Here is a 72,089-nt window from a genome sequence, read left to right as displayed (position 1 = left end):
CACAATATATGATGTTGAAAACCATGTTAATGATGAATGTAGTGAGTATAGATGCATTAACAATGAGTGATAATGTTGAAAACCATGTTAATGATGAATGTAGTGAGTATAGATGCATTAACAATGAGTGATGATGTATGGTATGCAGATTCAAGTGCCTCTAATATATGATTTCTCATGGAGAATGGTTTAGAGAGATGAAAGATCTCAAAATGCTTGGATTAATGGAAAGAAGTGTTGTAATATAGCATATCAAATTGCTCATATTGGAAGTGTCTCACTATCTATACAAGATGGAAAAGTTAAGTGTTAGGTTAACATATTGCATGGCCTAAATTTGATGGGATGCCCAATATTTTCGCATGATAGACACCTCAATTTATTAAAGTACCCTTCATTTCTATGGGTCAAGTCTCCTACTATTTGAAAATCTAAGTATGTGATATATAATGCCAATGAAAAATGATTGAGGTCATCTATAACAAGACATGTCATTTGATAGATGCAACATTTTTTTAATAGTTTTGATAGGCTAAATAGCCAAAAACAAGAAAAACAATCATCAAATTTAGGTATTGGAACTTTAACTTGGATGCACCTATTATTACAAAAGGAATCCAAACTCTATTGGCAAGCAACTGAGTAGGGATCGCAAGTAAAGTTCAATCAAGATGGCTATTTTGTGAAAGATCTCAAGAGTAGATGTAAGTTGATTACAAAAGCCAAGGGTGTGGGTAGAATATTTACTTGGATGTAAATGTAAAAGCCAAGGGTGGGGGTAGAATATTTATATTATCCATATAAATGTGTATTATTTAAATAATATGTTGTCACATGAAGTTATGACAAGCTTCCCTGAGTTTAAAGCTGCTAAGATTAAGAAAGTTTGTGAAGCATGTTAAGTCGAAAAGCAAACAAAACATGCATTTGTACATGATAAACATGTAAGTGGGCAAGTACTTGATTTTCTATCATCAAACATGTGGATCCCTATGAATATTGCATCAATGGGTGGATGCAAGCATTATGTAATCTCCATTGATGAGAAACAAGGAAAGTATGAGTATATTTCACAAAAAGAAAAAGTGAAGAGTTCTCTTTACTTATCAATATTTTAAGAATCTAGTTGAGAAACAAATTGGTGTGTAGATTAAGTGCCTAAGGTTAGATGGAGGGGGAGTATACTTCTCCAATGAACTTTTGATAAGTTTTTGAAACAACATTGAATTCGTATGTAATTTACATGCAAATGTATTGTATAGTAAAATGGCATTGTTGAAAGGAGGAAGATGCGCATTATAAAAATTGCATGAGCCTTGATGGGCATCAAAAGAACATGCCTCATAATTATTGGGTTGAAGTTATTTCTATGACTATATACATTGTAAACAAGACTTCCAATACTACAATGCATAATTGTGATGCCATAAGAGAAGTCTATTGGCAAGAAACCAAATTTGTCACATGTTAAAGTATTTGGGTGTATTATATATATGCATGTGCCTGATGAGTTACAAACAATTTGGACAAAAAGGCTGATAAATATAAGTCCATCAGCTATTGTCTTGAGGAAAGAGTTGCATGTCTTTTAATCTAGTTACACATATAACATGGGTGAGTAGAGGTGCAAATGCAATATTTGATTAAATGAGTAGTGGATATGCTAATCAAGAACAAGTTATGTAAAAGAGAAGATAATTGTAAAAATTACAAGTCCACAATCATAGACATTGAGTGGGCTAGGAGAGTCTCTAGACCATAGAGTGGTAGGTTGTGTATAGATAACAATCCTATAAGTGCAAAAAATGTATCACAAAAGGGAAAAGAAAATTTGATTGAGTCACTTGGTGTGCAGATATTTTTGCAAGTTACTCATATCTATGGTGAGTTTGATGGTTTTGATCAAAATTTAGATTAGGAGTTTGGGATTCCAATTGTTTGTATGTTGGGTGTGAGGAGAGCCAAGGTTGATATAAAGGTACCACAATGTGCTCTACTCAACTCTAATGAGATATCCTATGTAGAGGTTGATATATGATGGTTATGTTGCTTATATGGAAAATGTTGTGAAATCAATTAAGTCCACATATTTGAGGCATTTGTTGGTCATGTGCTTTGAGAGAAAGCTTCTGATGAGAAAACAACTTTGTTAGATGTTTATCAAACTTGGGATGAAGTTTTCTCCAATGGCAAAGATGGTAGCTATGAGAACTTCTATTGCAATGGCTGCAAGAAAAGGTTGGTTGTTGCATCAAATGGATATAAAGAATGCATCATTGCATGGTGAGTTGTAAGAATAAGTGTATATGGAGCAAACATAGGGTTCTTGAGAATATGTGTCAGATCTATGTAAAGCTTTTCATGGGTTGAAACATACACCAAGAGCATGCCATGACAAGATATCAAAATATCTTATCTCTTTTGGTTTTCATATTGCAAATGATGATCTAAGGGAATATGGTTGTCACAGAGACAATACATTTTGGATATATTGACAAAGTATGTAATGGTTGATTGTAAGCCAATCTCAGTACCATTGGATCAAAATGTGATGCTAATGCTAATGTGGGTGAGATACTGGAGAATCCCACAATGTAAAGGAATATGGTAGGGAGTTTGAGCTTCACTACTATCACCAAGCCATATTGTAACACTATGGTAGGGAGTTCGATCTTCACTACTATCACCAAGCCATACTGTAACTATGCATTTGAGAGTCAATTACGCCACATTTGGATAGTGGGAGATGTACATTGCTATACATTAAGGTCACATTGGATTATGGTACCTTTTATGAGACCAATTTGTCATTGCAATGGTTTCGTTACACATGAAGATTGGGCAAGGAGTGTGTTTGACGAAAAGTTTGCTAGTGATTATCTGTTTTCTTTTGGGAGTAGGGCTATGACTTGGAGTAGTAGGAAATATCCCATTGTTGCATTATCTAGTAGAGGCATAGTTCAAGGGTATTGCTATGGTAGCTTGTGAGGTAGCTTCAATCTATTCTTCTTTCATTTTTTCACCTCTATTTTCTTACCTAAATCTAGTAAGATCTATGAATGGGGGCATGCAGGTGAAGAAGAGAAAAGAGATCCCAAATGTTATTGAGATTTTTAATGCTCATGTCTTGGGGGTTATGTCTATAGGATCTTGAGGCTTCTTCCAAATGTGTGCCCCACAAAGGAGGGTATTCTTGTGTTTGGCAATCAAATCAAGAATTTGTATTCTTCAAATTAGGTTCTAAGAAGGCTAATGACATTAGAATGGACTTCGGTCTCCAATCTTTAAAATCCATAGGAGTTCAAACCCAATTTGAGGAAATGGATATAAGTTACTCTAGCTAGAACCAATGCAAAAGTATCAACCAATGGTCCTCTTTTAGATCCTTCCCTTCATTTAGATCAACTAGATAAACAATCCTTTTTGTGTACCTTTTAGGAAAAGTATACATATTATCTAAATTCAACTCTGGTATTCATTTTGGTAAAATTATGGTGAAAATTTACCATCCATAGCCAAATAGAGCTTGAAACTTATTTTTGTTAAGCATCCTAATGCCAAAATAAGTTATTCATGCATATGGAAAGGAGAGGCAAGGGAGGTAATGCTCATACTCATACTCATACTTACATCCTATCTTGATACATATCTTGTCTTGCTATATCACCTTTTCCACAAAATAATGGTTTCTTAAGTAGATGAGCATATCTTCATGCCTATGTGGCCCTTTTTCCTTTATAAATCATCATAAATTACATGAATGGGGATACTCATTGAGGGTCCCTCTTTTGGTTGGTGATACAAAAAGGTTTCATTATAATGAGATGAAGTTTTCTTAGTTAACAAGAAACTATGATATGAAGGATAATACATTTTTTGTGTAAAGGGAATTGTTAACCCAACTATTTTCTCATCAAATCCTCAAGAATAATTATGTGAAATAGGTCCCAAAAATAAGTCAAACACTTTTATCACCACCCCCTCTTTATTATTGGTAAAAATGTGGCCAATTGAAAACAAAATGAAAGAAGAAAAAATCACACACCATAACAAATACCCAACCCCTGCCCACCAACCCTTGCCCAAAGTGTGGGCATTCAATTTTGAAAATTGAGCACAAACATGGGCACAAAAGTTTTTATACACCAAAATGACATGTTTTGCAAAAAATAAAAAATAATACATTTCTTTTTTTTTATTGTCTACAAATGCGAAACTCGCACCCTTGTTTGTCACTTTACAAACTGGGCAAGGGGGATTTCCCATCCAAAAGTCGAGAGGGAGTTCACATGTTTAGCAAGTTAACAACATGTCATATTCTGTCCATTATGTAAAGAACTATGGATGCCCAACCCCTAAAGAAGTACTTTGCAAAGTATACATTCACCATTTGGTGTATAACTAGCCTCAAACATGTAATCTTTCAAGGTCAACTCAAACTTCAAATGTTACCAATGACTTGATTCATCATAATAAAGACTATCGAATCCTTGAAAATGCCTTTCTTTTGTAAGGCTTCTAATTAGCATGATCTTTAGCACAATCTAATGACAACAAAGCCTCTAGAATAGGCATTGAAAATAGGGTGGAAGGAAAATTGTCAATCTTTAAAGTCATCAAGTTCAATGGGGTTGTTTTCAACATTTGAAATAGGGTGGAAGGAAAATTGTCAATCTTTAAAATCATCAAGTTCAATGGGATTGTTTTCAACCTTTGAAATATGAAAGTGGAACATGTATAGATTTAGGAATAAGTTTGAGTTCAATAGGAAGGTCCTTTGTCATAAAACATTATCTTTCCTAGCACTCTTGTAGTCCATTGCCTATTGGAGTCCCACTAAGCTTTGTATTAAAAACATATTGTAAATTTTTAGCTTTCCTAGCACTCTTGTAGTCCATTGCCTATTGGAGTCCCACTAAGCTTTGTATTAAAAACATATTGTAAATTTTTAGCTAGTTAAATAGAAAAATAAAAGCAATAGTTTAGTCTACTTGTATTGATCCAAGGAACAAGGAATCACAATATTGTAGACCTACATGAACTTGGAGTTGGCAATAAGTGGATTATCAAATACTTATAATTCTAAAGGAAGAATGGAACAACCTCCTTTGATTTCAACCCATGCTTTTGATGTTATTTGGTAATCAAAGAAGTTTGTCCCAATATAGATTAGGAGATAATAGGAGCCCCAATGCTATTACATGATTTTTGGACTCCTCATTGATTCTATAAAGGAAGGCCTTTGAAAACTTTGGGACATCATAGGCAATCAAAGAAGTTTGTCCCAATATAGATTAGGAGATAATAGGAGCTCCAATACTATTACATGAGTTTTGGACTTCTCATTGATTCTATAAGGAAGGCCTTTGAAGATGTTGGGACATCACAGGCCTTGATCACCATCGGTTAAGCGGTTACTCCTTATCTACAAATGCCAAATTAGACCTCAAATAAATAATGTCACACAGAATGTCTCTCTAGGATCCAATTCATTTCTTTGTCTTGATTCCTATAAGTGCCACCTCACATCTTCCTAACAAAAAAATTTGAGAGTTTCTTCTTCCCATGTCCAAAATGAAGATAATCATGCTAGAGAGTTGCCCAACAACTATCTAAAAACTAGAAATCAACATATCTCATCAAAGGAATAGAGGGAGATATTCACACCAATCTAGGAAAAATAAATGTGGGATAGATCCTGCATAAGTTTGTCTCCCTCCTTTGGCTTATCCTTGACAAATGCCTTTGGACCAATAAAAAATCAATTGTATTAGGCATAGACAATACTTGTGTAAGAGACATCATACGGCCAATGATTGTGTTGCCTGTGTGTGTGTGTGTGTGTGTGTGTGTGTGTGTGTGTGTGTGTGTGTGTGTGTGTGTGTGTGTGTGTGTGTGTGTGTGTGTGTGTGTGTGTGTGTGTGTGTGTGTGTGTGTGTGTGTGTGTGTGTGTGTGTGTGTGTGTGTGTGTGTGTGTGTGTGTGTGTGTGTGTGTGTGTGTGTGTGTGTGTGTGTGTGTGTGTGTGTGTGTGTGTGTGTGTGTGTGTGTGTGTGTGTGTGTGTGTGTGTGTGTGTGTGTGTGTGTGTGTGTGTGTGTGTGTGTGTGTGTGTGTGTGTGTGTGTGTGTGTGTGTGTGTGTGTGTGTGTGTGTGTGTGTGTGTGTGTGTGTGTGTGTGTGTGTGTGTGTGTGTGTGTGTGTGTGTGTGTGCGTGCGCGCGCGTGCGTGAGGAAATACAAACTCATAAACTATATAAAAGTGTAAAGGGGTACAATACTAACCTTATGGAGACATATATTAACCTCTACTACCTACTTGCTATTCTTGAAGAACAAGAATTCCATTACATTCAAGCCCATAAGGGTCATAATAAATGATATTATTTCAAATGTTCATTTTGCAAATGTCCCAACATGATAATCACATGGTATAACTATTGCATGAACTAGTGAATGAATCAATTATGTAGTTCTAAAGTCAAACTTTCATAATCAAAGTGCTAAACAACAATTATCACTTATTTTCAAATGTCTCATTTAGATAAGGGAAAATGGCATAGCATTGTATGAATGGAAGGATAAACATGATTGGGTGTAGTATTTCTTTACACATAACCATTAAAATCATGTGTAAAGCTTTTTACTATGTGATCACAAAAAACCAAGGTGTGGTGTCAAGTGCACTACTAAATTGGGGGAAAAAAGACATGAAATCGTTGAACTGATGGTTTTCTTATCTTTAGGATATAGGTCATTTTAGTTGGTATGTCTAAAAAACTTGCAAAATAGAAACCTAGAATTTGTTAAGGTTCAAGGTGGTTGTATTGACTTCAAAAAATGTTTTCAATGAACATTATTTTTACATGCTATCATTGTTTTACCACTAATTATGCAAGTGATTGAATTTGGCAAGACATGGACCCACATATTGGGCTCCAACATATTCGAATGAGATAGCATAGGATCATTTGCATCAAATTGTTGTTATTTTCACATGTTTTTCTTACATGACATTTTCTCTAAAATCAAAGTTAGGTCAGTAGAAAACAAATTTTACACACATGAAATTCTCAGTGTACAGTAATCCACCTAGACCCAATGTGTTGCTCTCATACATATCTATGTCTACTCATATAATAATAAATCACAAGTGCATTAGTTCACCTAGATTCAATGACTATGGATGACAAAGTTGGATCTTTGTGTATTTCTCTCTTATTTGTTTGTTTAGGCCTCTATCCACTAACACAAAACTATAGGTAGGAAATAAATAACCACATGGCCTTATGTCTCTTAACCATGTTCATATCACCAACTACCTTAAACCCTAAACTCTTTACTATGTGGTCTTCCTCTCACTGGGTCAAAGCACTTGGAATAGCTATGCAATATAACGAACATATCTTCTTACAATTTTTTTTAGCAAAAGCTATATTACAGTTATATGACCACTTGATATTATGATATTTTGAGGGGATCTTACTTGCTTTGAAAACCCTAATGTTCACCTATTTGTATCCTCAATTCTTCTAAAACTCCATAATATTTGAACATTTGATATTTCCATTTTAGAGAACTCTTTAACATTTGCTATTGGCTTACAAGTGTGCAACATTTAAAACAATTGGCTAATCAAAGGCTATTTTGAGGGGATCGGCGTTTGTTTCACTTCTTTGAAAACCTTTTCCACCCCAAAGTCTTATAGCATGCTATAAGAATTTCACATTTGATATTGTCATTTTTTAGAACAAAAAAAGGTGTTGATAGGTTGATTTATTTGGCCTTCAATTATATGCTATTATGTAAGTTTTCCTTTTCAACCTTGAACCTTGTGATCAATATTAATCCAATGTTATCATCGAGCTTTTCTTTCCTCTTCACTCACAAACTTTGAGGTTAATCTTGTTCTTGGGGGTTAACATCTATCTCAAGATTCGTCATATTTCTTGCATTTATATCTTTGATTGTGCTTTAAGATTCTAGTGATCAATGAACTTGAGAAAGGGTTGTAGAGTGTAACATAACATGTGTCTTTATTATATAACACAATTTGATAAAATAGATTCAAGTCACTCGTAGCCCTTCTTTAGTCTATTTGATTGTCCTTGTGTGGTTTGGGTAGCTTGTTGTAAGTCATGATTGGTGCTTTAATGGTTTGTGCGGTATTCAATGGTGGTTGGTAGCCATGGTAGATTGGGATGTGAGATCTCAAGGTTAGCAATAGTGAAGAAAAAGTAGGTTGTTAATGATTGTTGGTTATGGTGGTCTTGTGGTCATGATGGGATATGACAACAAGATGGTTGTTGGCATCCCATCTCCCTTCTAAAAATGGTTCCTCCCTCAAATAGTACAACAACTAACACATCATGTATAGATTGTAACATAGGTGGTAAATGAAACTCCACCTACATAAAAGAGATACACTTAAATGCAACCCATGCCTAGTTCCCTAAGTCAATATCACCATATTACCATGTGAATGAATGGTAGGGCACATACATAACTTCCAGCCATGTGGCATCCCAATGCCTTGGCTCAATGTGAAACTTGTGCATGTTGTCACTTGTAGCATCTAGTCATGGTTGGAATAACGCCATCTATTGTAGATACTGAAGTAGTAAGAGCCTTTCTAGTGCACCCCACCCATTGCACATTTTGTTGGTGTTTTCTTTTATGTTTTTGGGTATCTATATTTGGTAGCTTGAAATTTAGTACAAAGAATATATACATTGCCCTAATTGGAACCAAATCTTGGTAAGCCTTTTGTTGGCTACCCTACAAAAACAAAGTGAGATTCTAAGAGTCCTTAACAAAGCTTGAGCTTCTTTCAAGCACTTCTCAAATGCATTGTCAATGTCAACCTGGCAATATCTCAGGACCCCATGCAATCTTTTATTCTTAATCCACCAAACCTTCTTTATGATGACTACTCTCAAAACAGCCTAGATCTTCTATGTAGCCTTGGCATGTCTTGCTAGTCATGCCTAAGAGTACTTATTTGCATCCAATGATTGAATGGAAGCCTACCTAGAGCATAACTTTTTCACAATGCTTCCATAAACTTCAAAAAAAGGAAGAACAACCCCAGAATAGATGCAAGGCATCTTCCTTTTTCCACATGCAGAAGGTCCAAAAGTGATTGTACCTACAATATTTAAAAACACTATCCTTTGTGGGGTGTTTTCAAAAAACAAATATCCAAAAGAGGAGGTTGTGCCTATAAGACATGTTGCTTGCACACCCTTTTGCTTCCACCTTCATGGAGTCACTGAGGAAAATCTTACCCCATGGATTCTTCACTTTGGCTTAGGTGTTTAGTATCAAACTAGACAAAACTACTTTCTCTTCTTCAATTGTTCGAGCTTGCATATCCCTTGATACTTCATAAAAGCTAGCATTTTGATTCATTTCTCATTCTGAGAAGTGGGCAAGTCCTTTTTCTTCATGTGACCATTCAAGCTCACATAAAGTAAGATGGATCTCCCTATAAACTTACCTCAAGGGCTTCTAGCAAAGCCTCCTTGTGTCCCACAAGTCTAACCCATCTCATGAAACCTTTGGCCACCACTTTAACTCTGAAATTGGGCTTCAATGTTGCAGGCATGAACTCACCCTCATAGGTAGCATGATGGACCCATAAGGACTAGTGTAAGTGGGTGTCACCCTAGGTTGCACCACAATATCACCTTATCCACCCAATCCATCTCAATTCAAAGCCTACCATCCACCTGAGGATGATGTAGGAAAAACTTGACAATGTCACTCCAAGTCTACTAAAGATCAAAAGCCTCTTTAGCAGTTGAAATATGAGTCTTTTTCCTTTTTCAATTACCTTTTTTACTAGATCAACCCTCTTTAATAGTTGGAATATGAAATTTTTGGCTTTATCATTTGGTTTTTGTAGATCAAGACTCTTTGGAATATGAGCTTTTTGGCTTGTCAATTAGCTTTTGTAGCCCAAGCCCACTTTCTATCCTACATGTAATGATTTGGCCCCATCCTATTGCCACCCAATGCTTGTTGCCATTGCAACTCCATAAAGACTCCCTGAACATAGCCTCTACCTTGTTCTAAGCCACTTTGGGAAAAGGAAGACAATGCACCAAAAAAGATACTATATGAAGAGAGACTATTCTTCAAGATCACAAGATGCCCAACCAACCCCTAGGCAAGCCCCAACAATGACCTTGCTAGGCCTAAAGCTTCTACTTCTACTTTCACACAACCAAATCAAACCTTTGAAGAAAGAGAAGGGATGAGCCTAACATGGCATCCCAAATACATATGAATATCCCTAGCTTTACCACCTTGAAACCCTTCTTAGAAAGTCAAGTAGGGAGATCTACCCAAGATAGATGCAAGTTGTAACACTTCATGAGGGACCCTAATGCAATTGTGAAATCATTGTACACCTCCATAAATGTGTTCGAGGGAGATTGCTCTACTTCAATTGTGTTGGTAGTATCATGTGAAAACATTTATGCAACAAACATCTATCCATTAGCTAAGGCACATCCCCCTTAAGGGGATCGTCGTTAGTGACCTTACCATGAAGAGCCCCTAGAAGTGGTTGCATGGCAATAGCATAGAGCAACAAGGCCAAAGGGCATCATTGCCGCAAAGATCACTAAAGCATGGACCCCTTAGAAATGATTCCATTAACAAACACATTGGCCAATTTGTTATAAGCAAAGACTGAAACAAATTCCAAAAGCCACTACCAAATCCTAAACCTTTGAGCACCTTGATTAAAAATTGCTAGGAGTTGTGGCTATACGCTTCCTCAAAGCCCATGCTAATGAGTGAAAGCTTCTTACTTGATAACATGATGCAGTTAATAAACATGACCACATTCATTTGAATTTGCCTATTTGAGATGGATCCATATTGAAATGGATGGAGCAAAAATGATAGGAGGACCTTAATACACCAAGCCAACGTTTTGGCCATGCTTTTGTAAGCAGTCTTTAGCATGGTCAATGGGCACCAATCATTCATCTATGTTCTTGGCGTTGGCTTGGGTATCATTTTAATCAAGGCTTCATTGATACTAGAAAACGCTTCACACATGTAAAGATTCTTAGCTATCTCCTCCCAGAACACCTATAAGAATTGTACTTGATACCCATCAAGTACAATTTAGGAGCTTGCAAAGATTCTTAGCTATCTCCTTCCAGAACACCTATAAGAATTGTACTTGATACCCATCAAGGGCCTAGAGCTTTCTTCCTTTTCATTCTATTGAAAATAAATTCAAGTTCCTCTATAGTAAAGGGCCTACCTAGAAAAAAAGACACTTATCTTGGGAACACAAGAAGAGATATACCTTATAAGACTACTTAGCTTCAACTCCACTAGCTCATCATGGGCAATCCCTGCTATTCTAGAAAGATAGTTATCGAAAATTGTTGCAATCATTTGATCATTTGTGTATGATGTACCTTCATTGTTGATTATGTGTGTAATATTATGCCTTTTTCGTTTATGCTTCAATGTTGAAAGGAAGAATTGATTGACAACCTCCCCTTCAATCTACCATCTAGTGTCAAGATACACCCTAGTTGCTCAACTCAACACACAACATTGTCTAGATAAAAGAATTATCTATGTGGATGGGGGAGAATGCCTTTAGTTGCATTTGCACTTGCAAATACTCCCAATGTATTCCTTCTCTTTCATTTTGTGCTCACCTAAGTATTGTGCCATCTTTTTGTTTGAATATTCTCTACCTACATGCATGCACATAAATAGTGCCTATATATGTGGCATATGTGCATATGTTATATAACATGTATCACTACAATAGATCGTGGGCTTAATGATAGGATTTTTCAATGTGAAGGGGAAAAAATTTAAGTCAGTATAGTGTACTGACTAGTATGTTTGTTATAGTACAATTATCAATGTAAGCATTGATATTTATCTAAGAGTATATCAATGCTTTTTTCAACATATGTTACATCATGTATATCAATGCATATGTTGACATCATTTCAATTTATCTATGATTGAAATATTTATTTTCTCTACAAAATCAGCGATGAAGAACATACTGAGAATTGGCAAGAGAGAAGGTGGCAAAAACAAGCTGAAAACCTAGTCTATCTTCTTCTTCATTATATAAGTTTGCCAATAATAAGATAGAGGACAACATACATAATATACAAGCAGTACATAGTGTGAATGTGTTAAGTAGAAAGATGACTAGATAGATATCCTATAACTTGAGTAGGTGTACTAACTCCAGCTATAAAGTATCACTAGAATGATGTATTGATGTGGGTACCAACCATGTTGATGATATGAATACAAAAATGGTCATCCATATACATGAGTGTTAGCTTGTGTTGAGCTTGACATCTTAACACTCTAAGCTCAACTCCATTACTTGCACAAAGTAATCTTTGAAAACATTGAAGGTTTTTCGCTCCTAGGACCTTGGTGAAAATATCTGCAAAACCTGCTCCTTTATGCTCACATATATGAGATCAATGCCGCCTACTAAGACTCGCTTCACTCTCTAATGAAATGGTAATGGACCTTAATGTATTTTGTGTGTGTATGAAACACTGGGTTCCTAGCCAATTGTATACTTCTCATGTTGCCACAATAAATGACAACCCTCCTATCTATCTATATCCCTGTATCATCAAGTAGCTTTTGCACTTGAGCTACCTCACATGTTGCCATAACAGCATCCATATACTTTGCCTCTACACTCAATAATGTAATAGTGGGATATTTCTTACTACTCCAAGTCACAGCCCCACTCCCAAAATAAAATACATAGCCATTGGTGGACTTCCTATCAAACACACTGCCTGCCCAATCAACATCAATATAACCAAATCATTATACCACCGAGTTAGCCTTATAAAAGATACCATAATCCAATGTGGCCTTAATGTATCGTAAGGTACATCCCACATTGTCCAAATGAGGATTATGAGGCACCTGCATAAATTGGCTTTCTAAGCCAATTGTGTAGTTACAATCTAGCCAAGTAATAGTAGTGAAGATCAAACTTCCCACCATCTACTTGTACATTGCAGCCCACATCAACACCTAGTTTCACATTCTAATCCAATGGCATTGAAATTAGGTTACAATCAACCAAACCATACTTTGTCAACATATCCAAGATGTACTAATTTTGTGAGAGCCATATCCCCTTTGATATCATATCACCTCAATGCCACGAAAGTACTTCAACTCTCCTAAATATTTCATATCAAATTTTTGCTTGAGAAGACTTTTCACATGCTCCACTTCTTGCATATTATCACCCCCAACAATCAAATCATTAGCATACAAGGTAATCACAACAATGCCCCTATCACTCTGATGGCCATAAAGCGAGTGATTTGCATTTCCAACATGGAAAGCAATAGAGACAAGATAGCATAGCCCCCATACAAGGTTTTACATAGTCTACACACATAATTGGGTTGGTCCATGCTCTCATAACCCTATAGCTACTCCATGTACACTTATTCTTGCAAGTCACCATACAAGAATGTAATCTTTACTATTTGATATAAAATCCAACCTTTTGTTGCATCCACTGCGATGATAATTCTTACAGTTGCCATCTTTTCCATTAAAGCAAATGTCTTCTCATAATCAATCCCATAAGTCTGTGCATAACCTTTGGCAAACAATATTGCCTTATACTTACTCACACTACCATTTGCATTATGTTTTACTTTGTAAACCCAGTTGGAGCCTATAGCTTTCTTCCCCTCATGTAGTGGTACCAAATCCCAAAGTTTGATTTACATCCAATGCAGCCATTTCTTCATCCATGGCTTTCTCCCACTGCACATGACCAATAGCTTTCTCAAAATAAGTAGGCTCAACTAATTTTATAACCTTCAGTATATACACATAATGGTGAGCAATATAACCATCATATGTGAACCTGTTTACAGGATACCTTACTCTTGTTGAGCTCCCCACTTACAGAGCACTCTGTGATCCTTTTGTATCAGCCTTGGTTTTCCTTATACAAGGCATAGAACAACTAGAATACCAAACTCCTCATCCATACTCTGATATGAGCCATTAGACTAACCATCTACATGTAAATAGCCTACAAAAGCATCTAGCAAACTAAGTGACTCAATCACCTATTCTTTTCCCTTGTGTAATACATTTTCTACACTTGTAGGAATGCTATTCGCATGCAACCTACCACTTTATGGTCTATCAATAGACCTACTAAAAGAGGACTCTTTTAGCCCACTCAATGTATATGATTATGGACCCACATTTTCTGTGATCACCTTTTCTTTTGCATCATCTAGAATAGCCTATTTTTTTAGCAACATGCCAACTGATCATCTCATCAAACAAAACATCTTTGCTCACCTGTAACTTGCATGTAATTGGATTATAATACCTATAACCTTTTGCTCAAGGGAATAGCCCACAAATACACACTTTTTAGCTTTTGGATCCAACTTTTTCTTAGCTCATTCGAAACATGTACATATACAATGCATCTAAATATGTTAACATGTGACAAATGTGGTTTCTTTCCAATAAATTGCATGTTCTTTTCTTTCAACAACACCATTCTGTTGTGGAGTGTACCTGCATGTAAATTGCATGTTCTTTTCTTTCAACAACACCATTTTGTTGTGGAGTGTACCTGCATGTAAATTGCCTTTGAATTCCATGATGTTTCAGAAAATTGCTAAATTCATTGAAGAGATACTCTCCCCTTCCATTTGATCTCAAGCACTTAATTTGCAGACATATTTATTTCCCAATCAAATTTTTAAAATCTTAAAAGTGAGAGAACACCTCACTTTTCTCCATCATGAAGTACACACATACCTTCCTTCTATGTTCATAATAAATGTTACACAATACTTACATCTAGCCATTGATGTAGTATTTGTAGGACCCCATACATTTGAATGTACAACATCAAGTAAATCACTGCTTTCATATTTATCATGAGGGAATGCATGCCTTGCCTATTTTCTAAATTGGCATGCTTTATAACACAGTTTCTACATATCAACAACTTTGAACTTAGGCAAGCCCGTCACAATTTCATGTGACTACATATTTTTAAACCATTGCACATTTACATAGCCAATATACTTATGACAAATCTCAATATCAGTCACAACTCCTACACCTTGTGCAAACATAGTAGCCTTTAGCTTGTATACATTTATATCCAAGATAAGCATCCTTCTCATATGCTTGCCTTTTGTAATCAATTTACATCTATTTCTAAAATCTTCTACAAAGCAACCATTATGATTGAACTTCAATTGCAATCCCTTCTCAACCATTTTCCCAATAAAAACCAAGTTCTTTGTGATGTTAGGAACATGTAGCACATCAACCAAACACTTAAGTTTTCTATCCTACGTAGACAATGGGACACTTCCAACATGAGCGCAACAGGATGCACTGTATTGTCACGTTTCAATAAAACTTGGCATTCAAGATTTTCATTTCTCTAAGCCATTTTCCATGAGGCATCATATGATTAGAGGCACCTGAGTCCACATACCATACACCATCAATCATTACTACTAATGCATCAGCATTTACTGTATTCATCACATGCTACATAATAAAGAACATCTCATTATCAACCCGATTATTGGTGTGTGCATAATCTTTATATTGTTTTCTCCCACTTCTATTATTTCCATCTCTTCTATTTTCCAGATGGTCATACAAAATATGACTTTTTTTACCACAATTATAGCATTCTCTGTTATCATAACTTGCATTCTGTTTGCCATGTCCTCTATGGTTCCCCCTGCCTTAAGACTGTGGCCTCTACCACCTATATGTCACTACTCCTTTGGGTCATGAGATTGCGCTTGATTTTTTCTATAATAACTACTGTTGCAGCCTTTACAACCACGACCTCTACCGCTACTTGTGTTAGAGTATAGCACCTATTCTGGACTATTATTGCTTTGTGATGAAAATGGAGCAAATTCTAGATTTTTCTCTTCTAGTATCAACATAGATATTAGATTTGAAAAATCAAGGATGGTGTCTCTTGTGTTGATGGCGGTTTGAAACTACTTGTACTTCTCACCCAAGCCATCCAAACATACACCACTATATCATCATCATCATCAACCTATACTTTAATAGATCCAAGAGCTTCAACAATGCTCTTAGTCTTCAATGCATAAATCTTAATAAACAAATTGCTACGCTTGAAATTATTTAGCTCATACTTCAATTGCAACTTTCTAGCTTTGGTATTTGTACCAAAGAGTTTGACTAAGTTATTATATGCTTCTGCAAGACTATCTATATCATACATATACCCAATCCTATTGTTTAAAACACTAATAAAAAGCCCATACATAACTTTTCAAGCATCCTAATTCCATTCTTCAAATCCCTTGGCTTACTCAGGCGTGACATTTTCCTCCAGTAACTCTGGAGCCTTAACATTATCTCCTTCACACTGTAGTCCCAATAACCTTTACCCATAAGAAAATTGGTCAATTTGAACTTTCAAACATGGAAGTTGTGCTTGGTGTAATTAAATTCCTCAAACATTATGCAGTAGAACCCACAAATTTTCTTTTATCAACAACCTACTAATTCAGGTTGATGTTTAATAATATCCTAACACTATCTGACACACCCAATACCTGCAACCTGTTTGCAAAAAAGACAACATTTGCAAAGTTTGAGTATGAACAATCTCAAACTCCCAAACAAAGGTCAAAACCACATGAATCGCAAGTTCGATTGCACATACATAGACCGGAGATCTATAACACTCCCTCAAGCACTTCAAGCTCACGAGAAGATGACTCGTCAATTAGAGATCTTATGAGAGAGATTTCCACAAGTGTACTCCACAATAGGGTTTCCTCGTAGACTCTTGTGGTTGCGGCTCATAGCTCCTTGCTTGAACATTGCTCTCATACCATGAAAAGATGGGGGGGGAGAGAGGGAGCTTGAGCTCTTGCAAGAGACAAAACATATAGAGAGTATGCACACAAGATAGGAAGCTAAAAACCTAGTCTATCTTCTTCTTCACTATATGAGTCTACCAAGAATAAGAGAGAGTACAACATACATAATATACAAGCAGTCCGTAGTGTGATAACTAGAAAGATGACTAGATAGATATAGCATAACTCAAGTAGGTGGACTAATTGATGTCCAACTGCAAAGTATCACTGGAATAATATACGGATGCAAGTACCAACCACGTCAGTGATATGAATGCAAAAACAGTCATCTAGGTACGTGAGTGTCAACTTGTATTGAGCTTGATATCTCAACATGGAGAAACTTGTTATTCAATGACAACACTAGAGAGGAAGTATATTATGCACCATGGGACATTATGGCTCCTGGATCAACTCTATGAGTCCAAGGAGGAAGAGTTATAATAAGTTGGTTTCTATAGCATTGGGCAGAGGAAGGATTGCATACTAGATGGGATTGTCAATTAGAGATCTCATTGCTTTTTTATTTTTTATATAGACATATATTCAGTTGTGTTTCATATGTACATTTGATTATATCACTCATATTCTAACTACCATTTGAATTTAAACATATTCTTTTTTTTTTGTAATGCAGTATATATTAGAAAAGGTAACTAGATACACCATCCATGTGATGTTAAACATATTCATTTGCTAATGTTGTGATACTCCTATTTTTTAAGTGCTTTCATTATATGCTCAATATTATGTTCATGGTTTTATATATAATTTGAGTACATCGTTTAGATTTGTTACAATAAGTACCACATTTGTTAGCATACTTTGATGGGGTTCTATACACATTTAAACATCAACTTTATGTAGGTTTTATACCTAGTCCGAATGTTTGATAGGATAGCAAGGAGTGACATATTTTTTTCTTTATAATTATCGATTTATGTATTGATATTATTTCTTACACATGTCAATATAATCGTCGCTATCACATATTCCGATGTATACTCCAATACTATTACCTATGGCTATATTAGCATATACATAGACCGAAGCTAATAGCCAAAAAAAAATTCAAATGTGAGAGCTGACAATTTCATGTGATTTTGGCTGCAAAATCACATCAACGAACTTGCCATCTGTTGTAGTATATGTATGTGTGCTTGCATGCTTAATGTATGTATGTATTATGTGGGTGTGTACACATCCAAGCATGTGTACATCTGTATGTATCTATGTATGCATGCATGTATATATGCATGCATGGATATGTGCATACATGGATATGTGTATGCATGCTTGCATTTTTGTATGTCTAATCTTCCATTCATTCATGCTAATAAGCATGGGTGCGTCTTAAAAACTTCATTTATTACTCTTGCTTTTAGGACATATGCCCCCTTATTTAGCCAAAGTGATTGTAGGTAAGGTTTTTTAAAAAGTTCTTGGTACGTAGGAGTTTCAATAATGAGATTGTAGTCTTCATAATCTATATGTGGTTATAATTCAACAAGGCCAGATATGCTTGCACATTAGTCAATATATAGCCAAAGCATGTGCTTCTTTAGACTTTGTGCTTTCAAAATTCATAGCACTAGCACTTGAGAAGCAGGTTTTGTACACTTTGACTTAAGTTGAAAGGTCCCTAGAAACATGTGGCACTAGAAGAGCATGGGAAAGTAAGTAGGTAGTGTGAGATAGATAGATTTGTAATTGAGGAGTTTGAACTTTGTGGAGTAGAAGTTGGAAAGAGAGATGTGATCTATGTATAGATGGAGATTGGATTGAGAAAGAGCACCTTTTCCCTTGTTTTCCACATAGGAATGTTGACCATTGATTTGAAGTATCACACACACACACACACTTGAACAATGGATAGATTATACACCAACACACACTTGAACAATGGATAGATTATACACCAACACACGCTTTTGAGTAGAGAATTGCATATTCTATAGGCTATCACACATGCACCACTTGGACTCTTGTAAAAAGGGCCCAACACACACACATGCTTGTGGGGAACATCACGATGGGAGATAAGGTATTATATGTACAAATGTACATATGTGTATTTGTGGTGCATTTCTATATGGGACATATGTGGAAAGCATTCCCATATTTTTTATAAAAATTAAAAAAAAACTTTATTTTATAAACATGGAGGAATATTATATTTAGGGGGGGGTGGGACACATGCTCACATGAGGCAACGTGATGAGATTGTGGGGTTAAAATTTGGGGGGAGCAACAAACTTGGGATGGAGGGACATTTTAATATAGCAAAGCAACGAGATAGATAAAAGGGTGGAATTAATAAATAACGAAAAGGCATTGAATAATGATTAGGAGCGCGATGATGCGGGCAAAGGCGAAAAATTGAATTAGGGACGTGATCAGGTATTCTTGTGTAAAGAGCCGGGACCCTCACAACAACACCACACAGGTCAGACAGCAGAGAGCAGAGAGCAGAGAGAGAGAGACGCCATCCATCATGGCTGCGCCTTGAATGGCATCCCTTCATAAAAATGTGTATCTCTCGTCTCTCATCACGATCCGCTATCGTGAACATCCCGTGACACTTGTCCCATAAAATAAATCGCCTCCCTTTTTGGCCTACCCATTATAATACGCCCCCTTTTGTCCCCTCCCTCCCTCTCTCTCTCCTCTTGTCAATAATAATGTTGCCACCTTCCCATCAATGAGATCACACACCTCCCATTCTCCACATTTCAATTTCTTCTTTCACCTCCCCCCCCCCCCCCCCCCTTCCCTCGCATGATACAGATCTCCATCATCAAGTCCTTCACGCTCAATCCATTGCCCCCCCTCCCCATTGTCATTTCAAGGCAAATATCTCACATCATGACACCACAATCAATCAACCTAACAAGAATTGAAGCAAGCTTGAGTACATAGGACAACCACTCTCATTTGTCGAATTATTCCCATACCACTACAACAGAAAGAGCTCTTACGCATAACAAAAGAGCCCTGAAAGCTTCATGTTGTAGGGGGGGCAAATGTTGTATCGGAGACATCAACCAGAAACACATCACAGCTAGTTTTTGCTACTTTTTTGTACACAAAAGATACATGGGAGATAGTGGGACTAAAGACCCCCTCTAACAATGGACTAATAGTTCGTAAATCGTTTTTCTCTTTTTTAGATTTAGTATACTACTGCTCTCTTGAGAAAAACAAAAAAGCTCTTAAGAATACCATAAGGAAGGTGAAGTTTGTTAGCAAGACCTTACCATTCTCATATTCTTATTGTCTATGTACTTGAGCCATGTGAAACCCTTTAGATGCCAATGTGTGGGTATGTTACAATTCTCGACATCATGGGCATGCTATTCAAAATCTTAACATTCACATATCCTTATTTCCTATATAATTGAGCCACAAGGAGCCTATTAGAGATGCCAATTCATGGGCATGTTACAACTAAATTTACAATACCTAGTCATAAGTATGCTAGGAATGACAATTAAAGAAATTGATTGCAAGTCCTCATCACATTTTATATTTCTATTAGTTACCAGATGGGCAACGAAGGTAAACTAAATCATCTCCACCTTCATGAAGCTCAACAACGGAGAGCAATACACTAAATGGTATTCATTTAAGGCTCTAACTCAAAACCCTTGTTTCCAAAGCAATGAGCAATTCTAACTAAGAGATTGATATGGTTTCCATGCAAGTATACAAACTTTGTAGACCACAATTGGTTGTGTGAAGTTAATCTGGTTGTGTATACACTTAATGGTATTAGGCAAGTACACTACTAAAGATGAGCTTGCTTGCTAGATACATTTTCTCCTCAAACCATGTGTTTTCTTTCTACAGATACTGATTCATCATTTGATCAAATGTAGTTGATAATGTGAACAATCCATGAGGTCTTTAAGCTTTTTGTGGTGGGCCAACAAAATGCTAATGGACTATTTCTTGACCAAGATAATGGTGTCCTGGGTCATAAATATTGCAAGTAGAAGTGCAATTTAAAGGGGGACTTTGGGAAAGTGAACTACAAGTAGAATGTTTATGCTTCTTCCTATTGAGACAACTAAGGGTTACATGGTTAGGTTTAAAGTATCTATCCACAAAACACATAATGCACTAAGATGGAAAAGAATAAGAGAACTCGCCTTAGGATGCCTACAAGGCAAGGTCGTACAAAACACTCAAAGAAATCCTTTTGTGAATTGAAAAAAAGGATAGATGAAAAGATGGAAGTGTATAGTATCACTTTTAGAAGGGAAGAGATGATAAAGATGTGGGTCTCTATAGGGGAAAGGTTGTGCAAAACTCTTCTAGTGTCTCTTTAGAGGAAAGGTTGTAAATGAGGATGTGGGTCTCCTTGATGAAAAGTTTATAAGAACCTCCTATAAGTTGAGCTCAAATTTTTGCAAGTGTCCTTTGATGAGCCTATGAGAAGGAAGTTTTGAGGAAGCAAAGTGATCGTTGGGGAAAAGGGCTTTAGAAGGTGTAGGAAGAAAGTTTAGCTTTGAAATTAAAGGAGGAGAGAATGCTCATATCATTGGGTAAGATAGCCACACTATAATTGCAAGTAGAAAACCTTTTTAGGAAAATAAAGGAGAAAGGCAATATGAAAAGGGCTCGAGCAAAGTTTGGACTAACTACAAGAAGAAAGTAAGTCACCTATAAAGACAACACGTATAACAAAAACGTTGAATGTCTTTGAGGTGCAAGAGGAGAAAGTTTAGCTTTGAGGTTGTGGGACATGCAAGAGAGAATACTTTTATCATTGGGCAAGGCAACCCCACTATACTTGCAAGTAGAAATCATTTCTAGGAAACTAAAGGAGAAAGGCAAAGTAGAAAGGGGCCAAGCAATGAAATGACTAACTACAAGAAGGAAGGTCTTATGGTGGGACATGTAAGTCGCATACAAAAGGCAACATGCATAACAAAAGCTTGGATGTTTTGTAGAAGGAAACAAGTATGAGAAAGCATATGGAAAGTTATGCAATGGAAAGGGTTTAAGAAAAGAGAGTCCTATGGTGCACATCCATGAAAAGGGCTAGAAACTAAGATGCAGGAAAAGATGGGCTATGGTAGAGATTGGATGAAAAGGCTTGGAAATGACAAGAAGGAACATGGTGGGACATATAGTGGAAAGCCTCTCATGATATAGAGGAAGGAGGAGAAGGAAAAGGGACACCTTGTATAACCCCTCATATCCTTACTCCCAATATTTAAAAGCCATTGGAATCCTTCATATTACACAAATTATGAGCCTCATTGAGGCAAATCAATCATGCAACCTTTTAACATATTACATCATGCCATATGAGTATCACCATGGAAATGGGCATTTGCAAGGTATACTCCATTAGGAACTACAAACTTTGGGGTGTGAATCCAAAAGGTCATGAAGAAATGTTGATGGTGTTTACACATATCTTATGTAGAGAAGTGTAGAAACACTCAAGTATAGGTTGAATGTATATGTGAAATCACCTAGCAATGTGAACTTCTCTATCTCCCTCTATCTCTTTTTCTCTCATGTACATGTATGCATGCATGCATGCATGTATGTATGTATGTATTCTTTATTTACTTGCACTCTTGGGATTAATTGTATGTGTATGCATCTTCTTCTTCTTCTATGTATGTACGTGTCTATGTGTATAACTTTAATAAGATGATATGCATGTTCCTAGAAAGGAATAGGTAATCGACCGTTCGTAAGGGACAAAAACTTGATATCATAGCAAACTCTTTAAAGGAAATTCCATTACATCTGTTGATTATAGATCCATTCAAGTATCACTAGAAACTCCGTTCAAGTATCACTAAACATCTTTGTGGGAATAAAATGCATATCCATACTAAGTCTCTAGCAAGTTTAAAAAGTCACATATTTGAAGGTAGAGCAATACACACGATTACACAACAAAGTTGTTGCACTTGGGGTTGTGCATGCACGCACACGTGTGTGGATGTAAAATGTGTGTGGAGCAGGGAGCTTGTGGGTTTGAAGATATTTTTCTAAACAATGTGTATGCACATATTGAGCATGCACATGCGTTTATTTTTATGTATGTATAGATACGGATGTGTGGATTGTGCAAGCATGTTCTATTGGGTGGTTGTGTATGTATGAATCTTCATATTTATATATAAGAGTGGGATTAGCTTTGAGCATATGAATTTAGGTCTTGATGATGATTGCCATGTGTTGGCACTTTTATGATAACCCATCTAGAGAGTCAAGGAATACGGTTTCCTCTCTCTCGCTCACACACACACACACACACACACACACACACACACACACACACACACACACACACACGAGCTAAAAGATGGGCAGTGACTCCATTTACTCTAGATTCATCACTCGTGCATCAATGTCTTTGGATTACCCTAAAAAATGAGGGTAGCTTAGTCAAGTTCATGGACATGGCAATTCGTGATTCATCATTCTTGTCCTAAATTTTTATTTTATATTTTCTCTCTCCTCCTTGAGTGTCAATGCTGACTTGGTCCCCACCAATTCTGGACTTGCGCGTGGATGCAAACTTGCAAGTTGATAGTATGCCTTCACCTAGCTAGTGTGTGGACTTACACGTCAACACTCTTAACTTCGAAAATTGAGGTATGTGTAACTTCTAAAGGCTTGGAGCATGCCATGTCATGTGGAGGGGGGAGAGTTGTGTGGAAATGAGGAATCTAGACTTGTGCATTCTTGGGCCAAAGGGCAATAAATGAGAGGTGAAGTCAACTTAGTATAGAAGAAGAGAGAGTGTCAAAACCACCCAAAGGGGGAAGGGGGGGGGTCCGGGGGAATCAAAGGTGAAGGGCCGCTTGGATGATGGGGAATATAATGGGGAGGGTGAGGAGAGGCGTGAGAGGCTAACAAGGACATGCAGAGATTGGCAGGCTCACTAAGAGAGAGAGGGCGAGAGAGAGAGAGAGAGAGAGAGAGAGTCCTCTATCCGATAGGCAGTAACTAGTTATACTTTGAGTCTAAAGATGGATTGCATTTGAGAGAGAGAGAGAGAGAGAGAGAGATGGAGATTGTGGCAAATGCCCCCTTCCCTGTCTCGCAGATGAAAAGCAGGTTTAACCCCAGAAAAGCATTTGCCTGTAGAAAAGTTGGGGATTGGCAGATTCTCTCTCTCTCTCTCTCTCTCTCTCTCCCCCCCCCCCCCGGAGAAGCACACTGTTGTGTGTCACACCACCACCTCCTCTTCTTCCCGCGCCTTTTCCTTTTTGTTTTCCTTTGTTTGTCCTCCCCCTTCCCTTTGATGCACATCACCCCCATTCCCATTTGCTTGCTATAAGCAGCTCCATGCATTGCTAACAACCTCCTTGTGTCCACACCTGCCATGACTGCTCACCCTTAACAAGACCCCCTTGGTAAGTCTCCTTCAGATGCCTCCTTATTAGATTAGACTGCATCAGATTGCTCCACCTCTCCAATCAGCCAATGGACTCTATTTCCTCCTTTGACTTCCTTCCAATGCCCAAATGCATGCCTCTCCCAATGCCAAACTGTAATGCCCATAGAGAGAGGAGGTAACGTGAACCCTCAGGCCTTTAGCAAACTCATACCTGACTAAACTGAATCCACAGGCTTATAGCTACCTCAGAGCTGACCTTCCAATGGGCTCCTTTTCATTTTTGTAGATGGACATTGGGCAAGAGAGCTAATTAGCAGACAGTACCAGAAACATTGGCTTTTCTATTGACAAAACAGATACATTAAAGAGAGAGAAAATTTGATGTCACTACCACATAGGTGAACCAGAGGGAACTAAAATGCAGCTAATCCTTATGTAACTCGATCAGCTTATCACACCAATTTTTAGCTTGTTCTTGATCAAGGTTAAAAGTTCTCCACAGACCATGGATATGTTAGCAGAGATGCCAGAGAATGTTATGCTGTGGCAGAAATTGTGCCCGCCCTATTGACAATTAACACTTTTGCAAGTTCTTCCAGGTCAATACTTGGGATTTTTGCACAAGAGCTTGGCAACTAGATGTGGCCTCATCAAGTTTTGGAGAGTACATTACATCACTACGGGTGTTGAAGAGAGGAATGTGCCTGTCATGGATTCTCCAGATCCAAAGCTTAAAATCTCACCCTCGGACAGTCAGGTATTCATCAAGCTTTAAGTGCATTTCGAATATTCTTTACAGCTAGATACCATTCTTATGAGCATAGCGCAGCTTTGTTATTGAGTAACCCGAAGCACAAAACCAGTGTGTGAAAGCTTACGACCAATGTTAGCACGATGGTATAATGGATGTTCTCTGGAATGAAAGTTTCTAAGCGTAATTAACTCTCGTATTGATGGTGGAAATCCACAATTATGCAGCTTGTAGGATGTTTGGGTCTTAGCAGCTGAGGAAGTCATTGTTGAGAGAGAGAGTGTGTGTGTGTTTGGAACATAGCAGCTGAGGAAGTCATTGTTGAGAGAGAGAGAGAGAGAGAGAGAGAGAGAGAGAGAGAGAGAGAGAGAGAGATATGAACACACAACCTAATCATCCCATTCCATATTCCAAATCAGTGTATATGTAGACCATCACCTATTTCATTTGAATCTATCCCATGTTCACCTTAAGAATAAAACCTCTGTGGACACCAATTCAACCTATGCTTCAAGCAGACCAAAGTGCTGTGAAGCCTTGCACTAAGCAAAGGTTGATGTGTTTGCAGAACAGTGAAATGTGAATGTGAAATGTCGGTGCGATGCAAACACTGAACATCAGATACCTCCGCTTCCTTGAAATTGATGGAAAATCCCACTCATAGATGATTATATCACAGGCGCTAAAGAAGGAAGTATTGGGGCTCTGACTTCTTGCGTGCCTAACAGAGTGTGATTTGCTATGTCTGCTGGCTCAATCATTTTTTGAGCATTTCTGAAGTTCCAAGGCTGTAATTGGCTAGATGAGCATAATGTTTATGCATTTGAGTTGGAGATGATGAACTACATGTTAAGTTCAAGGTGATGGTCAGATTTTATGAGATCGTAGCATTCTGGCCCTGTCATCATTTGAATTGACCAGGATGCCCTTTCTAAGTAGCTCTGACTTCAAATTCTCTAGAAGTTTTAGGTGTATATATGTGAATGTCTGGCCCTGTCATTTTTTGAATCAAATTCAGGATGCCCTTTCTAGTAGCTCCAACTTCAAAGTGTCTAGAAGTTTTAGGTGTGTATACATAAATTGGCTATTTGAATACTGATAGGACGGTTTTCTGCTTAAACAGTAGTATATTATTGATCTCAAGATCTCATGACTCCATGTATGTGTATTTTTGGAAAGATCAGGTAATAACTTACATTTTGATTCGCAGCCATTTTAGTTTGCTTAAAATCATACACATAATTTGATGTACTTTTAACTAGAGAGGTCCTGCAGATTGCAGAAGTTTATAAAATCTTTCACATTTAAATGAACATGGGATCCTTGATGGGAGTGTAGTTAAAAAGACATGCCATTTAACTTCAGTCTCTCAAGGGGTGCTCTTTGCAACCAGAGCTTGTCTTTTGAAGATGTTGTATGTCGATTGCATAGTTGTGTAAGACCAACATTGTTTCTATCTTGAGAATCAACTGTGTGGCTAGGAGGCGCTAGTGAATGAGGCTCAAGAAAAGGTGATTACAAACTTGCATCTCAACTTTATGCTGCTGATTATGAATGAATGAAATGACTTCATGGTCACTCTGTTTCTTGCATCCATCTCAGTATGGCAGGACTGTTCATACTCTGTAGAGATCAAAAGTATACACAAAGAAATGTCAACTCGCATAACTAGACAATACTTGTTTGCCCAGGTGCACACCATAGAACAGCTTGTTTTCCTTCTGGGTCTTTGGTTTGTTTTACAGTAGAGATTCTGCTCATGCCAGACAATGTATCGGCATTGAACCACATGGGCTCAGATATAGACATGTTCTTTGCCTTTGGATGCTTACTCTAATTTCCTTATAATTCAGTCAGAATTTGACAACAGATTGCTAGGACAAGCGTATTGGGACTATTTCTATCTGTATAGTATGTCAACGTGAAATGACTTTACTTAAAAAGTAGGTGCTTGGTGCGCAGCAAAACAGAGGATTTGGTAGTTCAACACTCTAATATGTGATAATCTGCATAGCTTGTGGGTGGTTATTTGTTAGTAGCTGGTCCTTTCGTGGATTGTGACAAAACTTGACAACTCTACTTTCTTAATAAAATCCACGGAATGAGTGCTGAGTTTAGATTGGCTGTCAAGCCAGAAAAGTTGTTGTCTCTGGTTCTAAAAGCAGTCTGTTTTCTGGATGCAGGGCTCTCCATTTTTTGACTTTTTGTGTAGCCTTTCACCCATAAAGCCAGTCAAATCAGGACACACTGTGCAAACTTACACAGAGCTTAGTTTTCCTCCACCTCCTGCAGTTTTTGTCTCCCCAAGAGTTGAGACACAAAAGGAGACTGCTCGCTCGAAAAGGTAAGCTAATTAAAATTTTTGGTTAAGGTGTTCTGTTGATATGTTCTTTCAATATTTTAAACAAGAATTATGTTGAAATGTTTGGGAAAACTAGATAAGTCTCTGCTTTTGGTTGTCGAATACCTATATGTACACTTCTTACAAATTGGTGAAGTGTAAGTTTACAAGCTGTCACCTTGGGTCTGATATTTCTTGGCAAGCATAGTGTATAAGCTGGCCCATTACAGAAATAATGTTTATAATTTCCCTTTCAAAGATTTTTTCCAGCTGGCCAAAGTCAAAAGCTACTTTCAACGGTGTTAATGGCAGCCAGAAAACCATCATATAGCATGTTCCTTGATGTTTTGCTTCTGGTGGTATTTTCTCAAGAATTCACGCTATCCGAATTATTTAATGGCACGTGAGTGCAGTATGTGAAATTTACTAAGATCAAGGCCTACTTCAAAGGCCTGAGCTTGAGTATCAAGATTGGAGCTTTAATGGATGCTTGAAGACAATAACCAATAACCATAGGTATGCCATAATTCACTGACTGGGGGAGTGTCAACAACACACGGCCAGTGATCAAAGTGGTACTGGTAAAAGCTAAATTCTCACTCACAGAGAACATTGAATGATTAGCACATGAAGAACACACAATGATGTGCCTATATGCCTGCAAGTATGCACCAGCTAGGGTCAAGGAGTAGTAATATACTCTACTAGGAACTGCCTGAACTGCTATGGCCAACTCTGAATTAGGAACAAAACAAGTCTGGTTGGACGCCATACAACACTTCCTTCTCATCTTTCATTTTAAGATAGCTCCCATAGAAAAGACTACTAAGTCAGAGAAGAACAAAAAACCCACTCTTGCCACAAAGTCTTTTGAGGTGTCCTGCCAAAGTCAGATGTGGAGTGAGCAGCAAAATTAACTTCCTTGCTGGCATCCTAATATCAGGGTTTGATGTTTGACTTGCTGATCAATGCTTCACATATTTGTGACATCCTGCTTTTTTGGGTATCGAAGAGATGCTGACAGATCCCTCTTGGACATGGTTTGCTTTACACACACATCACAAGCATCCTAAAGAAGAGTTCGTTGAAAATCATTGGCACTCACTATCCATGACCTGTCTTGTAGTAAAGCCATCTCCATTGTAGTTCACATTCATAGTTTAAATGTGCTTTTTAATGTATAAGTGCGATATGCTTGCTAAATTGATGTCATTTTCTCAATAACAACCTCTGATTTCTTTGATTGCAGAAAAATATTGATAGGAACATTTGATCCGACTCAAGCTGCAAAAGAGAAGATTGAACAAAAAGCATGCCTCAACCCGGGAGAAAATGCCTCATTACATGTACCTGTTGAAGAGGAAAATAGAAAACCAATCTGGAAAACAGTTTCAGGCAGCCATGATGTCTCAAGAAGCAGTACCATTATGGGAAGTAGGTTTACTTCACAAAGGGGCAGTGTCTTAAGTCCGAAGATTCAAAATGTTCAGCCTAGTTTCTCTGAGTATCAACTGAAAAAAATGCAGCCAAACTTTGAGCTTCCTTCAAAAAATCTCTCTGCATTCATAGATGAACATTCTGTCAAGCATGTGCAGAGATCTCAAATTGATCCCATGGTCAATGTTGAGGATTTAACAAATACCTGCAATATAAAGGAAGAAGAATCCATAAAAAAGGACGGAGAGGTAAATTCTGTCTTAGACAATAAAGAGCAAGAGATGGTCTACCCTCTTAAAGAAGCTGATGTAAAAGGTTCATCTTCTCAACCAAATGAGGAGAAGTCACAAGCACTGGATATTAGTCAAGCAAATACAGATTTTTTCCATTCTTTATTGGTGGAAATGGGAAAGGGTTTCTCCCTAGGTCATAAGTCTGACCAGCAACATCTGTTGACAGCGTGGTCAGAAATTCCCATGGAACAACTCACAGGATTTGTAGCAGAAATGCAAAGCATCACTCAAGAAGGTGTTCAAAATGCCAGCATCAATGCAGAGTCTTTAGAATCCAGCAGTAATTGTTCATTGGGTGCAGAAGACGCAAACTGCCAAGAGCTACACATCGAAAGTGGGCAAAGAGGATGCCGGGTGGTAAGAATTCAACTGCTAGTGAGTCTATTATTATGTTCAGGTGTTGAAATAGGCTTAGATTTGAAATCTTTCATATTCAAATTTAGTAAAACTATGGCTGTGGCTCAGTTTGCTTCTGCATATTACATGCATACAGGGACTTTTTGTCTTTTATTACTACTTTATATTACTTGTGGAAACCCTGAAAAAAGTGAAATTCCATTACTGTGGAAGTACGAAGTGAAAGTACAAATCCCATCTCAAAGAAGAGAACAGCACCAAGCATACAGCTTCGTAAGAAGAGCCTGTCTTTCAGTGGTAACTTGCAGGCCCTGGTTCTCGAAGCTCTTCCTTTTACTCTGCGAAGGAAATCCAGTCGATTCCAAACTTGCTCACCATGATTCTCATTCAAGGATCAAGCAAGCTATACATGGTGCAAAGTTCCTGTCCCAGTGCCTGATGCTCCATAACCCTTTAGCTTATGCTGATTGTCAAGGAGAGGAATGCCTCCAATCCTCTCCAAAACCCGTTCGTCTATGCTGATTGTCAAAGAGAGGCATTGGCTGAGTTGGTTCAATCAGTTTTTGAATCATCTCCTTAAAGAACTAATGATTGCATAGAGTTACCATCTTTGAGACTGTGGGTAAGTCATCAACCATGCTCTGTGGAGTTCATCCACTCGGTAAATAAGACCACGCATGACCCCCACCAAGCCTTCAGTGCCATATGAGATTATCAAAGCAAAGCTAGGTGTACCACATTAGATTAATAGAGCAGAGCTAGGTGTAACACTCCTTGTGACAGAGGCTCTCTTTCAGGTGGTGACGTTCCTTGAACCTTCTTCGCCTGTGGGACCTCCCACACTAGAGATAGTCTTGCTGGGCCCCCATATGGTGTCGGTATGCTCTGTCGTTTACAGGTGTATAGGTTACAAATTTCAAGTTTGTAAGGTTTTAGATGTTTTGCTGCATTGCAAACACAAAACGCATCTGCATACAAATTATAGATTGCAGTTATTGTTGTGCAGTCAGTGAAAAAGGCTGCATCTTTACTTGTAGAGCACCTGGTGCCAGCTTGCTTGCAGATTGCAAGATTCCACATTCTTATTGTGTGTTGTTCTCAACCAACCCAAGGCCTTTTACATCATCATGCTATAACTTAGCCAAATTTAATGTTTAGGGATTATTCACAATTAACAACCTTAAAAATATATATTATTTGTGCACATGCATGTGTCAATAGCATTACTATTAGTACTTATTATCTTTTGTACTTGCACTACAACTAGATCTAGATAACATCATACAAGAGTAACAAGTAGAACAAATTCATACCCATGTCATCCTTGTTCTTCGTTCCCTTTTCAAGTAGCATAGGTCAAAAAAGGCTTTTAATATCTCGTGAAAAGGGAAGCTCTACAAAAACAACACTTCTTAACTAGGTGCTACTCAGTTTCTATAGATGTGTAATACATTGAATGATGTTTATAGCCTAATAGTTTGTTATATAGCCAAACCATATACTACACAAATCTGGTTTCTAAATGAAGAGAAAAATAGTACTATAGACAAAAGAACACTTTATAGTTTTCAAAAGGAAAGTTGTAGATGGTAAGCTCCCAATTCTTCTATTAGTTGTCTATGGCATTAGCCTTGGGCTGGACTGGGACAGTCTTTAGACCTAGATGAGCTTACATGGGATTAGGATTGAGGCTCTACCGCCTTTTGATTATATTTTTCCAGAGAACCAAGTAATTAGAATGGATATTTTATAGTTGGACATTGAGAGGAAATGGGAGAATCTAGTACAACTCCTCGACAAGACAATAGCCCATATATGATACACTTTAAGCAGTTATTTGAGGATAGCTTCATTATACGAGTAGTGTATATTGAAACCTTGTTACACACATACCCATAAAGGATCATGTGCAAGATTTGTGGAGTTGAGGTTGAATTTGAGGAACGCATCAGCCAATGCAAGGTGTAGTAGGGGGATACCACTTATAGTGCATGGGATAGCCATTTTCTAGCTACCGTCCTAGTCACATCTTGTTACTACAATGGCCGTTTTCTAGCTTCCTATCCCAATCACTTGCTGTCCCTATCCTATCCAAGTCCTGTTCCCATGTTAGAGCCCCTTCTCATGAAAAAAGGGGACGATAATCCTGTTAGCAGAGTATTTGTCAGCTCATGTGTGAGTTTGAGCTTGATCTGGGCTGGGCATTTTTTATTAGGTATTTTAGGTATTTTTCTGGTGTGGCATTTTATGCCAGTGGAGCATTTTATGCACCAGTTGGCCAGCATTAATGCTGTCCGACCAGCATTATTGCTCCCCACTTTTTCAGCCTATTTATACTCAGTGGCTCCTCCTCAGTCAGTCACATCATCTTCACCATCTGCAGACTCTGTGGAGAGAGGAGCCAGTGCCAGTGCCCACGCAGCCAGTGACTCACTGTTGTATGCGACTGTCTCGTGTTCAGATATATGGATTCCATTTCCCGTGCATACATCTGAGTTCTCATCTGTATCGTGTTCTTTTCTTTTCTCTTTTTGTCTTGTGTTTCAGCAGTTTATTTCAGCACATGTTTATGCTTCCACCGCTGCTCCACTTCTGACATGGTATCAATTTTCAGGATTTGTGTTTCTGCTGTGTTTTCTTGCTGATTTCAGGACTGGTTTGTATCCCTGCTGATCAGACGACTGCTGTCGCAGCCAGGCGACCTGTTTTGGGGCTGTTTTCAGCCTGCTTTTTTTGCAGTTTTGCCATCGCCTGCTGCCTCTGCACCCTCTGCTGCCTGCGTTTTTCATCTGCAGCTGCTAGCGACAGTTTTCTACCTGTTTTTCTCCAGTTTACAGCCTGCGTTTTGTTGATTCAGCATCTCTCGTGGCTGGGTGGCTGTTCCTTCAGGCCGTTTTTGCTGTTTTTGGCAGTTTTTGACTGATTTTTTGACTTTCTGCAGCAGATTTTGTCTTCTATTGATCAGATTTTGGGTTATATTGCATGTGAACTCTCTTTTTCTGTAGTCTGTGCTTGTGTTTTGGCTGTGTTTCCTCTCTACATTCCATCTCTTCTCTACTTCTCTTCTTATCCTCTCCATATGGCTCCTCCGTGCACTTCCACTGATGATAAGTTACATGGACCTGATTATCTCACATGGAGTGCTGTCATGAAAGCTTGGTTTGTGCAGAAGCGGTTATGGTACATCGTCTGTGGAGCTACTCCTCGTCCTCTCCGTCCTTTTTCTCTTCCTGAAGACTTTGATGAGGACAATCATGAGGAAGCGGTGCTCACATGGGACTCGGACGATGCCCGTGCTTACTCGGCGTTGCTTCGGTGTATTTCTAAAGCGGTCTTACCGGCGGTTACCTCCTGTAGGACATCTCCTGAAGTATGGCAGAAGTTGCAGCAGATGTACGAGGCACCTTCCACCATGCGGGCCGTCACACTTTATGGCCAACTCCAGCAGATGAAGTTTGAGCCGAAAGATACTATTCAGTCTTTTCTTCTTCGTGTTACGCAGGTACAGGACCAGCTTCGGCACATGCAATCTGCTCTTCCCGAGGTGCATCTTGTCGGGATGGTTCTCTACAAGCTCCCCCCGGAGTTTGATGGAGTGGCCAATGCTTTGCAGGCGCAGACATCATCGACTCCTGTCAGTTTTACACATATGACCTCGATGCTTCTTGAGCATGAGGCATCCTTGAGATTACAGGGGCGGCTTCCGGCACATTATGGAGGTGAGGCTTATGTAGCTTCAGAGAGGGGTGACGGGAAGAAGAAGTCGAAGGCCCAGTGTTACCACTGTGGCAAGAAGGGACATTTGCGGAAGGACTGCAAGAAGTTAGCGGCTTCCAGGAAGAAGGAGCAGAAGACGAAGCGGGATGCTGACTCTACCAATGAGTCCTCTCCTTCATCAGACTCCGACTCCGCTCCTCCGACCAAGGTGAAGTCCAAGGCGCGGAAGGGATCCTCTTCTTCGGATCGCGGGAAGGGCTTGGTGGCCCCTTCCTCGGCTGCTTTCTAGTGGTGGTGATGAGGTCATCCCTCACGACTCTCTTGTGCCAGAGAGGGAGTGTGAGCGGGTGTTCAGATGGGGCAGCCGCACCTCATCTATATTTTTATACAGGTGCACAAGTTCCAGAGAGGGACATCCCTGACGCATCGACTTCAGTCTGGCGGAATCAAATCCTGGAGCTGGGATTGACATCTAGGTTCATGCTGAGCTAGTTATCTGACAGAGAGCGGGAGGCTTTCGTCTGGAGCTCACATGAGGGGACACTTTGGCGGTCTGGCCAAAGGCAGGGAATCCATGGTCACCTATGTTCAGGGGCTTTTTTGACAGGATGGTCTTGTATGCTACTACGAGACATTGGTGATGGACACAGAGACATGCTATGATCTTCTCTATTTTTAGGTGTTTGGTACGATCGACATCGACATCAGGTTCTCTCCGAAGCACCTTGGTGGTGGCTTGATCACCCACTGCTTGGGTATCCATGGTTCTACTTGGTGGTTCTATGTTATATAGTTTCTGATCCCTTTTCATTGTACTATTGTATTGTATCAGATCACTCATGATCTGAGAGAGGGTGTTAGCAGAGAATTTGTCAGCTCATGTGTGAGTCTGAGCTTGATCTGGGCTGGGCATTTTTTATTAGGTATTTTAGGTATTTTTCTGGTGTGGTATTTTATGCCAGTGGAGCATTTTATGCACCAGTCGGCCAGCATTAATGCTGTCCGACCAGCATTATTGCTCCCCACTTTTTCAGCCTATTTATACTCAGTGGCTCCTCCTCAGTCAGTCACATCATCTTCACCATCTGCAGACTCTGTGGAGAGAGGAGCCAGTGCCAGTGCCCACGCAGCTAGTGACTCACTGTTGTATGCGACTGTCTCGTGTTCAGATATATGGATTCCATTTCCCGTGCATACATCTGAGTTCTCATCTGTATCGTGTTCTTTTCTTTTCTCTTTTTGTCGTGTGCTGTTGTATGCGACTGTCTCGTGTTCAGATATATGGATTCCATTTCCCGTGCATACATCTGAGTTCTCATCTGTATCGTGTTCTTTTCTTTTCTCTTTTTGTCTTGTGTTTCAGCAGTATATTTCAGCACATGTTTATGCTTCCACCGCTGCTCCACTTCTGACAAATCCGTGTCCCATTCCCAAATCCATCCTATTGACACTACGATACCATTGCCTATTTAGAGAGGGTTTTGGATCTCTACCCTAGATCACGGAGTTTGAGGATCAGAGGTGTTTAGGGCTATTTCTGTCAAAGCTTCGGCGACAAAGGGAGATCCTCATGACAGATAGAGAGGTAGAGCCATTGGACCAACCCAAATGGAGAGTGATGAATCATGACCAACTAGGGCAAGCTCTACTACCAACACTCTCTCCAATGCCTCATGAGACTACTTCTCTAGCTTAGAATAGACCACCATTGCAATGAGTCACCTTGGAGTGAGCCTTGGCCCTAGGTAGAGTAAGATGCCCTAAACCCCTTGGAAGATGGCCCCGCTTGCTAGGGCTTCCTCTTCTGCTCTTGAACCTGTTTCAACTGCTAGAGGTGATGAAAACTCAAAATCTGTACCAAAGGCTGAAACCACTTTCTCTATGAGAGAGGCAATATATACTAGATTGACACTAGGATACACATCATCGGGTGAATTGGAGAGGATGTATTCATAGGTTCATCGCAGATGTTAATAAATCATTTCATTTCATTTTGTGTGTGTGTGTGTGTGTGTGTGCACATGCAAGAGGTCAGATACGCAAACCCATCTGCCAACTTGTTTGATACATATGCCAATATATGCTATTATCATCTATGGATGCGTCTTCCTTGTGTCATATGAGGTCACATGGTCTACATGGTCTTCATTAATAGAAGGAAAGAAAACAACAAAAACACGTGGTCAACAAAACAAAGTTATGTACGTTTATGATAGTCTTATCAAGTCTGTACACCAAGTAGACTCCTCTCATCTTGACTATTCTTAATGATAGTTGTCGGACTCATGGTCCATCTGGATCCCTAGTTCCCAGTGCAGAGATAGATCTCTTTGAGATAGAGAGGGATGGAAGGATGGGTTGGGTAGGTGGGTCTTCCGCTTACCTTTTAATCATTTCCTTTGTTTTTGTATTCAAACCATTAGTTAAAGAAAAGCACTGTTGCTTGATACTTGTCAATTTGCACTGACATTGTGAACTGCAGTCTGGTGTATCAGGTTTTCGCAGGCGCTGTTTGGACTTTGAAACCAATGGAGATTCACATAAAAATCCAGGCGAAGCTACCGTTACCATGACAACAGGCTTGACCTCCGACAAGCCTCCTTTTTGTTCCTACAATCTTGATTCACAATCCAACAGACCTCCGGTGATTGGAACAGGTTCCATGCAATCTGATTGTCCAAACAGCCGTTTTCAAATGAATATGGATTATGCCCATACTTCCTCTGATATAAATATGGTTCAACCTAACATGTTCAATCAACTTCCTTCATCCAACAATAATGCAATGTTGGCACCTAGACAAGGTAGCACAAGTATCAGTCCTCTTGATTATCTTACCAAGTGTCCTTTTCCTGTTGGAGAACCTGGTGGCATTGGATTGCATCTAAATTGTCTTGGGTTCAGCATGCCTATGCTTGATGGAGATATGAACAGACATGGCTCTAGTTTGACCAGTGAAGCCAACCACATGGCAACAGTTGTAACTCTAAATAAAAGAGGAGATTCACCAGAAAATGATGGAAACTGCATTTCAAATGATATCATAGAGCAAAGTGGATATGCTGGGAATCTTAAGCCAGGATTAGTTGTCTCACTGGTTGAAGAAACAACAATGAACCAGCATGAAGTGCAGTTGTTACAGTCTGCCCAAGTTGGGGTCACAACATCAGCAACATGTCTTCGGTCTGTTACTTTGGGAATAAGACCATTAGAACAGGACCACAGGAATGAAATGGAAAATAGAGTGAGTCCAACAGGAAGCAAGAGGGTTGCTTTTTATGATGTTTCTCATCAATCTGAATCTGAACAAGCAGAAGACTCTGGTCACAGTCCAAGAAGTCCAAAAAAGAAAAGGTGATGCATGCTTGCACATATAATTTTTACTTCTTCTTCAATAAGTGGAAATTACTGACTCAATGGAACCCATCTCCATGTGCAGAAAGACATCACTCTCCACTGGAGACAACATGGCAGGGGAGAGCTGCAAACACTGCAAGTGTAAAAAGTCAAGATGCCTGAAATTGTACGGATGTTATACAGTCAGTACAAAAGTCAATGCATGGGATTTAAGTACATTATAACATGTGCATGAGTTCCTTAGTTGCATGCATGATTCAAGTCTGTGTTCTGCTTTTATATTTCATGTGTTCCACTTCAAGCACGTTATGACATGTGCATGAGTTCCTTAGTTGCATGAGTTCAATTCTGTGTTCTGCTATTACGTTTCACGAGTTTGCTGAAGACCATTACTTCGGTGGATTTGATCCCCTAATAAAGGAGTTGCTCACAGGTCTTTACTCGGGGGTCCCTGCCTTATGAGGGCCACTTTCCTTGGCCTTTCACCTAAACTTGCTTTATGATATCACTGCTTTGTATGTCAACTTCCCTTCCCATCTTGTGTACATCATGCTAACATCTATTACATTTTTTGTCAGCTTCCCCTCCCATCTCGAGCACATCATATTAACGTCTACTGGCATGCAAACTTTATGCCCTGATGTGTTTGGTTGCATTTTAATTGTCCTTATAAAGCCAATTGTGTGAGATCATCCTCACCAGCTTTCCATCTCATTTTCTTTTCATGGTTTCAACATCCAGTGGCATCCAAATCTTATCCTACTTTAGCCCTGATGTGTTTGGTCGCATTTTAATTGTCCTTATAAAGCCAATTGTGTGAGATCATCCTCACCAGCTTTCCATCTCATTTACTTTTCATGGTATCGACATCCAGTGGCATCCAAGTCTTATCCTACTTTAGCTTTGTTGACTACTTTGTGAGTTTGTTCTGTTCATTTGAAAATAATCAAGAGATCATTCTTTTAATTTATAATGTTCACTTTTATGAACAAGTTACCCAGTAAATAAATTGATGCATAAACCCTTACAGTCATGCTTGTGCTATTCTGCATACAGATACTGTGAATGCTTTGCTGCTGGGTTGTACTGCATAGACAGCTGTAGTTGTCATGACTGTTTCAACAAACCTGAATTCAAGGAAACAGTCTTAGGTACACGCCAGCAAATAGAATCAAGGAACCCCCTTGCTTTTGCTCCAAAGATTATACGAGGGACTGACTCATCACCCAACAATGGGGTATGTGTGTGCTAGCCATCTGCTTTACGATTCACTTGAAATTCTTGTTTCTAGATTAGTCCCGTGCTAGTCCTCCCAAAAGGACTGCTGACGCTTTTTCATTGATTCACAAGTCATGCTGAATTATTCTGAATATACGAACAGGAAGAGTGTGTTGACACTCCATCAGCACGTCATAAAAGAGGGTGCAACTGTAAGAAGTCCCAATGCTTGAAGAAGTACTGTGAATGCTACCAGGTAAGTTCATTTGGTTCAACTCATGCTTACTGACCATCAACAGTATGAGCCTGCTTTGTTAATTTATAACTTCTAAAGTTTGTCTCCATGCAGGCAGGTGTTGGTTGCGCTGATGGGTGTAGATGTGAGGGCTGCAAGAACATATATGGACGGAATGAGGGTATGTTTCAAGCCGGATACTCCCTTTTAAGAAGCCTTTTTGCAGACATATTGATCTTGTTTTCTGTGCAACAGGCTCAGGAGATCTTGAAGAGAAGGACCAAATAGCCACAGAGAATATAATGCCAAATGAAGAAATCATTTTGTCAGATTCAGAAAATAAAGATGATCACCACATTGAGCAACATAATATAGGCCTTTCTCCCATCACACCTTTTTTTGACCAATCAGGGTACCACTGCTATGCTCTTTTCACATCTTCGAAAAGTTTATTTGCTGTTCTGGTTTCACTCTGTGTGTGTGTGTTCTCAAATTTTCCTATGTTTTTGACATAGGCTATGTTCACATAATGCATAGACCTCTTCGTACATTACTATAATTAACTAGTTATTTCATAAAAGAGGTCTATTGTGTACAGTATATGTTTTGGGGGATGGGGGCAAGGTGGGGGTTGGTGGATTGCTATTTTCAATTACACAATGATTGCTTCTCCTCTAACTTCCATATGCCACATTGACTCAAGCTGATAAAGTCTACAACAACAGTCTAAGGAATCAAGGCCCCAACTTTGTAGGTGTAAATCTATTGTGACTATGATGCCTTTTGCATATCTTTTTATGTCTTTTTGCTCTGTTTGAATGTAAGCTTGTGTTATTTTTGGTTTGTTGGAGGGAGGGGTTTTTGGATTTTGTTTTTCACTCAGTCGACATACCAAATTGCATTAAGCTGGTAAGTTTGAGAGAGAGTGTCTTTGAAACCAAGTCTAAATAAAGGTCCAAGTCTCTAGGTGTAACTTCTGTAAAATATAGATATGGCTATATGTGGCATGGGGGACAAAAGGGTAAGCCATCAATTTTGAATGATGTAGAAAGCCATGAACTGGAACCTGTCTTATATATATATATATGGATTTGCCCATCACCAGGCTTATAGTGGGTGTAAAATCTAATGTCATGTAAGAAGGATAGGTGCCTATAACGTTATAGTAACTTCAGATGAAGTTCCTATAAGCATTTTGCTAGTAGTGAACATGCACATCACAACCTCCAAAATTTAAAAAATTGACCCTAATTTTTGATTCTCAATACTACTGTAAGCTTGTAGGCACTGAACTTTGTAGAATCAGATGAGTTTGCTACGGGTGATAACTTCATAACAGCAATCTGGAAGCACACTCTGAAATAAAGATTCATAGATTCATGTCTAAACTGCTTATTTTGTCATGTGGCTACAGGCAAAGCAGGCCTTCATTGGAGTTGAGTACTTTGGAAGACCTATCCTCTCCATTTGCTCTTCAATCTTTGATGCCTTTCAGATCACCATCCAGACTATTTGAGTCACTTGAAGGAAATGAGAATATAGGCATAGCTAAAACACAATCTCATTCATCAACTGCAGCAAGAAAAAGCAATGATCCAGGCCAGTTGTCTTCTGGTTGGGATAGGCTTGGAGAAATATGCACACTGACTTCCCTCCCACAACCTCTTCGTTTTGCACAATCTCTAGATGCTATGCTTGATAGGAAAGGCATATCTCCATCTTTCTGGCAGGGCACCGAGCATCCCTCTTCTCTCTTCAACGCAGAATCAATGTACTATGCAGTCCGGGAAATCCCCATGTCACCAATGTTCCAGCATTCCAATCAAATTCTGAATCCTAGCATTCAGCAGGTCCATATGGCAGACAATGCCTTGACAACTCCAGCAACTCCAGTGTTGCCGTCTCTTAATTTATCACGAATAAGGCATGGGATTGAAGACCAGGCAGATGCTCAGTCCCATTATGGTGTTTGGTTGAGTGATGATGATGATAGTCCAAATGGTCTAAAGGAGCTGAGTGATCCTGTTGCTCCAAACATAGCCTTGAGAACAAGGTCTCCACAACAGAAAAGAGTTTCTCCTTACCAGCAGAAGGCAAAGGCTGCAAATCTCAGAGCCATGCTTTCTCCAGGGTCGAGGAGTCGGAGAAAGTTCATTCTGCAGGCTTTACCGTCAAATATAGTTACAGATCTTGATCAAAATGGCTGATGAAAGTTGGCTGTGGGTTTTCTTTCCTTATTGCCAGGCATTACTGTTGTGTGACACATGTGAACGGACTTGCAATTGTCCTGAGAAAACCAGGTCAAGGGCATTTTTGAGTGAGCTCTGAGTTGTCACTTGTCAGTAGTCAGGTTGGACTGTCAAATTTGGGTGCTACATAAGGCTCTGCTTAAACAGCTTGCACAGTATGATTGGACAGATTGTGATTGAAAATTGTCCAGATTTGAACAGTTTGGACTACAAGTTCCACAGCATCTTTAAACACCTTTCTGGATATTATTTCAAATGTGGAATGTTTGATCAAGCAAGCTTCAACAACTTGGGTGCAGCAACAGTGTTCTTTCAGGGAACTGTACTGGTAATAAGCAACATTACAGCTCCTTGGATAATTCATAGCAGAAAAAGTTCAGGGGTTAGAAACTCATGAGAAGTACACAGCTGCTGAAAGATAGCCTTTCTGAACGATTGCTCAAAACGTTCAGCTTTGATCTGGAGGCTCCCAATGGAAGTTTCCATACAAAGAGATGCCTTTTTTTAGTCCAATATCCTTAATTACTATGTTGTAACATATCTTAGATTGGGACATTAGAAGTTTGAGAAAGGGGCAATATTAAAAGTTGACCCCAACAAAAGCAGGGTAGAGCAGGATTTGATAATGTTGGCAATAGTTTCGAGCAGTTATTTTGTTAGCATAGCGCTGTTACCATCAGTGCCAGTGGACCAATCATACTGGTGCACTTGTTCTCCTAGCAGGATACCGGCACTTTGTATCCTGCGCTTTATGGACAGATGGACTTCTGGCTGTATATGGATCAGAAGCTCTACAACCGAATGGCTTGTAGGCAGCACTACTGTACATATGTAAATTAGAAATCAAAGAACTTGCTTCTTCAAGGAAGCTTGTGAAAATCTACACAAAGTCTCTGCTCAGCTGAACAAGTATGTTCATTAGTTGTTCCTTTGAGGAGTGCCTCCTTTGTATCCTGGATAAACAGGTTCTCAGGTTCTATGGGTTTTCACAAGTACTTTATTTGCCAGCCTTCTCATCATCTTTCAATGGTCCAAATTTGCGCCAAGTTCAAGATTATGGCTCAAGATTATGTATTAAGGTGACATTTATGCATATTGAATTGTAGAGAAAATGCTATGAAGGAATTTGTGAAGCATTTTACCTGGGTAACTCAGAGAAACGGTATCAAGGAACTTGGGAAGGGTTTTACGCACACATTGTAATGTTACAGAAGGTTACAGTTGTATAAAGACCGGATAATCACTTAAGTTTACATGAATATCAATTAGGATATGTTAAACCATAATTGGATTGCAAGTCCGAAGATGACAGCTGAGTGGGTGGAAGAAGTTGAAAGATTTACCATTGAACGGTAGGAGTAGAAGGCTCACAATTGAAAGCTAGGATTAAAGGTACCAGAAACTACAAGTTGAAGAAGCTTAAAGCCTAAACACTTTCAATGATAGAAAGAAGTGGAATTCCCAAAGTTTTGACCAGTCACATTAAGAAATCAACTATCCTAACCACCTCAGTCTTGAACAAGACCTTCGTGATCAAGAACCTGCCAACATCATCTAATGCCTTGTAAAATGTTTTTAAAAATGCACAATGACACCTTGTTTTTTGCTTAGACATACATCTTGCATGCAGTGCTAGTAAGAAGACTTACTCGCGTAATACACAGTTGTTTATAATTTTTTCTATTGTTTTACAAGTATAAGGATTGTAAGGCTTGCATATCCAAATGCATGAACTTGTATTAAAGCTGGTGCTAGGGAAGCTTTAGTCTTGAGAAGCCATCTTGTTTGAACGGGTGCTCTAAATTAGGTTCAAGTTTGCTGCATGCAATTAGATGATCTAGTATTCACACATTCTTCGCTGCTTTTGGTTTACAAAGATGCAAATCATAGTGATGTGTTCCTCATTGCTGCATGGTCCAATGGAGAGTTAAATGAGCCCCAAGGGGATTAAAACAGGAGTGGTTGACTGGTTCTGGTTTTTGCCACCTATAGAGAAAAATGTGAACAAGAAATATGCTATTTCCAAAAGATGGAAGTCGAAGGTAATATGTAAAAGGTGTAAGTAACAAGACGATTAGTAAAGAACATTCAATCAAAACAGAGTCAAACAAGAAGACAAAACAATACCTTTACTTGTAAGAGCAATAACTGGATAAGATCTCCAATTGTAGCAGTAAGGATTCCAACCACTTTATATAAGACATTGTAAACTAACAAAAAAAAATCCAGATTTTTAAAAACCACACAAAAGACAAGGGCCAAACTCTGATAACTAATAAAATTTATTGGACAACCAACCAAATAAGTCAAAGAAAGCATTTAGACACTAAACATCAATATATGGAGATGGCCACCCTAACCAATCTCTATTAGCCTCACAGTGGTGGATGGCAATTCCCAACTTCCTAGTCTAATCATTCTAAAAATAGGATGCATTGACTAGAGAGCCATCCTTGTCCTCTAACTGTATAACATAGTGATGCAGTGAATAGCGAGTCATCATTGTCCTGTGGCCGTGCGACATTAGGCAGGTTGTGTCTGCGCTTGAGCATTCCGTTGAAGCTTGCACAAAGGCATATGGGCCATCCTGAAAATATCTTCTAAACCTGCAAGAGCAGCTGGTGTCTAACTCGAGTGTAGATCTAGTCCTGTTAGTGGCATCTGCCATTACAGCAAATTCAATGCTTGCCTGTAAAAGCTTACTGGAGATTTTGTAAGCCCCTCTCACTAAGATTTCGTATGGCAGATACAAGCCTTCTTCTGAAACTTTGAGCAGAGTTCCTTGACACAAAACTTGAAGTTGGTGCCTCTTCTATATTCACATACATTAAACAAATCACATCAGCGTGAGTGAAGAAGTCCATGTAGCTTGTATGGATTCACACTGGTTGAAATAAGGCACACAGGGGAATATGAATGATCCGAGGAGCATCCTGCAGCATCAATGCTATCTTACACTTATTCAACAGCTCGTCACAGAGCAAAAGCAAGCATACATGCAAATCTGATATAGCCCAATGTAAAGTGATGCATCCACTCTAGATGAGCTATGTACTTGCTTTGGTTTTTGTGGTTCATTGTGCAGATATTAGATAAAGAGGCTGTTCCTTTCCCCGGGAAAATCAGTGGGCAATACAGGTATTGGTTGAAATAAACAGAGTTGAATATCTTACACAGATGAAAAATATCAGTGTCATACACCGTGTCTGGTGGGTGAGAATCTTGCACTTCATTTCTTGGAATTCCTTAACCTTCTCTCAGTCTCTCTTTCTTGCTTTGCTTAGGTCCTCTTTAGTCATCTCTGGGCTTGACGTTTTGCTTCTTCCATGGCAATCACTGGAAAGGCTCATGAAAGACCTGCCAAAAACAAACCAGATTTCAGCCCCGCTACCAAAGAATCTCTCTTAATCGAGGAATTCGGAAGAGAAACACTGGGAAAGATGATACCTGGAAGCAGTTTCAAATTTTGCGAGACAGGAAAACAAAGGTGCAGCTCTCACTCTTATAGCAAAGAGGAGATATCCATTTCCAGCCAGCAGCATTTAGAGCAGCGGTTAAGGCATCTCTGCAGGTTCCCTGAGAAGGCCGGCAAGTCTAGATTTCTATGGGGCGATGTGAGGGTCTCTGAGAACTGCTAGAAATGAACGAGTTACAAAATCAAACAAACAAGGGTAGCTTAAAGTGTACTCCCTATAACTCATGTTTCATTCTAATGAATCAAGTTTCGTGCTTCAAAATAATACTCTTGTGTCATGTCAAATGCCCATTCAAAGTTACATATCCCATGGATGTGGTGTTTTTGTAAGACAATTATATCTTACTCTAGGGTCCTTGGCTTGTGCATTTGTTTGTTGTACGTTCTGTCTTGACCTTAAAATTTTCCTCAAAGGACTTAGAGGAGTCTGAATGTCTTTTTTAATCTTTCCAACAAAGTTTTTGATGTTTGTAGTGTGTCATATATACTTTGCGTCCCCATCAACTTCTCGCACAAAGAATCCACTTTGTGTATGAGCCCCGGTCAACAAAGTTTACGAAATCCACCGTAAAACCTCACGGAATCCACCGTGAAATATGCCTCCTGGCATCATACCCCCAGGGTGGGATAGCAATTGTCCTCAATTGCTATTAGCTCAATGTGGAGCTAACAGAGTGGGGAAATGATTTAAGTCTCTAGCGTGCATCCATTGGGCTTCTTCAACAGGATGGTTTTTAAACTTGACCAAATATCTAGAATATCTACAGCCAGTTCTAGTGGTCATAAAGACAGTATCTATGATAGCTTCAGGTTCAAGTATTTCAGTCTCTTCATCTAGCAAAATTGGGTTTTTATAAACAGGGTGTACAGGTAGTTGGCCTCTAAAGGGTCGTAATAAATAAATGTGAAAGGTGTTGTGAATTTTCCAGTGAGGTGGTAGTTCTAACTTGAATGCATTGTCATTGATTTTGTGAATGATCTTAAATGGTCCATAGAATCTAGGTGCTAATTTCACAACTGGGTGTTTATCTACACTTTGTAATCTACGTTTTTCTATTTTCAACCAAACATAGTCATCAACTTTGAAATTCATGGCCTGTCTTTTCTTATTGGCTTGTTTTGTATATGATTGCTGGGCTTTGGCAATCATGTCTTTAACCTCATCAAAAATAGTAGCGTGCATGTTAGCAATATCATCAGTACTCTGAATTCTATTTGATAAAGATGCAACAGGTGTAGACAATCTATAACCATAAATGACTTCAAACGGTGCTTTCTTTGTAGCTGTGTGTGGTGTATTGTTATATGCAAACTGTAGTAAATGCAAATGTGTGTCCCATGTATGTGGCTTAGAAATAGTGTAAGCACGTAAAAGATCTAAAATAGTACTGTTAGTGGCTTCTGTTTGTCCATTAGTTTCAGGATGAAATGCATATGAGAAATCAATCTTTGTTCCTAGGTTAGCAAATAAAGTAATCCAAAAGTTATTACAAAAACTAGAATCACGGTCAGAAATAATAACTTTTTGGTAATCCATGATTAGTGAAAACAGTTTTTAAAAACAATTGTACTGCCTGAGATGCTGTTAAAGTTTTCTTACATGGAATGAAATATGCTTGTTTGCTAAACCTGCCTACTATGGTCCAAGTCATATCATGGTTAGCTTTAGTATTAGGTAAACCAGTAATAAAGTCCATAGAAATCTGTTCCCATGGTCTGGATGGAATAGATAAAAGCATAAGTAAACCATACTGTTTACCATGATGTCTCTTAACTCTTTGACAAACCAAACATTCAGAAACAAAGTTAGATACATCAGTGTCCATATGTGGCCAATAAAAATCTTCTGTCAATGTATGTAAAGTAGATATGATACCTCTATGACCTTGATATGGAGGACAATAAATCTCATTCAAAACAAAATATCTAAATGGTACTGTAACACATAATCTCTTTTCATAAAACATGAATCCATCATTGTAAGACAGTGAATCAATAGGAATCCAGTTATTTCCAACTAATTTGTTCCAATCAGCATGAAAAGTAATATCATGATGATAAGTATCTTTCATAGGGGTTAGAGAATCAAATGATATAACAGAGATATTATGAATGGTCGGTCTTCTACTTAATGCATCGGCCACTATATTTTCTTTACCTGGTTGATATTGGATAAGGGGATGAAAACTCTGAATAAAAGCTGCCCATTTGATATGTAGGTCAGATATTTGAGGTTGACTAAGGAGATGTCTAATACTTTGTTGGTCAGTCTTAATCATAAACTCAGAACCCATTAAGTAATGTTTCCATTGTCTTAAAGCTTGTACAATAGCTAACAATTCTTTATCATATGTGGAATATTTAAGTTCGGATGGTTTTAGTTTACAACTAGAATAGACTATGGGATGATTATCTTGCATAAGTACGGCTCCTATTCCAGATCCGCTAGCATCAGTAACTACTAAAAAGAATGGTATATTAAAATCAGGTAGTTGTAATACAGGAGCATGGGTTAATGCATGTTTCAATAAATCAAAAGATTTCTGTTGATTATCAGACCAATGATAAACAACACATTTTTTTAAAAGTTTTGTCAAAGGCAAAGCAAGTAATGAAAAATTTCGCACAAACTTCCTGTAAAAACTAGCAAGACCAAGAAAAAAACGTAACTCATGCACATTTTTGGGTATAGGCCAATTCAATATTGCTTCTATCTTCTTAGGGTCAATCTTAATACCTTCTGATGACACAATATGACTTAGATACTCAATTTCCGTTTGAAAGAACTCACTCTTTTCCGGATTAGCATACAATTGATTATCTTTTAACAACTTGAAAACCAAAGACAGATGTTCATAATACTCTTTCTCATTTTTACTGAATACCAAGTTATCATCAAAGAATACTATAACACAATGCTGATATTTCAAAAATATATGATTCATCATTTTACTAAATGTAGCAGGTGCGTTAGTCAATCCAAAAGGCATCACTAGAAATTCATAATGACCAAATTGTGTTTTAAATGCAGTCATGAATATGTCAGATTTATCTAATCTCACCTGATGATAACCAGATTTAAGATCTATTTTACTAAATATGGCAGAACCTGGTAGTTTATCCATAAGATCATCTACCCTAGGAATTGAATATCTATTCTTTACAGTAATCTTATTTAGGGCACGATAATCAATGCACATACGATAAGTATTATTATTCTTCTTTACCAACAAGACAGGTGCGCCAAATGGAGAACTACTAGGTCTAATTAATCCTCTATTTAATAATTCCTCAACTTGATTTTGAATTTCTTTTTGCTCTATCTGGTTATGCCTATATGGTGCTTTACGAGGTGGGTGTCTACCAGGAATTAAATCTATTTTGTGGTCTTTAGGACGTGAAGGAGGTAGTCCAGGTGGTAGATCTTCAGCAAAACAATCTTTAAATTGTGCAAGGAATTCTTTATGCTTAGGATGCATATGTTTTTCTTTAGCTTGAAGTTCATTCACCCAAATTAGATAAGATTTACTAGTTTTACGTAATGCACGTTTAGCTTGAGTATGAGTAAGCAGTGGGAAAGCATTACATGTGTGCATACCATACAATGTAATGCGTTTTCCTTGAAAATGAATTTTAATTGAATGCATGAAATAATCTATGTCAGGATTATGCTGATGACGCCAAGGCATACCTAGGATAATATCACTGGACTGTAATGGTAAAATTTTTTCTTTCAGTGTATTCACCAATTTGAATTTCTAAATCATGCACCTCTTGTGTTCCATTATACCTTGTGCCTAAGAATGCTGCTTTAATGTGATAATGCGTAGGAACAGTTTGTAATTTCAATTCTTTCACTATGCAGAAATAAAATCATGTGTACTACCATCATCATGCAAAATAATCTTTTCTTTTCCATGCACTAAACATTTCATTGTCAACAAAGAATGTGGAGTTTGTATACCTGGTAAAGTATCCGAAGGAGTAGTAATGTCGTCCTCATCTTCCGTAAAGTCAGGCATTTCTTCATGTTCTTCATCTTCCATTGCTCCAAGATAGTTGATATGGACAGGTGGCTTCTTCGATTGGGGATTGGCTGCTAGATGTCCAGGTTGATGGCATTTGTAACACACTATAGGTTTGGCTTTAGATACATTGTTTGCAATGGTAGGAAGTCTAGGAATATTAGGATTTGGCCGTGAGGATGGCTTAGGGTTTTGATTGGTATTTGATGGCAAAGCAGGTGGTTTTGTCCAAGACTTACGGAAAGATGATGAAGGAAATCGACTTTGATTGAATCTTCTAAAATTTGAATTGAATTGCTTAGAACTATAGTTACCATTTGCTTGAAATTGTTGTGGATGCTTGTCTCTTCCTTAAAGCTTGTCTTCAGTGTCATGAGCTAAAGAAATTGCATCTTCAAGAGTTGCAGGCTTGAACATATTGACTTCAGCGTAGTAATGTCCAAGTAATCCAGACATATACTTGCGCTTGTGAGTCGCTTGAGGTACGTCTTCAAGCATGCGTAGTTGGAGTAAGGCATTCCAAAAGCGTTCGGTGTACTGGGAAATAGGCTCATGATCTCTTTGCTGAAGAAGGTCCCATTGCTTTATGGCTTTTTCATGGAATTGTGGAGGAAGAAAATTCTGCATAAACTTCTTCTTGAAACTCTCCCAGGTAGTGGGACAATCTATACTTTTACGAACCACGGTCCACCAAAGAGATGCTCTATCCACTAAATGATTAGTGACACACTTGATTTTATCTTTTTCAGCGTATGTCTCTTCATGAAAGTAATCATCAAACTGATTGATGAATGCAAGAACAATTTTTCCATCTTGAGTGCCATTGAAAGTACGGAATTTGAAATTTCTTTTACTTATCTTTGTTTCTTTGCGGATGGATTGAGCTTCGAGAGTCGCATCGATGGTTCGTCGAATAAGATCTTCGGATTGTGGTCCATCTTTGTAAATTGGCCAATTGAACTTGCAAGGCTTGCCGGGCTCTTCGTTCTTCGTCCAACTGCATCATAATTAAATCCAACTTTTATTCCATCGTAGGTTCAGGACGATCGCCTTCAGCCATTAAATCATCCATATTTTGTTCCGTCATCCTGTAAAAATTTAAAAGACCTTACACTCTCAAAATCCAATTAGTGGGATGAGCGTAGCTCAAAGTCGGGTGTACAAGGCTTATAGATTTTTGCTTGGCTTTCACGGTCTTCGACTTTTGTGGTTGCGGGGTTTGAAATCTTTGTAAAATCTGCGTATGTCCTTCTGCATATGCTGAAACTGGTTCAACAAGTCTGCGTATGAGAACAGAGTCTTCCAGGGAACAACTTTGTAGTTCAGTGCATCTGCGCAGGAACAGTCCTTATGGGAGTTTTTGGCATAAGTCAGAACTTATGAAACTTGATCAACTTGAAGATTGTTGTGACTTTAGACTTGCTTGACTAAGCTTAAAGCTTAGTCTACCTGGAAACGATAAATTTTGGGGGCGGGGTCCGTTTTTCAGCCGCGGAATTCACGCTAAGGTCCTCCTGATGCGCCGATTTTAAAAATTGATGAGCTAAGCTTTTTAAAAGCTTAGCCTTGAAGCTTTTAAGCTTTATGGAAGATATGAAATTTATCTCTAATCTTCTGAGAAGATGACTTGATAGAAGGAGATGTTGATGTGGTCCTCTGCCTCCTCAGGCCGGTCCTTCGCGATCAGAGGCTGTAGACAGAGGTTCTTGACCGCCAGGAATCCACGCATATTGACCGTTTGCGATAAGACTGACTGTGGAGCTCGATCGTTCCAGGAGCTCCGCCTTCGCACAAGATGGGTAGCGATTGGAAGCTCTCGATCTCAGCTTCGCTTTGATACCACTGGTGCACAGATCGGATGCTGTATGCTCGTGTAGTGAACGCCGGAAGGTCCCCAAGAACAAAAGAACTCTACTTTTTGCACAAAACTCAAGGTAGAAAGCATGCATGACATGAACAAGAGACCAATTGGGTGCAATCTCCCCCCATGCCTTGTGTGAGCACTCCACAAAGCATGTATTTTATGTATTAATCATCTTCATGCTCAAATAATAGCCCAAATTACAAAATAGCACACTTTTGGCTTTTGAGTTTGCTTTAGCACAAAATAGAAATAAAGCTAATGGACGGGCGCCCAAAGAGTCAGGCATACCCAATATAATGTCCAAATACAAATATCATAATCGTGCGTCCATGCGCATACAAAATAATAAATAAATATCCAACGCCTTAATAAATAGGCGTGATAAAATATAGGCGCCATGCCTAAGGTATGCGCCCATCAAAATATAAACGATAACTCGAATACACGCTATCCTCCAATGCTTTCCTCCGCCACTGCTGCTATCTCTACACATCAACTGAAGCATTCACAATCGTTAGTAAAATAATACAATTAAACTGACAAAAGTGAATACCTAGCAGTCTTTAGCTACATAAATAAATCAACTGGTTAGAAATCAATCCTAACCTTAATTTATTAAGAGTGCGCACTCTAAACTCATAAACGTTTATTAATTTAATATGTATTTTGCGGAATCACCTGCTATGGAATCACCCATGTATACACTAAATTAATGAAACACCCGAAAAGAATAGGTGTCCCTATCAACTTCTCGTACAAAGAATCCACTTTGTGTATGAGCCCCGGTCAACAAAGTTTACGGAATCCATCGTAAAACATCATGGAATCCACCGTGGCACAGAATCCACCGTGAAATATGCCTCCTGGCATCAAACTATGACTCAAGTTGGTCTTATCACATGGGAAGAGTTTCATACACAAGTAGAGAAGAGGTATTGTTATCCTCACTACAGTATGAAAAGCATTAGGAGAAATATGGACTCTCTTTTTTGCCCCTTAAGCAGTGAATTAAAAAAAAAAGGCCTAACCAATGAGAGAGCTAGGATTCCATATTTATGCAACATGAACCTTTTAGCCATATCTTGGCCCAAATCTTTTCTCAATAATAAAATAAGGGAAAATGTGGGGAATACAAGGCAGTCACTTTTTGAAAGTTAGTGACTCGAATTTTTCTTTTCTCCTTTTTTTAATGTTTAACTTTTCATATCTCTCCTTTTTAGTTTCCCCCTTTTTCTTAGAAGGAACTCAAAATTATCATTTCTCTTTCCCAACTTCTTCTTTCCTGGAGGAAATTTTATAGTCTCATTGTTGCTTGCCATATGTATAGCCCTATGAAATTTCATCGCCTCTACACAAACACAGAGTGAGTTTCTCATGTTTTACGAGAGCGGAGCTTATTCTACAAAAGCCCCGAGATTTTCTTAATAAAAATTTAGAAGTATATTGTTCTCTTCCATATAGATGTTCTATGGTAAAGTTTTATTTCGTTTGGAAAAAAACCTATGTAAGTTATGTGCATGCTCTGACATGAGCTTTATTTTGTTTTGGTACTCTAGGAGTCTCTCATAGTCAAGAATAATGATCTTTTAAATACTCAACTTCTTTTTCAATATCTTTTGGTTTCTTTGTAAACAAAGTTACAGGTATGTTGTCTTATTTTTTTTGTTGCTCCATAGTCAAATTTTGTCTCATTTGGGAAAAATCTATGCAAGTTATATGCACACTAAGCTTTCCTTTGCTTTTATACTCCAAGAATCTCCCATAGTGAAGAACAATGATTTTCTAAAACCTCATATTCTTCAATATCTTGCAAAGAGAGCCACTGGTATATTGTCATTTTTTTCTATTGCTCCACGGTTAAATTTCAACTCATTTGGACAAAGCCTATGTAAGTTATATGCATGCTTTGACATGAGATTTCTTTTGTTTTTGTACTTTGCGAGTCTCATAGTGAAGGAAAAATGATCTTCTAATAACTCAACTTCTTGTTCAACATCTTTGGGCTTCTTTGTGAAAGGAATTACAGGTACAATGCCCTTTTTTCTAAACTGCTTTATAGTTAAATATCATTACATTTGGAGAAAATATTTGTAAATTATGCATATTCTGAGTTAAACTACCTTTTGCTATTGTATCCTAGGCCTCCATCTGAGTGATATACAACTATTTTCCAGAAATCAACTTCTTTTTTAATAACCTTAGGATTAAGAGGGCTACAAAGTTTCTCAAGCATGTTGCTCTCTATAGTGGTTAAATGTAAAATTTTGTTTCAACTGTAAGTATTTTTTATGAATTATTGTTGTTGATATTTAGGATCAATGGGAATAAATATTTAGTATAGATTTGAACATTATGTTTTCAATGTTAATAGTTTCTATATTTAGAAGTCCACAATTAAAATGCTATGAATAAGAAAATATTTTGTTAGTTTCTGATCTCGTTAAGATAATTTTCTTTTGATTCTAAAACCATGGAATAGCATGAAATAGCATCCGTGCTGCAGTCTCATAGCATTGCATAATATTAAAATTGTATATGTGAAACGACAAAGAGATGCTTATGCATGAAAATATTATTATACTAGTGATTCTATATATGGACACATTCACTTACATGTAATAATAAAAGTACATAAAAACTTGCTGATAGGTAACTTTTATATTTGGTTAATATAGATGTCTACATGGAGGAAAAACATCAGTAATGTACTTGCAAGCAATGAAGGTCTTCAACAAGAAAGATAGTAGTGGTAATTGGATTTGTGATAAATATTATAAGTTGGAATGGATTTTGATGCATCCAAGTACCTGAGAAAGTTTCAAGATCAAGCATATGGATGTTGCAAACCTCGGCAAACATTGGAAAGGTAAAATTTTAGAGTTCAGAATAGTGTTTAATGGGACAAGTACAGTAACAGAAGTGTTGATCCAACATGTTCATATGCATAAACAAAATTGTGTGCGCAATGAGAACTACATTGCAAAATATAAAAAAAATAGTAAGCTTCTAAATTTTATCATTTTTTATTCGTTTGCATTAGAGTTATTTTTAATAATCATTCTAGTGTTCTAATTCAAATGTATTTTACTGACAGCTCTATATCCATTGACTCTGTATGAATGGCAGAATGTGGAATGTTTGAACGGCAAGATACATATTTGGCATGAAGATGTAGGTTCTTTGATCTATGATAATAACTCTGCAAGTCAACTTGCAACTCAAAATATATATTTTTATAATTCATTATATGTAGTAGAAATTCAGAGATTGCAGCATGTCCCATTGCTACCATTATCTAGTTGTGAATGGTTGATTGGTAGATTAGAGTTGTTAGGAGCATGTAAGTTGAAGATAAAATTTGACATCAGTAGTGCTATGAAACCTACCACATAGGCTCCAAAGATGTGCATCTTGGTTGGTTTATTTCATTTTCATTATTTGCACATTTGTTTGGTTCATGTGAGGTTCTGAAGAAAACGAAGATTACTTATCAATGCAAGTGTCCCTTTGAGAAATGGATGAGTCAGTTGTTGGGCGAGTCATGGAAGGTCAAAAGAACACATTTGATGAGACGATCGAGTGTAGGGTCAACCAATTAGATCTTACATTCATGTAAATCTTTTTTAGTAAATTGTATGCCTTGATTTAATTGATATAGGTATTAATTAGATGAAGTATTGTGTTAGTCACTTTTACTTGTCATATTTTTTGTTTTAATTACAAGCATTTCATCACTAGATAAACTCTATGCATTCGCTTTTGATATAGAAGATGAAGACTTTTGTGAGGGGAGTGGATCAGCTTGGATCAAGATACTCAAGATGAGACACACATAGCTCTCATAGATGTGGTTATCTTGTGGAATGGTCATAATCCTTTTGTAGTCAACATAGAGAGTCATTGGTCCATTTCTTTTCTGAGATAAGAATTCCAATTAATGTTCAATGAGCCCCTGTGCAACCTTTATTTCAAGTTAGATAATAGAAAGGTCAAGACTTGTAGTGAATAATCCTTGACATATAAGCAATGTGCTTCTCCACATATCGTTGAGATAGTGGAATCCTTGTAAAAATTCTTATAAAGAGCGAATATAATTTTTAAAAAACTTTTGTGTACTTTTAATTTTGATAATTTTGGTTTATTGTGATCCAAGCATGTGAGTATATATATTGTAATTAGTCAACCGCGCTGGTTAAAATCACCATTAAAATGTAGGCTGGAGTTCTATAGCCTTTGGAATATTGTCTTTACATAACGATATATTGCAGCTAATCTCTTCTACTCATTTTGAAGTGCTAGACTTGGCCACTACTACCATTGGCTATTGCCATATTGTTTCCCAATACTAAACCCATATTCGAATTGCCTTGAGAAGCATAGGCTGCTTGTAGTCGGGATTCCACCTCTTGTGCTCGTGTAATGGCAGTATCTATATCCCCCAAGGGGACACTACTCAACTGCAATTGGATGTTAAAGTCCAAACCATGTAGGAAATATTGCAATTGGGCAGCTGTGGGGATAGGAATAGAGGTGTCCAACTTACGGAAAACCTCTTTTATTTTCTTCGCATAAGCACGAATATCCTTGTGTGGTTCTTGGCAGGTAACGTTGAGTACACGCAACCAATATTGCCCACCCCTTTCAGGGGCAAACTCCCTTCGAAAAGCTCCATAAAATGACTCAATATTCAATATGGTTCCAGCTTCTAAACCATGATACCATATAGCGGCTCTTCCTTTGAGAGTCATATTGAAGAACATCATTAAATGTCCTTCTTCTTGAACGCGACAGTTAAACGTCAGCTTTTGAAACTCCCTAATGTGGAGTTCCGCATCTTCCTCAACTAGCCCATTAAAAATGGGTAGCGGGTAACCTAGAGCCGGCAAATCCGTCGTTCCTACAGGAATTGCAATAGGCTGTGCCATGACGAGGATTGGATTTACACTAGGAATAGGGGACGGTGGGGTTACACCTCCCGCACTTGATGTAGACTAGCTTATGGAAGGAAGGGGAGCACCAAAGCTTCCACCTTCTCCTAACTTACTGCTTGTGGCCCCAAGACCACTAGATCCACTCCCTCATAAGGGTTCAGCACCGCTACGCTTAGGGGAATATCTCCTAAAAATTTCAGCACGTCGCCTAGCTCTTTCGTCTCTTTCTTGCTTTTGGATTTCTGCTAGACGATGCTTATCGCTAAATAACGGATCAATCACAGTGTCCTTTGGCATAAACTGCTAGTTGGTCCCTAGACAACCAGGATTCGAGGACCGCCACTTTTAAGCGGCTCCCGACAGACGCACCACTGATGGAACCTAGAACGGGCCGGCACTGGCTCGTGCACTAGCCGGACCTCTATCACACGCGCTCAACAACCCCACGGCCTCGCGGCGAGGAGCGTTGATGACACATACATTGCCTTCCTAAATATCTTGCGTTTGTAGTCCACTCTTCTCTCACCCACTACTCCTCAGAGGGAGTTCCTTACACATTGCCTAATGGCACGAAGCACAGACATAGGGGGTCCTCCAACGGCTGAGTGTCGCCACCCCTCTGCGACTCTCCTACACCTTGGGGATTGGCTCGTCGATGCGTCGCTCAACATATAAACATGTCGCACAAAATCCACTCAAGGTACCATTTAATCGTATACAGGAATGTAACATTGTCCTTACTTCTCTTTCCCCCAGACCCCACGACTAGCCTATGGCTTAGGGTGTCTTGTCTCTCACTCAACGTAGGTCAAGATCCTAATGAAAACAATTGCTGTGCATCCAGGATTTCTGATACCTTTAAGTATTTCCATGATTTATGCATAGTGTGGATGGCAAGTGCTCAAACAGTTATGAAATCAATATTGTGCACATGCGAAAAATATCCTTTCAATGATTTTCATCTACCGATCTTATGCGGCGTTGCACAAACCTAGCACCAAGGAAACCCTCGTGCTACTAGGCTTATTTTATAATTATTCACCGACCTATATGGCATGCAAGCAAAATCCAACAATCTTTTCATCATTTTACTCCACATTTAGACACATTTTAACCACTCTACCCTCCCATCGATCAAATGTTGCATTGTTGTATGGATTTATAGGGCATTTTGCCATCATTTTATGTGTAAAAAGCGGGAAAAACACACTAGAACAAGAAGGTGGGGTTGAACTGAGGCAAATCCTCATGCTTCAGTCCCCACCAACATTCACAAACATTGTTCTTAATTTTCATTAATTTTCCGCACTCAAAATGCATTTTTCCCCTATTTTTAGTGATTTTCCTCTATTTTCCTTGTATTTTCCCTTATTTTCTGCATTATTTTATTACTGAAAATTCAAAATAGGTTATGGGCTGTGGCCCTTAGTTCCTTCTTACAGCAAAATGAAAATTTAGTTGGTGTTCCTACTTATTTTTTCATTTTTATGCCCAAAAACATCATTTTCCCTTGATTTTCCATATTTTACGTGTTTTAGTGTATTAGTTTGAGTCACAAGATGCATATTTTTCTGATTTTTTGATTATGATCAACAAGTACTCATGGAAAACAGCAACATAAACAATTTTTAGCCCACATGAACAACATTTTATCAATCAAAAGCCATGAAATCTCAAATTTCCTTTGAAAAAATTGAATTACCGCTTATTTGCGTGTTTCGGGTTTCATGCCCATGGCTGAAAATCTGAAAATCAGTAGCACTTCATGCTCAGTACGATCACAAGTCACCATTTCCAGCCCGTGGAGCAATCCGATCCATGCCGGACAAGCCTCCACCATTCTTTCTTCTTCCTTCCTCTTCCCACATGAATTCCCCCTTAGAAGAGAGAGAGGGAGGAGAGAGAAAGACTAAATTTCTATCTCAGCATTCAGGCCATCAATTGACGGGCGAAGGTCGGCGATAGAGTCAGCATTCATGAGGGAAGCAAGGGCCAATGTCGATTGGATAGGTTGTATGTAGGCTGCCATGATGATCATCAAGCATCAAGCGCAAAAATCGGGCGCAGATGGCGCCATCCCTCCTCCACGTTTTTCCTCATCTCTCTCCTCAAAAGTTTCATGCTACATTTTAAATTTGGGCTCCCAAGGGTCATGCCCACTGGCCACTCTAATGTCCACCTCTTCGCATCTTGACCGTTTCCTTGGCCATTTTTCCGTTCGAACTCGGAATTAAACTCTGAAAAATCCTGGGCGTCCGGCTTGGCATCATGCATTGGCCAGTAGCTCGTGTAGACCCGCACGATTGTCTGAAAAATTATGAAAAATCAACAAGTGTCGCTCGGGCACCTTTAAAGCACTTTGGTGCTTAAAATCGTCCTAGATCGAGCCGCCGCCTTTGACATTGGATATTTTTCCCTTGATACTCATAATTTTTAACTATTTTTAAGCACTTTTCGGTACCAAAATTCCGCTCTCAATAAATAATAAATGACTAAACAAAAATAAGATGTGCCAAAAAAAATTGTATTTACATTCATAACAATTTATAGAGGATCCGATACAAGAAGCAAGGTTTTACAAAATTGCTTTAGAAGCTAGATTCCATAAATGTTTGTTGCTGCTCTCTGCCAGGACTATCCCTCCATCACCAGAAGAATCTCACTATTCGTAGATCCCTGTTAGTGAGATATTGACCCTCCTTGCATGCACTACTACATCGACCGCGTCTCCAAACAATTCAATGAGGAAGGCTTCAATAGCTCCTTGTAGTGCAAGGAGGACCTGGGCAGTCCATCGATTAGGTTGATCCACACTTGAACTTATCAGGGAAGTGCCTCCTGCTATTTCTAATCATTATATTCTACATTGTCTTGTGCACCACCTTTTGGAATGTAGCCTTTGGTATCAAGAGGCACGTGGTCATTTGATAATGGTGAAACTCTCGAAGGGCCTCTGTGCCTGGCTTCCATTGACACTTGCGATGGTGGCGTGGTGGTGGAGCATAGGGAGGTTGCCTCTGTGTAGGAGTTCTTGGGGGGAATCTCCAAGCTGCTTACTTTGGTGTGTGCCATGTCTTTCAAGAGTGAGAACTTGAAACACAGAACTTAAGTGGGTTAAATGAGGTGAAACTTTCAACTTATAACCAAACTTTTAAAAAATCCATAAACTTGAAATAATGTATCCAGATTTTAGAAAAAATATGACCAATGATCAAATTGACTTGAAATTTTACTCGTGGACTCTTCTAGAACACATTAACCACACAAAAAATTTTGGTCCCATCAGAAGCCTTTGGGACACCTGGTCGGAGGCTCGAATGTATGGGGACCTTAATCTGGGAATCAGGGCTCCACATGCGAGGCTCTAGGTGTCCTAGATGCTTTTGATGGGGCCAATTTTTTATTTTTTATAAGTTCTTAGGATACCAACACATGGGGTGAAGTTTCATTAGATTTAGATTTATAAAATTGATGATTGAATATTTTTTTGGAAAATACATTATCTGGATCATACTTCACTAAGAATAGAAAAATTACTAAGTGTGTGTACTTGCATATTAAATGTATTCGCAACCAAACTATTTGTAACATTGAGAGCTTAAAAATTCAAAAAATATAAATCATGAGTAAAATGGAATATCATATATCGAATAGAGTATTCCCAAACCATAAAATATAGGAAAGATATAGTGCATTGGCCTAAGTACAACTATTCACTAACATGTGCGTGATTGCACATAAAATTTATCCTCAACGAAAATCCTTGCAAAATTGGAGACTTAAAAATTCACACAACGCAAGTCATGGGAAAAATAGAATATCACATATCGGATATAACATTACGAAACCACAAAATACACGATAGATAGTAAATTGCACCAAGTACAACTAGAGCTAGGCAAAATGTAGCTCTATTTTGAAGGCCACTGTTATTAAATAATTGAAGGTCTACTGGAAGGATAACCAAAAACTAAGCTCCATATAATCTACAACTAGCTTGCTAAACATAGATCCATTTACAAGGTAGCTTCTCAAAGCATGTTGTTGACATTAAGATTAAATGCATCCTTATTGTTGTAAATCCTACGAATAAGAATCAAATCTATGGGCTTAATAGTGATATGTCTTACCATGAATGGCTAGAAGATGACCATCACTCTCATGAGATCAATTAAGTAGCTTTCAACTACCTCTTGGAGAGCAAGCAAGGCTTGGCTTGACCATCACCCCACATTCCTTGCGTGGTTCCTTGAACTTGTGGTGATGCCTTGACTGCAGATCTTGTAGTATTTCTTGCACCAACCTAGAGAATGGTGCCTTAGAAATAATTAAGTTGGCAGTCTTTTGGAAATTCCTTATCTCACCACGTAGAGTAGTTGTGCCAGGTCTCCATCTTTGCTTCTTATGTGTTAGAGGACATGCATTACCAGAGCTGGAGCAATAGTGGGAGCTGGAGCAACTGGAGCACGCGGACCACCATTTCTAGACAATGGTGGACCATTGTTCTGGATAGATGGTCCATCATTATTGACCACACTAGGGCCAACATTGTTGGCCATAGTAGCACCACCATTATTAGCTGCAGTAGGACCACTATTGTCGGCCACCAGGGGGCTATTATCACTCATAATACGCTCAGTAGATTTAGAAGAGTGGTGAGCTCTTGCTCTTGCATGCACCTTCTTTTTGATAGGAAGCTTGGAACGTGCCATGGTTGTTATGACATAGGATAGAAAAGTGGAGGGTAGAGTGAAGAGTAATGGGGAAAAAATGAAAGGAGAGACTTGACTTAAATATGAAACTTTTAAACTTACATATTATAAATGAACTTTAAAATTACTTTAGTATAAATGAAATGTAAAATAACTTTAGTATAAATGAACTTTCAATCTTACTATAGTATAAATGAACTTCTATCTCTCTCTTTCTCTCTCTCTCTCTCTCCACCCCATCCCTCCCTCCCTCTGTCTCCTCTGCCACCCCCTCTCATGCTCTTCTCTCTCTAGGGCTAGTGAACCTTCTAAGGTTTGGAATTTTCAAATCTTTGTCTTAGGATTTCAAAATCAACTTTTCATAATTTAAATTTAATTTTTTGAAAGTTTCATATCTTGTATCTATAGTCAAATAAAGGACTCAAGTAGAGATAATCTTAAACTTCACTCTCCAAGATAGGCATTGTTACATTGTCCCTTCTCCCAAGAAGTGTGGTTTAAGATTAATAGACCCAAAAGATAGAGCAATTGATATCAAAACTTTGAAAAACATAGTTTGAACCTTTGAAATTTAAAACAAAACTTACAAATGCTCTTCTAGCCAAATTCAAATAGACAAACTATCTAAAGCTTAAGATAGGAGCATTAAAGACATCTCATATTTAAGATAGGAGTATTGATGAGTCGTATCCTTAGTACCTATACTCTCTCTTGGACTCTAAATGCATCAAAATTGTACTCTTTATCTAGGTCTCCATTTCTTGCCATCTCTCTCTTGGGTTGCCAACCATTATGCATGGTGTTGTCTAGCTATGCTATTTTCATATCTTGCTTTCCTCACTTCATATATTACTCTACTTATAGATTTTTCTTGAGAGGTTTTGGACTTGTTCCTTTTTTTCTTGTATCATATCTCTAATCTCATATACCACCATTGGAATAATTGCCTCACAGAATCGGAATCATTGATGCCACCTCTATGATGAGTTGCCTTTTGAAAATCACAATGAGCTTGCCAATGAGATCGTTCCATGCCTTGAGTTGACCATACTGCTAAACTCTCTTGATTTGCAAAGTATGGACCATGTACCTCAAGTATATATTGCATAAGAAAGAGAGATTAGAAACACAAACTAATTCGCAATGATGATATATTTTTGTACTGGTGACAATACTGACCATGTAGTATGTTATGCTATTTGAAGTCCATGGCTCCCCCATAGAGTTGTGAAATTTAGCAACCGTCTCTTTAAATGTATTGACATCACCATCCCTAAACCTCAACTTTTGTAAGAGAGTTGCTAATCTATCAAGGTGTATCCACATTTATGCCCTTGTAATCCTCATTCTTCCCCCATTGCTCCAATTTGGAGCAGCAAGGTGCAACTTTTTCCATTCTTTATACTTTTGTGGTTGTTTCACAAGTATATTGCCTTCCTTATATCGAGGTCAAGATAAAACTTCCTAGCCTTGGGTCCGCCAAAGCATGGTTTGCAAGGAATGTTTCCACTCTTGCTTGATTTGTTCTCATCCTTTTTTATTTCTACTTGGCCCCCATGCAATCCAACTTCAGAGAGGACTTGTTCTACCTTCCTACATGTATCATTAGCTTCTGACACATGCTGAATCTTGTATACGGAGCATACATATTCATATACTAGCTTCTCAATTATTCTAACTAGACAATGCAATGTGCAAAAGTGAACCCTTGTCAATGGTATTTCCAAAATAAGGCGCTAGTTTGGATCCATAAGGACTAGCACTCCATTTCTCACGACATTCTGATCACGTGTTGGAGCACCTTGTTGTCTTGTCTTGGCAAGCCATTCTTTCTTTCCATCTTTTCCTTTCTTCCTAGTTTGTATACAAGATATGCATGGAAATTTTGCATTTACTACATTCAATAAACCAAACATACACTTCTTTGTTTTCAAATCACCTACAAGATGAAATTCTTGATAGTCCCCAAAACCTTCAACATGTAAAGTTACTTCATTATTTTGCTGTTGAATAATATTGGGTATATTAGTGAGGTTAAAAAAAACTTTAAGTACTTCATGGTCCTCCTTTGGTACTTCAAATGCTGCAAGCCACCATATTTCATTCTCTGATTACACACTAAAGTATAACAGATGGTTTTCATTGATGTTGAGATCCAATGCTCGATTCATAAGTCTTATACTCACACATTCAAGTTTGTGTCCCTTGATAATCTCACTCTTGTCAAGTTTGAGAACAAAAACTTAATCTTGCCTCTACATTCTTCCAAAGACATATTGTAGAACTTGACCATAGCCATATGTACCCTACATATATTCAATACAAAGTTATTGGATGCATTCAATACAAGGTAACTTCTTCAATATGTGTGTGTGTTCCAGATGTGTATGCTCACCAATTAATTTTAAAACTTTATCATTTAGTTATTTTTGAGTCTTTTTCACGTGAAATGGTTTTGGTAGAGGCAGTACTCACTTAGTTTTGAAGACCTTCTTAAAACCTGTATCATCCAATTGTTGATAGAGCATACTGTATGACTCAGAACTCAATCCCACCTTGTCTCAGAATCCATGAGTATCTATAGCAATAAACAAGTTGCTTACATCCCTTAGACATTCACTTGTGATACCATCCATAATATCCCTGAATTAATGATTTTCCAATGTATTTTTGACCGTATCCTTGCTAAGCACTTTAGCAATAGTGTCATTCTTTGCATGAGGAAACATATTTCTCATTATAACAAATTGAGCATATATTTTTCTATGATACTATTGCCCACTTTCTTTGGTTAATTGGTGAATTAGTTTAACTAATTGGATGCATTGACATGCTTCTTTGGTTTTTAAAGTGGGCCCAATCTCCAAAGTTTTTATGAGCTTTCTCTTTAAGTTTCTATTCTCCTTCTCCAACTCCATAATTTTAAACTGTAACTCAATATTATTGTGTACATGTGTAGCATGCATAACATCTTTAATGAAAGACATTGCTTATTGCAGGCTTTGATTCTCCCTATCCTTCTCAACCATTAATATATCTTTTTCCATCAAAGATTGCACACACTCGTTGCAAGCCAAGAAAACTAAGGTGGACACAATAATTGAGGAAGTGGATGAACAAGGTAAATGTCTAAATTCTCTTATCAAATGCATGATTTCTTCTACTCAGTACTTGAAAGCTTCTGTTATCAACATTTTTGGTGAAATTAACAAACATAAAGTAACAATTTTTATTAATTCTAGAAGTACGCATTGCTTTATGTCCCTCAAACTTCTTAAAGATTAGAACCTAAAATTTGTTAAAACAATAAAGCGACCAGTGGAATTGGCTAATGGAGGAAAACATTTTTACTAAGGGCTTGATTAGGAACTTAACCTTCATGTTAAATAATGAAATATACAAGGAATATTTTAATGTACTTTACATGGAAAAAGGAGATGTGACAATTGGAATGGATTGGATAACAAAAAATCATGCCTTAATTGATTATGAAGAGAGATCTTTAATTTTCGAAGGAAAAGATAATAAATTTCATAAAATAAAGGGAAGGGAGAGAGATTGCAAATCTTTAATCATTTCAACCACAAAACTTTTGAGGGGAATCAAATAAGGATGTGAGACCTTTTTAATATTTGCTAGAGAGTTGAAGTCGGAGGGAGCGGAAAGGAATCCTAAATACATAGAGAAATTGTTAGATGAATACAATAATGTTTTTTTTGATGATTTGCTAGGTATGACTCCTCCTAGATCAGTTGACCATGCTATAGAGTTGTATCCAAGGATAGAAACCTACTATAGAGCACCTTATTGGTTCAATATAGAAGAGCTGAAGTAGCTTAAACTACAACTTGATGATCTCTTGAAAAAGGGATTTATGAGACCCAATGTATTTCCATGGAAACTGCTGTATTGTTCTAGAAGAAGAAGGGTGGGACATATAGACTTTGTATTAATTATAGAGATCTTAATAAAAGCAAGCCATAAAGAACAAATATCCCCTTTCACAAATTGATGATTTATTGAGCCAATTGAGTGGTGTAAAGCTATTTTAAAAAATAGACTTATGATTGGGTTACCACCAAATTTGTATAAAGTCTGAGGATATTTCAAAGATTGCTTTTCAAACTAGGTATGGTCATTAAGGATCCATAGTTCTACCTTTTGGATTAATAGATATACCATCCACATTCATGTTTGGTAAACAACATTTTTCATCCACATCTTAATGAATTCATTCTTGCATTCTCGGATGATATATTTATATATTCTAAAGATCATCACAAGAACATGAGATACATCTTAGAAAAACTCTTCAACTTTTGAGAGAACATAAACTTTATGCTAAAGGCAGTAAATGTTTTTTTGCAAAAGATAAGATTGTTTATCTATGAAGAGTTATTTCTAAAGAGGGAAGTCATATAGATCTAGAGAATATAAGGACTATTGTTGATTGGCCTATACCAAAATGATGTGAGAAGTTTCTTAGGATAAGCTAAGTATGAGAGAACTCATATTCGAGATTTTTCTAAGATAGTTAGTCCTTTGACTGAATGGACTAAGAAAACTAAACCTTTTGTTTGGTCATATGCATGTCATGAAGCCTTTGAAACATTGAAACAAAAAGTGGCTGAAAAATACACATTAAAAATTCTTGAGATGAAAAAGCCTTTTATATTATCTTATTATGCTAGTGGGGAGCAATTAGGATGTGCGTTGACATAATATGGAAAAGCAGTGGCTTATGAATCTCAAAAATTAAGGAGATATGAGATGAGCTATCATGTATATGACTTAGAACTTCTTGATGTAGTTCATACTCTAAAACATTGGAGATATTTGTTACTTGATGTGAAATTTGAGTTGAAAACAAAGTTGTTGATACTTTAAGTCATAGGCCTATGTATAATAGTTTATCTATTATATGAACTGACTTGATTGATGATGTGCGACTTGAAGTGCAAGATGATCCCATGTGTTCTAAAATTTTGTTTTTCTTCAATAAAAATTTGAGAGAAATATATGATGGAAAGTTTCATATGCTTAAGAAAAATCTTTATTATTTGTATTGGTTGTGTATTCTTACCACTTCAAAATTCAATAAAGAAATTCCTAAGGAATGCCATAGTTTGCATTTCTCTGCTCATCTTGGATTTTCAAAGACTTACAAAAAATTCAAGAACTCAATGTTCGTTTGGCTAGGGATGAAGGAGGATATTAGAACATATGTGAAGGAATGATTTAAGTGCCAATAAGTAAAAATTGAATAGAAACACATTCCTGGTAAAATGCAACCATTGGATATACCTGACCAAAAGTGAGAATCCATATCTATGGATTTTATCACTATGCTACCTATTGCTAGGGGAGTGTATGACTTTGTGGTAGTGGATAGACTCACAAAAATGACACAATTTTTTTCCCATGAAAAATACTAACACATGTTTAAATGTAACTAAATTGTTTGTGAAAGAAATCTTTCATTTGCAGGGTATGCCCAAAAGTATTGTTTTTGATAGAGATTCAAAATTTACATTTAACTTTCGGCAAGTCACATTTAAGGCCATTGAAACTAAACTACGGATGCATATTGCATTTCATCTCTAGACTAATGGAGCTGGGTTTTAAAAGATATGCTTAGAATGTATGTAAATGAAAAACAAAAAAAATGGATTGAATATTTGGCCTTAATTAAATTTGCACACAACAGTTCATGGCATGCATTGATTAGAATGTCTCCATTTGAAGCAGTGTATGGTTAAAATTGTGTGACTATTGTTCATTTCTTCGATGCTTCAAATAGAGTAGAAATTTCAAAACAAATGCTTGAAACAATGGGTGAGAAATTAAAAAGAATAAAGCAACATATTAAAGAGGCACAACTAAGGAAAAAGAAATAGTATGACAAAAAAAGAAAATATTAGAGTGTAATGAAGGTGATACGGTTTCTTGAAAGTTAACCCCGTCGACCTAACTTGTTTCTTGGGAAAGATAGAAGGTTATCTCCATGTTTTACAAGTCCATTCAAAATTCTAAAGAAGATTGTCTTACTTACATATAAACTCAAATTGCCTTTTCATGTCAAGATTCATAATGTATTTTATGTGAGTTTATTGAAAAAGTATATTGCTAAATTTGATCACCTTTGTAGGACAAGTTTAGATAACAAGAAGATAGAATACTCAAGGTGGAACCAGACTTAGTATTAGATTATAAATTCAGATACTATAGATGTGTTGGTGAAATGGGATACGTATCATATAAAGGACGCAACTTGGTTTCATCTAGATAGTTTGCATTAAGAATATCCATCTTTTCAACTCTAAGGGCAGAGTTTTTAGGAGAAGGGGAGAATGTGATATGCTCTAATAAAACCCTATTGAATTTTTGTAATAAGAATATCCATCTTTTCAACTCTAAGGGCAGAGTTTTTAGGAGAAGGGGAGAATGTGATATGCTCTAATAAAACCCTATTGAATTTTTTCTCTAACAATGTGTGTAGATAGTGTTTGGAAATGATTCTTAGGTCATTTTAAGTGTTTTGATTAATTTTAGTGATGGTAAAATTTTGTTAAATCTTTTAAACTTTAGGCATAATATACGTTTTTGAACCTAATTTGTGATCAAATGGAATTTGGTCAAAGTTCCTTTAACAGAGTTTGAAGAGGAGAACTTTTGTTGTCTCATAGGCTTGGTCCAAATTTTCACTGTTTTGGAGATATAAGCTTTGAAAATGAAAAGTAAAAAAAAATTCAATAGTTTAAAAAATATTGTACTATTTGTGTGAGTGAAAGCTGAGTGTGTCAAAATGCCAGGCAAGCTCCAGCCACTTGACATTCCACTAATGAAATGGGAGTTCATCAGTATGGATTTCGTAGTTGGCTTACCTTCTGTCCAAGGAGGGTATAATTCAATCATGGTGATTGTGGATATGCTGACAAAGGTCACTCATCTTATCCCAACCAAGACCAATTACAAAGCTTTAGATATTGCACGATTGTTTGTGAAAGAAATCTTTAGGCTTCATGGATTTCCTAAATGGATCGTTACCGACTGCGACTCTCTGTTTACGTCACATTGGCTTGTGTGGGAATCATTGTAGTGGATTTGCTACTACTTTATCCTACTTAATGCATAGCTTCTCAATAATTTCTTTTAGTATCGTTGAATTTTATTATATTCTTGTTATTTGTAAATTTTTATCAATGATTGAAAATTATAAAATTTTAAAAGATAATTTTATAGTTTACAATTTAGTATTCTTTTCCATTTTAGTTATGAAAGATGAAGCTTGAGTGGAGGTACACAAGCAAAATCAAGAGCTATGGTGTATATATATATATATATATATATATATATATAGAGAGAGAGAGAGAGAGAGAGAGAGAGAGAGAGAGAGAGAGAGAGAGAGAGAGAGAGAGAGAGAGAGAGAGAGAGAGAGAGAGAGAGAGAGAGAGAGAGAGAGAGTAGTTTATTATCGTCCATTGAAGGCCAAATTATGACCCATGGGACCTTTCTAGATATACAATGATTCTTCTCCCCCATGGTAGGAAAGGGGTAGCTACAGTGAAAGAACGATCTATGCAGCATGGTTCTCTTGAAAGCGTAACATGCAGATGATGAGAGCCCCTAACTTTGATATAGAACTAGTGGTCAAAAATTGGTGAACTGGCCCTTGTAAAGGGATATCAAAGTGAGTTTGTATGTGTGCATATGCTAGGCATGTCATAATCATGTGCTCCTCTGATTCTACACTCTGTAGTCCACAACATAGCTTGCATTACATTGTCTCTCTTGCCTGTCCACTCCATGCACCTGTCTCGATCAATAAAGTGTGTGATCGAGTTCGAAGTTGTGCAATACTTCGTCTAAATACCACTAGGAGTGGGTTGGCTTTGTATGGCTACGTGTGTGCCTCTGCTTGCATGTAGGATTCCCAACATGAAGGATATATATGCATACTGTAATAAGCAGGTTTTCTATTTGCTCCCTTGCTTTGATGTTTTGCTTGATACACTCATAAGAGGTCTGATTGAAATGTGTCCATGCATATATCATCGTATGCCATATCTAGACATGTATCCACTCTCTACCCTTTAAACCATTTTCACATATCCAACACCCATCTTGTTGAAAGTACTTTACTTTTCCACGTTTTTTGTAGGCATATGCTAGCATCCCATGCCCGTTTGGGAAGCCTATTGTCATCCATTTGATGTAGTCGAGTGGCATATCTTAGTACTCGGATCATAGAATGTACCTCAATTGGCCGATGGCCAATTTTCAAAAGCATAAGTACATATAGTGTGGTGCTTTTGATGCCCAAATGTCTATGAATAAAAGCTTCTTGCAGCTTCTCAATGTCTTTCCATGCAAATGAGGAGATGCTCCCCCCCCACACTTTCACTCCATATAATACAGTTTGTAGAACATATACATAAAAAATCATACAATGTATTTTCCAACATTTAGTATATGTATGGTTGTAGTCATTTTCAAAGTGATAATACTTGCTTTTCCCTGTCGCTAATCGCCACTCCACACATGTATGTCTCAATCCCCAAGTATTTGAAAGTAGATACTACCTCTATAGACTATCTCGCATAATGTACTCTTGGTGGGGTCTTTGATTGCTTGGTGCACACAACCATCAGCTTTGTTTTTGATACATTCACTATCAAACCACTATCTTGACAAAACCATTCAAGAATCCCTATGAACTGCTACATACGTTCCCTAGTATATGTAAAGAAGACCACATCACTTGCATAAATTAGGAGCAAGATGGCAAACATATCAATATGCGGGATTTTGGCTTCCTCTTCATTCATAGCCATGAGAAGTATTTCCTCTAGCTTATCAATGCATAAGCCAAATAATGTAGGGGAGAGCGGGAAACCTTGTTTGACTCCCATATTACTCTCAAATACTTGTGACAGCCCATTGCGACCTCTAAGGAGGCACACCACTCGTTGATATATCCCTAAATTACTATGCATAGATCATTTGGGACCCCTAATTCTTGCATTTGTTTCCATAAGCCAACTCTTGGTATGGTGCCAAAAGCCTTCTTAAAATCCCCAAAACAGCGATACAAGGTTGCTCCCTCAAGTCAACTCTCATCCATAAGCACACATAAAGTAACCAAATGGTCTATGGTGTCCATAAGCTCGTTTATTATTACTTTCTGCCCATTTACTCAATTGCATTTCCAGGATAGTGCTGAATAGGTTTGCCATGGTTGAACCATAGTCGTGTGGTAGTTTGTGAGCAAATTGTGATCTCCTCCCTTATACAATGATTGTATCACACAGAGAGAGAGAGAGAGAGAGAGAGAGAGAGAGAGAGAGAGAGAGAGAGAGAGAGAGAGAGAGAGAGAGAGAGAGAGAGAGAGCATATGTGGGAACTCCAATGATCATAATGTGTGACCACCATTCCCTTTTCAATAGTCACTGAAAGAATAAGGAATACATTCACAGTGATGGTGGGTGCCTACCACCTATAGTGTACATGTGTGTAGTCATGGTGTGTGTAGTAAATACAGGGTGGCATCATAGGCGCAGTCTCCTTTGTCCTCCAACAATCTTCCAGTTAAAGGCAAATGTGCCTTGAGTGAGGAGAGAACAAGAAAAATGACAAAGTACAAATGTACGTAAAGTACAATAGGATGAGGAATAGATGTCAAATCATCTTACAACCATAATCTTTCTAAGGAGTGCAAAGAGAAGCTTTTAGTGAGTAGATATGTAGGATTATTGGCAGTATGAGATCTTGACAAGCTCAACAAACTTGCCCTTTACCATCTCCTTGATGAAATGATGGCACACCTCAATGTGCTTTGTCTTTTCATGAAAGGTTGGATTCTTGGCCAACTAAATAGCACTCATAGAATCCAAACCTAGGAGTAACAGTAATACCAATGTCTACCACCAAATGGCCTTACCATAGGGCCTCTTTACAAGCATCAGTGGATGCAACATATTCTACCTTAATAGTAGATAAAGACATCCATTTCTGCACCTTGGATATCCAAAAAAGACACCTCCAACAAAAATGAATACATACCCACACGTGGATTTGCTACTATTTATATATCATGTATAGTTGGGTTTAGTGTAATCCACAATTGTAATATCATGGCCACCATAGAAAATGCATATATCTATAGTGCCTTTTAGATACCCCATGATACTCTTCACAGTGTCCCAATGTTGCTAGCCAGGTGTAGCCATATAGTGTACCACAACTCCCACTGCAAATTCTATATTATTAGGACGGGTGACTATCATGGCATACATCAAACTATCCACTGTAGATGCATAAGGGATATTGGCCATCTCATCCTTTTGCTCATCTGACTGGGAAAAATTGGTATGAATGACCTTCATATGGGAAGACAAATGATAGCAAATAGGCTTAACATTTTGCATATGCAATCACTTAAGCACCTTCTATATATACTCTTACTGTGACAAGTAAAGGAGTCCCCTAGAGCAATTGTGCATGATGCACATACCAAGAATATATGAGGCTTTTCCCATGTCCTTAATCTCAAAGCTCTTCTTGAGTCTTCAAAGCATCTAGCTCATCATGAGATCCCCCAACAATCAACATATCATTGAAACGCCACCATCACGAGCCTTCTTTGTATATAAACACAAGTCCATATGATTACGAGTATATCCCTATGAATACATGAAAATATGGTACTTATGGTACCATTCCCTAGGTGCTTTCTTAAGGCCATAAATGCACTCTCTCAATTTGCACACTAGGTGTTCATTACCCTTTTCCATAAAGCCCTTAGGTTGTTGCATATAGATATCCTCATGCAAGTCCCCATGTGTAAAAGCTATTTTGACATCCATCTAATAAAGGTGCATATCTAACTATGCAACCAATGCCAAAACCAATTGTAGGGTAACCATATTGACTATAGGAGGAAATACTTCATCAAATTCAACACTGTGCACCTACTTCAACCCCTTAATAATCAATTTGGCCTTACATGTTGGCTTGGGCGTCTAGGGTTACTCTTCAACTTGTACATCTAGTTGCATGAGAATGCATGTTTCCCACTGGGCAAAGGAACCAAATTCCATGTATGATTTTTTTTGCAATGAGACCACATGGCTCTCTCCCAAGAGTGACTATCACCTCTGTGCATGGTCTCCTCATAAGTAAGAGGCTCACTAGAATCTATCACCATAACATAGTCCATGGAGAGTGTAAACCTATCAGGTTGATGTCTATCTCTAGTAGCTTGTCTTAAAACAGAGTGCGGACCTTATACATCCTACCCAACATGATGAGTTCAGCCACTCGAACATCAAGTATGTAGGCTATCTAGCTAGCTATACGGTGACAAGTGGCTTCTCCTGAAAGATCACATTGCATACCTCAACTACTAGCTTAGGTTTCTGAATAACGTTATGGTTATGGATGACCTTTCGAGTTTGTGGATCCCGTCGGTGATAGCCCATCTTACCTACATCCCCATAACTAAGAAAGATGCATTTCACTTACTTAGGATCCAGCTTATTACATTTGTCCTTGGGTACATGGTAGAAAATTGCATATATGAGGGAGGTTTTCAAACCATACCTCCTTTGTAACTTGACAACCAATAGAGTATATGGGGATCTATTTATCAAGTGTACAAAAATGATATGAAAATACCAATTTTCTCAGCCCAAAAATGCTATGGTAAGCTTAGTTGACTAAGCATACTGCGAACTCTTTATATGCTCTGCAACACCATTCGGGGTTGAGATGTACGGGGCCATCAATTGATGCTTAATATCCCCCTCATGACAAAACTACTCAAATACTTAAGAAACATACTAATTCCCATTGTCAAACCTTAGGCACTTCAACCTATACCCAAATTGGTTCTCAATCAAAGCAAGCAAACACTGAAGGGTAGATAAGACACCTAATTCCTACTTAGTAGGATATGCCCAAACCTTATGTGAATAATCATCAATTAATGTAAAAAAGTACTTCACACCACCCAATGACTAACAAGGCATGGGATCACATATACTAGAATGCAAAAGAGTGAGAGGTTTACCTATGCGCATAATGCCAGACTTCTTATGAGAATTACATATCTGCCTACCATAAAGACAATGGTCACAATAATCAAAACATTTGTAATCAAGAGGTGGAAGATACTAAAAAATAGTAAGCATTTTTATTTTGTATTGACATATACCAAGTCAATCTCACTTGCAAGTACATTCTCTCTCACAAAAGTGATAATGCACCTCAATGTGTTTTGTCTTAGAATGGAACATTGCATTCGTAGCTAATTGTATATTGCTCATATTTTTACAACGAATAACAATTGCACCATCTCCTTACATATCCAAATCACCCAATAACTTTTGTAGCCATATCACCTCACATGTTGCCAAATGAGCATCTCTGTATAGTGAGCCTTTGTACCTTGATAAAGCAAATGTAGGTTGCTTTTTGGTACTCCATGTAATTGCTGTGGTACTAAGGAAAAACATGAACCTGCTAGTGGATCCTCTATTAGACATGCTACTAGCCCAATCTACATCTATATATCCAAACACACGTATATCCTTACCTACCTCATAAAAAAGTCCATAATGTAAAGTGAACTTCAAATATCTCGATATGTGTATAACTACATCCAAATGAGGCTTTCTAGTATTTGCATAAACTAACTGAAAATGTGAATTGTATAATGCAAGTGACCTTGTGATAGTCATGTAAATCAAACTCTCTATTATTCTCCTCAACATATTAGGGTCATCTATCTCATCCCC

General features: G+C 37.9%; 1 protein-coding gene and 1 long non-coding RNA gene across 3 annotated transcripts; one reads left to right on the top strand and one right to left on the bottom strand.

The window, feature by feature from the left end:
- Window positions 1-23,903: 23,903 nt before the first annotated feature.
- On the top strand, window positions 23,904-41,473 carry LOC148010325 (uncharacterized). Of its 2 annotated transcripts, none has more exons than XM_087671341.1 (11): window positions 23,904-24,346; window positions 24,930-25,087; window positions 27,265-27,425; window positions 28,672-29,509; window positions 35,709-36,580; window positions 36,666-36,749; window positions 37,640-37,820; window positions 37,965-38,057; window positions 38,151-38,217; window positions 38,292-38,448; window positions 39,451-41,473. In XM_087671341.1, the coding sequence occupies exons 2-11, from the start codon at window positions 25,040-25,042 to the stop codon at window positions 40,241-40,243; spliced, it is 3,294 nt and encodes a 1,097-aa protein (XP_087527467.1). In that variant the 5' UTR covers window positions 23,904-24,346; window positions 24,930-25,039; the 3' UTR covers window positions 40,244-41,473. The 2 variants fall into 2 exon arrangements, with proteins under 2 accessions (XP_087527467.1, XP_087527466.1); XM_087671340.1 differs by having other exon boundaries at window positions 23,904-24,814.
- Window positions 41,474-42,442: 969 nt separating this feature from the next.
- LOC148010324 (uncharacterized) lies at window positions 42,443-43,971 on the bottom strand. The gene is made up of 3 exons (XR_015689460.1): window positions 43,733-43,971; window positions 43,459-43,642; window positions 42,443-43,218 (listed from the first exon to the last, which is right to left on the bottom strand). It is a non-coding gene; the product is annotated as an uncharacterized LOC148010324 (long non-coding RNA).
- Window positions 43,972-72,089: the final 28,118 nt, after the last annotated feature.

This window comes from Lygodium microphyllum, chromosome 29, assembly GCF_053477565.2.
Source record: "Lygodium microphyllum isolate KBCC chromosome 29, Lygodium_microphyllum_v1.1.10, whole genome shotgun sequence".
NCBI lineage: Eukaryota > Viridiplantae > Streptophyta > Polypodiopsida > Schizaeales > Lygodiaceae > Lygodium > Lygodium microphyllum.
Note: the sequence above shows the minus strand (reverse complement) of the source record. Positions and strands in the feature narration are given on the sequence as shown.

Excerpts from the sequence above, each read along its gene's own strand:
- LOC148010325 (XM_087671341.1), top strand. The coding sequence starts at position 25,040 with ATGGATTCTCCAGATCCAAAGCTTAAAATCTCACCCTCGGACAGTCAG. Across the intron at positions 36,581-36,665 it reads AGAAGTCCAAAAAAGAAAAG|AAAGACATCACTCTCCACTG; the intron begins GTGATGCATGCT and ends CTCCATGTGCAG. Across the intron at positions 36,750-37,639 it reads AAGTCAAGATGCCTGAAATT|ATACTGTGAATGCTTTGCTG; the intron begins GTACGGATGTTA and ends TTCTGCATACAG.